A 68185-nucleotide genomic window follows, 5' to 3' on the forward strand; every position below is an offset into this window, starting at 1 on the left:
TGGAAGGGAGACAGAAAAACAAAACCGAAGGGAGAAAAAAAATCCACATGACTCTTCCCACCCACTGCCACCCCCGGTCCCGGGCCTGAGTCGATGAGGGCGAGATGAGCACACACGGGGCAGAACAGCAATAACTTAGGGTCGGGGGGGGGCATCAGGAGAACCCCAGATATAATCTCTGGACTCCACAGCAGACGACGCTGCCTGTCTAGAGGCCCAAACGGCTAGGGGTGAGGTGGGCAAGCGTACCGAGGAAGGAGCGGTGACAGGGAGGAGAGGACTGGGACTGGAGAAACTTCACTGAGTAGTGGCAGATGAAGTGCGTTTTCAATGCGCTAGATATGCGCTGGGGAGGAGCTAGAGTTGGCCACACCTCCAGGGGGCGGGGCCCCAGGGCTGGCGGGTTCGGGATCTCCGCGCAGCTAGAGTCCCTGGTGGTGGCTTAGCCGGCGCTGGCTGCGTGGTAGCAGCCGGGGGATACGGCTGGGCCGCTCACGGCCAACTGGCCAGTGTGTGGATGGCCCAGGGGGGCAGGCGGGTGGCTAAACCCCGGCTGGCCTGTGCCAGGCGCCAGTTCCAGCCCTTACACGGGCCCCCAAACCTTGCCAACAGGGCTAGTGGGTGTCGGGCAGTGAGAGGATTACCCCGCCGGGGCCCAGGGACAGGCAGACGGCTGCGGAAGCCATCCATCCTCGTTGGTCTTGGGGTAGAGTGCGAATAGGCCCAGGTCCCCCACAGCCCTATAGGGCCCTGAAGGTCATGGGCGACAGACACAGCAGAGCATGCAACCAGGGTCGAGAGATGCCCTGGTGCATCCGGGGGCCCTGCTGCCGCACCCATTTGTCCCCAGCTGCCAGAGCTGCCTGAGGTAGAGTCAGGCCTGGCCAGGCTGGGAGCCAGGCAGCCCCAAGGCCCAGAGGGACACCCATGAGGCCTCAGCGCCCCCAGTGCGGTGCCCTGAGCCAGGAGTAGGAATAGACGGGGGTCAGGTGCAGAGCTGTACAAAGAAGTAGGTAGGAGGCCCCGACCTCGAGGGCCAGCAGGGCTGCCTGCGGGCCACCCCCCCCCGCCCCCGGCCGCCAGCAGTGGGAGCGGCAGCAGAAGTAGCCGGGGCAGGAGGCCAGAGGAGGAGCCCGCTGCAAAGGAGAGTCCAGCCAAGAGGCCATGGCACAGGAGTCCAGGGAGCTGGCTAGTCGGGCTGGGCCTCAGGGGTGTGGGAGGGGGTTCGGGGGGCATGTCTGGTGAGGGACAGCCATCTCCAGGATCTCTCGGGGTCCTAGACAGAGCCCCCTCCTCCTCAGGCACTGGGGTCACTGCTGGACCCTGGACCCAGCCAAGGTCCAACTCCTTATGCAAGAGGCTACCATCCTCCTTCCCTCACGACCTCCATTCCCCGGATGCCTCCTGGCCCCAGGGGCTCCTCTCCTGGGGTGCCGGGGACGGAACTCTACGCTCCTCCATCTCCTCCCCAGGGAGCCCCCAAACTTCCTCATCAGCCAAACTCCTCTGCTTTTGTGGACTGGGGCTAGGGGTTCCTGACTCTTTCCCCAATATCCTCTGCTCTCCTGGCTCCAAGGCAGCCCCTTCCTTCCCCAGAATCCTCCTCTCTGGAACTGCTTCCTCCTCCTCTCCCAGGATTCTTCTCCTTTTTTTAAAAGATTTACTTATTTTATTTTATTTTTGGCTGTGTTGGGTCTTCGTTGCTGTGTGCGGGCTTTCTCTAGTCGCGGTGAGTGGGGGCTAATCTTCGTTGCGGTGCACGGGCTTCTCATTGCAGTGGCTTCTCTTGTTGCGGAGCACGGGCTCTAGGTGCACGGGCTTCAGTAGTTGAGGCTTGTGGGCTCAGTAGTTGTGGCTCGCGGGCTCCAGGGCGCAGGCTCAGTAGTTGTGGCGCATGGGCTTAGTTGTTCCGCGGCATGTGGGATCTTCCCGGACCAGGGCTCGAACCCGTGTGCCCTGCATTGGCAGGCAGATTCTCAACCACTGCGCCACCAGGGAAGCCCTCCCAGGATTCTTTGGTCTGCCTCCTGGCCAGATTAGCAGGGCTGCTCTTCTTTAAGGGTGCCTGTGTTAGGTGGTCCCAGAGCCCCAGGAGCGGGGAGTGGGAGGCCCGGGGAACACCGGCCTGCACGTACGTTGAGGCTCTTGGGCTGCTGGCGAACCTGGGCCGCGTGCTCTGCCGCGGTCTTGCGCACGCCGCTTACTGTACTCCAGCTGGTTGCCCAGCTCTGTCTGCTGCTGCCGGCGGGTGAGCTCGGCCCGTGTGCGCTGTACGGCCTGGGGCTGCCGCAGCTCCGGCTCCCGTGTGGTCTCATGCTGCCGTAGCAGCAATACACGCTCCAAGTCCTTCTGTGTCTGTTTCTTGTTCAAGTCCTGAGGCAAAAGAGAGGCAGAGCCCAGAAACTGGTCCGAAAGCCTTGTTGGTGTCAAGGAAGGGAGAGCCCCAGGACTCCTCGGCAGAGGGAGCCGAGGGTGGGGAGACGGGGGGTGCAGATGAGAGGTGGAAGGGAGCCAAGCTCCTGGCGGGCCTGGGAACTCTAGCAGGGTCTGGCGGGCATGAGAAGCGAAAGAGGCGTGGAAAAGAAGCCGGGTCGCAACACGAATGAGGGCAAACGGGAACGGCAACCACAAGTGAGGCGAATGGAAAAGGATGTAGGTGTCTGGGATCTGGGAGGGGAACAGGGGAGGGGGTGGCCTACCTCTCGAAGCAGGTCCTGGTCCAGGCTGTGACGAGCCAGCAGCATCTCGCGCTGGTACTGGTGACGCTGCAGCTCCAAGGCCTGGCGCTGCTGTAGCTGCTCCTTCGGCCGCAAAAGCCACCCGGGCTTCTCCCGCTTGGAGTGCTGGGCTTCTGGCGCTCCCCGGCGAGGGCAGCGGGACAGCAAGGAGGTCAGGGCCGCCTCACCCTCCATCAACCCCACCCACCGCTGCAGCCCCATCCCACCTCCTTCAGCTGCGCCTTCCGAAGCTTGGAGGCTCGCTTCTGCGCCTCTGGCAGGGCGGCCGCTCCTTCTTCTGCTGCCCGAGGACGTGCTGCTGGCAGTTACCCGCCTCAGCCCGGGCAGCTCGCGCCGCCTTCTCGCCGGTAGCCTGGTGCCGCCTTGACAGCTTTTCGGCCGCAGCCCCAAAGCCAGCCCGCCGGCCTCGCGCTCCCGCTCCTGAGGCTCAGCCCTCAACCTCAGCCCCGACGCCAGCAGCGGTGTCCGGTGCTTTGTCGCCTCTGCCTGCAGCTGCTGCCGCAGGGCTGAGTCCTGCGCGCGCTCCCGGGTCTGACGGCTGACCAGGCAGGCAGTACGGATGGTGGCAGAGCGCTCCCGGCTGCGGCAGTAGGCCTGTCAGCAGGCAGAAGGGGTGGTGGATGTGGGAGCCGGGCTGCAGGTGGCTGGAGAGGGCCCGGGCTCATCTCTGGCGGGTAGGGATCGTCACGGAGGCTGTCAGAGCCCGGCAGCCGGTGGACGATGGAGCTGTGGGAGATGACGGTGTGCTCGCCCTCCCGCATCGTGGCCGTGTCCCGGGCTTCAGGGCCTGTGCCTCCTTGTCAGAGGTGTCTGCCAGGCTGTTGACTGAGCTGCTCTGGCTGGAGGGCTCTCTAGACCGGCCCGTGTCTCGGCCCGCTGCCTGGAGGGCTTGGCCTCCTCCTCTGGGGCCTCAGCGCCAGGGCCACTGGGCGCCTCTTGCAACAGTATCTTCTTCATCTTGTGGTACTGCACGTTGTCCGGCTCCCGGACAGCTTCCTTGGTTCTCTGGATTAAGTCCATGATGACTGCGGGTGGCTGCTCCCGGAGCACAAAGCGGTGCTTCAGAAGAACCTCTGAGGTTGGTCTGTCTCGAGGGATTTTCTGAAGGCAGGAGTCGACACAATTCCGGAGGTACTCAGACCAGTGTCCTGACCGGAGCACCGGGGACTCGCTCTCTGCAATGTGTTATAAGGCACTCATCGCATTCATGCGAAACAGCGGTGGTTTCCATTCCGCCAGCTCGGTGCAGGTGATACCTAAGGACCGAGACATCCACCTTGCCATCGTCCTGCCCCCTCATTCATTCCAGGATCACCTCTGGAGCCATCCAGTACGGGGCGCCCGCGAAGGAGTTGGCAGGTGCCATGACGGGTGCAGAGCCGAAGTCCCCCAGTTTCACCAGGCCTGGCTCTGACAGCAGGATGTTTCCAGCCTCACATCCCTACGGATCACGTTGCGGGAGCGCACATAAGCCAGGCCGTGAAGGGCCCCGTGGTTCCCAGCTGCAATCTCCACCTCCTGAAGGGGCTTCCTGTGCACTTCTAGGAGGTCAGAAGCTGAGCCCAGGCGATACTCCACCACCACCCAAGCCGTGTGCCTCCTCAGGTAACAGCCCCGGTACTGAATGGCATCGGGATGCCGGAACTTCTGCAGGAACCGCACCTCCTTGACGATGTCCTGCCGTTTCTCATTTGACTGCTTCCCACTGTAGGATACCTTCTTGAGGGCCACCACCCCACTATTCCGGACACTCCCGGCAAAGTACACGCCTCCAAAGCTGCCGTGCCCAATTTCCCGGAGGTCACGGAAGAGCTTTTCCGGGTCGTTCTTGAAGAAGAGCTCAGCCACGTCGGGGTCCTTCAGGCTCCCGGCCGGCATGGTGGCCCCTGGGGGTCCTGAGAGTGGGGCTTGACCTGCTAGGGGTCACTCTGGTGCCCAGAGTCTCCACCTCCTCCTGGGGTCCGCCAACGGCTCTGCCAAGCCGGGAGAGGGCCAAGGAGACCTTTCCCCTTGCCACCTCTTCCCCCGTCCTCCCGCCCCTTCCTGAGGGGTCCCTCCTCTAGGGCGCTGGTTGCTGAATCCCGGATTTCTGATTGTGGGGTCTGAACCCCAGATATTTGAACGCGGTGGGGAGGCCGAATCTGATATTTGAACTCATGGGGAATGAACCCCAGATACTGGTGCACGCAGGGTCCTGAACCCCAGAAACAGAGCCCCAGGTTTAGAGAGGAGTCCCAGATATCTGTAATCTCAGGAGCTGAGACCCGGATATTTCAGAAGCGTGGGGTCAGGCCCGGAAATTCGGGACAGAGGGGACTGAGCCCCAGGTTTTTGGCCACTGATAGGGGGCCTACCCGGAGGATTCCGACGGCACAGCCCCTCTCACACCGGATTCCGGGGGTGAGAGCCTCCACTCCCACCCCGGCCCCCTCCCTTTCCCTTTCTCTCTCCCCAGGACAGCTGAAAGATTGTACGTAGCTGAGGGCGGTCCCGATGCCCTCTGCCCCTCTCCTCTTCTCAGTCTCCGCCTCTCTCCTCACCACAGCCCCCCGTCTCGTCCCAGTGTCCTTCTCCCTTTTCCTCCCAATTCCAAGATGGACACAGGGCGGGAGCCTTTTCTAGGTTTTAAAATGCACGCAGATTGTTTAAGAAAAAAACAAACCAAACCCATGAACGCATCCTGTGATTTCTCTCTACCCTCCTGGGGTAACCACACTGGTGCCCTCCAGAGCTGTATCATCTTTTAAATACTCGCCAAGTGATGGGCTCAAGGATTTCATTGTTATTTTAATTTGCATGCCTGTATTCTAAGGAGGTGGAGCTTTGCATCGAGCATTCATTATTCATATTTCTTCTTTTGTGTACTTCTGGTTCTTACCCTTTGCCCCTTTCCCACCTAGGGGGAATTTAGTCCTTTTCTTACTGATTTTTTTTTTAAAAGAAGATGTTGGGGGTAGGAGTTTATTAATTAATTAATTAATTTTGGCTGTGTTGGGTCTTCGTTTCTGTGCGAGGGCTTTCTCTAGTTGTGGCAAGCGGGGGCCACTCTTCATCGCGGTGCGTGGGCCTCTCACTATCGCGGCCTCTCTCGTTGTGTAGCACAGGCTCCAGACACGCAGGCTCAGTAGTTGTGGCTCACGGGCCTTGTTGCTCCGAGACATGTGGGATCCTCCCAGACCAGGTCTCGAACCTGTGTCCCCTACATTGGCAGGTGGATTCTTAACCACTGCGCCACCAGGGAGGTCCCTCTTACTGATTTTTTTCTCTTTTTTAAAACATCTTTATTGGAGTATAATTGCTTTACAATGGTGTGTTAGTTTCTGCTTTATAATCTCTCTCTTACTGATTTTTAAGAGCTCTATGGGAGGCAGAATTATGGGCCCCATGACCTCCCCCTCCCCATCATGCTTGTGGTTATGGTCAGTTAGATGGCAAAAGAGATCCTACAGATGTAATTAAGCATACTAATCATAGCTCACGGGCTCAGCCGCTCCGTGGCATGTGGGATCTTCCGGGACTGGGGCACGAACCCGTGTCCCCTGCATCGGCAGGCGGACTCTCAACCACTGCGCCACCAGGGAAGCCCTAATCAGCTGATTTTAAACTAAGGAGATTATCCTGGATTATCCCATGTGTCCAGTGTAATCACATGAGCCCTTACAAGCAAAGAGATGCTGCAGAGGGGGAGGTCAGAAGGATTGGAAGCACCTTGCTGCATCTTGAAGCATCTCATTCAAAGCATGGGAGGATTCAGTGCTCTCTTCCTGGCTCCGATGATGGAGGGGGCCATAAATAAAGAAATGCAGTAGCCTCTAGGAGCCGAGAATGACCCCCAGCCAACATCCAGCAAGAAATGGGTACCTCAGGGTGCCACAGTGGTTAAGAATCCGCCTGCCACTTCCGGGGACACGGGTTTGAGCCCTGGTCCAGGAAGATCCTACATGCCATGGAGCAACTAAGCCTGTGCACCACAACTACTGAGCCCACGCTCCAGAACTACTGAAGTTCACGCGCCTAGATCCCGTGCTCCACAACAAGAGAAGCCACCGCAAGGAGAAGCCCGTGCGCCACAAGGAAGAGCAGCCCCTGCTCACCGCAACTAGAGAAAGCCCGTGCGCAGCAACGAAGACCCAACGCAGCCAAAAATAAATAAATAAAATAAATAAATTTATAAAAAAGAGAAGAAATGGGTACCTCAGTCCTAGCCCCATGGCAGTGAATCTGCCACCCACCTGGATGAGCCTAGCCCAGGTGGGCTGAAACCTTGACTTTGGCCTCCTGAGGCCTTGAGATGAGAACCCTGCCCAGCCACTGGACTTCTGACCTCCAGGACTTAGAGGTAATAAGTGGGAGTTGTTTTAAGCTAAATTTGTGGTATTGTGTCACTGCAGCAATAGAAAAAAAGCTCTTTACAGATTAATGTTGGAAATACTTTTTATATGTAGTGTAAATATTTTTTTAAATGTATCACTTGTCATTATAAACTTTACCCTCAATTATACTTAACCTCCCTAATTTCATTATCAGAGGGTAAATTCAAATTCCATTTTGGGGGATGACCTTTGGCATCACTCCCATGTACCCAAAAGTCACATGCAAAACACAGATTCCTGGGCCCTGCCCCGAGTTTCCGATTCAGCGGGTCTGAGGGGGCCCAAGAATGTGCATTTCTAACCCGCGCCCACGTGACGCTGACGGAGCTGGCCGGGGACCACCCTTTGACAGAGAAGGCCTTCCTTAGAAGGCCTTAGAGCCCCGCCCTGATGGAAGGAAGCTGAGCCCCACCCACCAGGAGGCGTGGCCGGCTAAGCCCCCGCCTCCAAGAGCAAGATCTCCGTCTTCATTGGCTGGTAGGAAGGAGCGTCCCGTACATCACAGGGCTGTCCCCGCCTCCTCCCGAACCCCGGGGGCGGGGGCATTGCGCCTGCGCAGTGGAGCTCGGCGCTCTTGTCTGGTGCTTGTGTGAGGTCTGGGTGGCCGGCTGTGACCCCATGGCGGACCCCCGGGAGGAATCGGAGCCCCTTCTGAGCCGGACCCGCGGCGGCAGTGCCCGCCATTCCCCGGCGGGCGTACCCTCCTGTCACAGCATCCAAGTCGGCCCTGGTGAGCCGCGGCCTGGGGAGGGGCCGGGCCGCGCAGGGGTGGCGCGTGGGGTCCCGCCGGCCCGCGCCGCGTCACTACTGTCCCTGTGGGGGCGCCCCGCTCCCCCGGCCGGGGTCCGAGCGGGCCCGGGCGGCGCGGCGCGCCAGGGAGCCGCCTTCCCGAGGGCGGGGCGGCTGCGCCGTGCGGACCCCGGCCCCGGCCAGGGCGCGGGCTTCAGCCAGATTCTGCGGGGTCGCGCCCTGCCCCCGACCGATCGGGCTGAGACGCCTCGCTCAGCCCAGGGGCAGCCAGCCTCCTGCAGCCCCCACGGTTCGCCCGGGGCCTCGTGCTTTCCGTGGATCGCCTTGGTGATTCCTAGGAGGAAGCACTTTCGTTTTCCCCAGTTCTTACGGGGAAAGTGAGGCACAGAGAGGGGCGTTCCCCTACTCAAGGGCTCACAGCCAGGAAGTGGCCGAGGTGGGATTCGAACCCAGCTGGGAGTGAATTGTGAGGCAACTCCTTCAGCGTCGGCTTGGGGCAGGCCTCCCCAGACCGGGGCGGCTTCCTTCCTTCCTTCTCTGCAGCTCCATCCTGCTCTTCCTGTTTACCCGCAGAGAGATTGCTGAAACCCAAGGAGGGCGGGGAGGGTGAAATCCTTCTGTCCCTGGCAGACCCCAAGGGCACTGGGTGCTGGGTTAGGGATGGAAGGGCCTCAGCCTCGTTTTGCAGAGGGGGAAACTGAGGCCCAGAGAGTGTCCAGGACCTGTCCAAGAACATAGACCTGGGATCTGTCTCAGCCGCTGCAGGCACCCACACTGGGTGCTCCTTCCAGGCCACCTTCTGTCTCTGGGCTCACTTTCCTCCTCTGTTGGGGAGGGGTCCGCAGTGTGTGCCTGTCCTGGGATTATTGGGGCGGGTCTCTGGCAGGAGATGGAAAACATGCCCACCTGCCCATCTCAGAGGCTGTCCTGGGAAAGTTCTCCGTCCAGTCCGTGCAAGACCTCCCGGGGCCCTGGACATGGTGGCATTCAGGGGATGCAGCCTTTGCGCCAGGAGGCCACTTCCCGGCTGTGTGACCTTGGCAGGTTGCCTAACCTTTCTGAGTCTCAATAAAAGGGGGGTGGTCGGGGCGTTGTGAGGATTCAGAGAGAGTCCAGGTGCCCGGCCAGGTGGCAGAGCTGGTGCACATCAGTGCTGATGACCATTCTGGGCAGAGAACCCTGATCACTGCAAGTCCAGCCCCGGGAGAGTGCATGGAGGACAGGTGAGACTCACCCTAGGGACAGGAGCCGGGGCAGGCAGTGTGGCTGGTGAAGGGGGACCCTGGGGATGGCTTTTTGTCCCGACGCCGTGGCCTTGGTGGGGGCTTCGGAGAACATGGACAGGACACTCTGTGTTCTGGATTTCCCTGGTCAGGCTGTCCAGCCAGGCTCTGCAGACCCTCATTCAGTTTCTGCCCAGCTCCCGTGCGGGGCTCCTGGATGGGGTCCTGAGCTCAGGGTCCGCCTGTCCGCAGCTAGCTGGACTCTCCTACCGACAAGGGTGGGGGAGGACTGCTGCTGGGTGCTCCGTGGACCCCAGTGGGCCCGGTGGTCAGGTCCAGACCCAGCCCCACCTCTGGGCCGTGACCACAGGGTGGGGATAGTCATTTTCTCTTCCTGTTCCTGGTCAGGGAATTACCCTCTTACTGGTTATGGAAAAGTCAGAGGACAAGGGGTCACTGTGCCATAGAAGGGGCTTTGAGAATAACAATAATAGCAAATGTTTATGAAGAGCTTACCGTGCACAGCACTTCAGCTACAGTAACCCACTCCGCCTGCCCATCAGTCCTGTTGCGTAGGGCCCGCAGGAAGTGAGGCACAGAGAGGGTCAGGGGCTTGTCCAGGGTCACAGAGGCAGCTAGTCAGGACCCCACCCAGGTAGTGGGGAGTGGGCAGGGCCTGGAGCCAGAGCGGCAGGGGGCTTTATTCTGGGATGTTGGGGAGGACAGGCTTGGGGCGGGGGGACCAGTGCAGGGCTGAGGTGTTCGAGCCGCCATGTCCTCTGTGCTCCGACATTCTACAGTGGTTGGGGGGGGGCGCTGACAGCTGATCGCCACCTGAGGCAATGAGTCCCTAGACGCCAAGCTGGGGCACAGCGCTCCCGGTAGGGCCGACAGCCTGGGAGGCTTTGGAGAGCTTGGCCTTGGCGGAGCCAAGTTCAGGGTGAGTGGCGCGGAGGGCACAGGGTGGAGGAAGCAGCAGGGGAGGAGGCGGGCAGGCGGGCGGGGTGTGGACTTTCTCCTGGAGCAGTGGGGACCCACGGAAAGCTGTGGTTACCATCTGAGGGTTTGTGACAGGATCCCTCCGGCCACCGCAGGGTGGGAAAGGGAGGCTGGTGTCGGGGCCGCAGAGCGGTGTGGGATGGCTTTCCTGAGGTTTGGTGCCTTGAGGGCCGGGTGGCCAGAGGGAGCCCCTTCCGCTGCACCCAGTCCTGGTCCTGGAGCGAGCTCTGGGGGCCCTGGCTGCCTGTCTCTGCTTATCCAGGAAGCTTGTCTCCTTGGACCTCTCCAGGCTGAGTCCCCTGAGTTCTCACCCGGGGATTTGGTGACATGGGGCCTCTTCCGGCCCCTCAGAGCACCCTGCCCTCCCAGGCTCCCCTCAGCTGTTCACTCAGTTGATCAGTGGGACTTGTGGGCTGCTGTGTGCCGGGCCCCACGCTGTCCTGGGCTCTGTGGGTACAGCAGGGAACAAAACAGGGTGCCTTCACATCACAGCGTTCCCGGGCGCTTCCAGGGGAAGCAGGTGGTCGCCACCCTCAGAGCCTCCGTGGGAGAACTTTTTGGCCCCTCACGTGAGCGTGGAGGTCGTCTACGGGAGGAACCTGAGGCCCAGATGGAGGAGGGTGCTGTTCCTGGGTGACACAGCAAGGTGATGGCGGAGACAGGACAGAGTCCAGCCTCCTGTCTCTGTCCAGGGTCCCCCACGTCCCCGGTGGGCACAGTCCCTGAGGACAGCGGCAGCTGCGTCCCTGGGGTCGGCAGGCAGAGTGGGCAGGGCCCGGAGCTCCGCCCAGGTGCCCGGCCTCCCCGCCTCTGGCCTCGACATCTCTGCATCTCTCGGGACCGGTTAAGGGCGGTTTGGGCAGCTCCTGGGCTCAAGGGCAGATGTGAAAGTAAAATCTTCAGCAGAAGTGGTGACAGGCCTGTTCACCGCGTTTCCAAGCCTGGATCTGGGAGCTGCTGGGGGCTGTGTGCCGGCTCTGCCCCCCCGCCGGGGCCTGGGCTGCGCCGTCTCCGGGGCCTCTCTGGGGGGTCCTTTTTCCTGTGAGCTGCGGCTCCTCGTGCCTTTCTTGGCCCTTTACATCAGGCTTCTGTGCAAAGCTGCCCACCACGCGGTGGGCAGAACCCTAGGCCAAGGTGACAGACCAGGGGTTTGAGCCATGTGACTTGTCCTGAAGGCCCCTCCTAGTCAGGAACCTGCACCACCCCAGCCTCCCTGGCCCCGAGGACCCCAGTCCCTGGTTGGTGAAGGTTCCCTCGCCTCCCACCCTCGGGGTGACTCGGTTGCGGTCGCCTGGCCCTGTGGGCCTGTGACACAAGCAGGGAGCCACGATGGCCTCGGAAGGTCCTTCTTAGTGCTGAGTGTTTGACGGAGGGTCACGCAGCGCCTCAAGCTTCTAGATATCATCTTCCTGTGTGAGCGTTAAATCTGTGATCTTGTTTGGTGAGGGGGTAGGCCGGTAGCGCTGCCCCATCTTATAGTCGCGTAAGGGGGGTGCAGCGTCCTGACGAAGGTCACCTGGAGGCTGGTGGTGGGACGGGGCAGAAGGGTGGCTGTGAGCACGTTCTGTGTGCCGGGCCGGCCCTGGGGGGTCCTGCACTTGCATTGGGGGCCAAGCTGTGTGGCTGTTAACACCCCCGTTTGACAGGGGGAGATGCACAGTGAGCTTAAGCCCACGGCCCTCAGCCTTTGAGCCAGTAGGTGCGGAGCCGGGGTCTGAGCCCCCTGAGCCTGGTTCCGTCCCACTGGCTGCTTTGTGCCCTCTGCCACTCCACCCCAGGGGGTGGGAACCGTGGGAGCTGCTGTTCCTCTGGGCCCGGAGCCCGTGCTTAGACCCTGTCCCACCTGGGGCCCAGCCCTCGGGGGTCCTGCCCTGTGGGCGTGCACACACGCTGCGGGGCAAGAGGCGTCTCGTCCCAGAGCCTTGGAGAGGATGCAGCCGGGTTCTTGCCTTGCTCTCGGTGGCCCTGAGGTGGACGGGCGCCTCCCGAGGCCCCTCCCCACCCTAGGTGTCCCCTCTGCCCGCAGGTGCCGTGGCCAGGCGGGATCTGTGCTTGGACCAGGCTGTGGTGTTCATCGAAGACGCCATCCAGGTGGGCGGCGCCTGCTCCCGGTGGCTTGTCCCTGGGGCTCGTGGGGACTGCATGATGGCTGCCCCACTGGCCCCTTCCCTCCTGCCATCCTGGGGCCAGGGCTGCGGTTGCTGGACCGTGTGGTCATTGTGGCTGCGATGACTGGGCTTTGGGGCGTGGTCCCCTCGAGTCCCCCTTAAGGAGACACGTGCTGGGTGCTCTTCTGGGTCCCTCGTCCCTCATTTCACTGATTCACCACCTGCCGAGGGCCTGTCGTGTGCTGCCCTGGTCTCGGTCCCGTGAAAGATGCCCAAAGGTGGCAAGACCTTCCCCTGCCTGCAGACAACACACAGGCTTAATCAGGGAAAGAGACTAGAAGCCACCAGTGCCCCACCTGGCGGATGAGGCTGGGGGCGTCCTGCATGGGGACACAGCTGAGGTGGGTGGGGTCAGCCTTGCACAGAGGAGGGGAGACCCTCACAGACAGGGCACAGTGGCATCCAGCCAGCAAGTGTCCGTCCACCTACCGGCCCTGGGGAAACCTTGCAGCTTGGGAGGGTCTGACCCTGCTGGGTCCCGACGAGCCCCTGGTCCCTGTACTGAGTGGAGGTGGACCCTGCGATCCCCAGCCTGTGTCCCCGCCTCGGGCCTGTCGTGGGTGAGAGGGGTGCCCTGCACGGGGCTGGCTGTGCTGTGTGGCACGGAGGGGACCCTCAACGTGCCCCGTGTGACCTTCACTTCCAGTATCGCTCCATCAACCACCGCGTGGACGCCAGGTCTCTGTGGCTGTACCGACGGTACTACTCCAGCACGAGCCAGTGGTGAGAGCGCATGCGCGCGCCGCGGGCCTCCCGCAGCCGGGCCTGGGGAGGGGGCTGGTCTCGGGGGGCAGGCAGGCTCCCCTCCCCATCGGAGCAGAGCCCGGCCCCTCTGTGGTGAGGGTCCCTTTCCAGCACCTTCCGGCCAGCCACGGCAATTGAGCTGGGCGCCGGTACGTGTTATCTGACCACACACACGAGTGGCCACGGAGCAGGAAGTGTGGGCTCCGGCCTTTGGACCCTTCCCGGCGTCCCGCCTGCTCCTCTGCTTCTTTGGCCCCGGCGTGTGGCTGGTTCTTTTGCCTTTTGACCAGTTTCGGTCCCTTTTCCAGGACTCTGAGCTTCACCATTTTCTTGATCCTGGCTTTGGCTTTTATCGAGACCCCCTCGTCACTCACCAGCACCTCTGACGTGCGCTACCGCCCGGCCCCCTGGGAGCCGCCCTGCGGCCTGACTGAGGGCGTCGAGGCACTCTGCCTGCTGGTCTTCGTGGCTGACGTCTCCGTGAAGGTGAGGGGGCTGCACAGGTGCTGAGGTTGGGACCCGCGCCCTCCCGGCCCGGCTGCTGCTTCCTGGGTTTACTTTTCGCGCTCCTGGAGCAAGCTGCCTGTCCCACTGTGCGCCACGGAGCAGAGGCCTAGGCTGCCTCCTGGACAGCTCTCCCCCATCCCAGACCACCGATGGGGGCCGGCCGAGCCATCGGGGGCGCACAGCCTTGCAGGACCCTGGGAGAGAGTGGCCGAGGGTCCGGCAGTGCCTCTGTGGGGAGGGACCCCCGCTGAACAAGAGGGGACCGGACGTCTCTCCATGGCCTATGCTCCCGCCCCGACAGAGGAGAAGCCCGGAGGGGAGGGGCTGCTGTCCCGCCCCCGGCCGTGTGCAGCTCTGGCTTCCTGACGCAGGTCCTTCTAGAAGCTGGAGCTGGGCCATGCCTTGCTTGCGTGAGCTGAGCTGTGTCAGGGCTTCAGAGCTGTAGTGACTTCCCATTGAGACGCAGGGTGTACCACTGGCCACGCCTTCTGTCGCTTCTGACAAACAACAGTGATTCTGATTCCGTTGCTCCAGCCCCAGCCCACGTGCACGTCCACACCCTGCCTGCAGGGCGCCCCCTTGCGGGGTGGTTTGGCCTCTGTGGCCTGACTCCGAGGGACGTGGGTGAGCGTTGGTGCATGTGTGTGTGACTGAGGGCCCGGGCGGTTTCTTATTTCTTCTTTTTTAGCCTATCATGTGGTTAGGAGGTCTGGGGGTTTTTAAACTGGAACTGAAACTGGGTAGAAGTTCTCATTAGCCTGTTTGGAATGGTTGGTCCATTTGGGAAGTCTCGAAAGGTGAGAGAGAGCACGTGTTTTATCTGCAAGCTGTGACGTCCGGCGGGGGTCAGTGATGGGAAAGGGCAGTTAGGTGCCCCGAACAGGTGACGAGCTCCCGCCTTCCCAAGGCGCGTCCCCTGCGCATCTGGTCAGATTCCTAGGCTCTTCCGGAACGATTCCTAGGCACAAGCTACAGTGGTGGTTGGGTAGGCAGGACAGGCAGGGACCCCGTTACCCGTGAGGACATGGGCGCAGCCGGTCAGTGCGGAGCCCAGGGTCACGGGCTGCCCAGGGTCACCCGCAGGCTGGGCGAGGACCGTGGGCCTTCTGACCATGGCTCAGCTTCCTGCTGTGAGTCCTGCAGGGACCGTGCTGCTCGCTGAGGCTGCCTAGCGCCCGCGTGCATCATAGGCCTCAGACCGGCTGCCCGGCCGGGGTCTGTGTGGCCATCCCCGGCTCAGCCGCGTCCCTCTTGCAGAGCTACCTGGTTGGGTGGGCCCAGTTTCGGAAGAACCCCTGGCTGCTGGCCTACCTCGTGGTGCTGCTCGTGTCTCTCGTGGACTGGACCGTGTCGCTGAGCCTCATTTGTCAGGAGGTAGGTGGCGAGGCGACTCTGAGGGGGGCGGCGGGGAGCTCTGGGGGTTGGGGGGATGCAGCTGCCCAGGGGAACGGTGGGCGGGAGTCCCGAGGCCCTGCATCCGTCCGGCCCACCTGCCCGGCTCTGCCCGCCCTCCAGAGCACGTCAGTCACCCACGGGCCAGGGAGCTTTGTCCCCATCTTGCAGATGAAGACACTGAGGCCTGGGGGAGGCGCAGGGCCCTGGGGGCGAGTTCTGGGGTTCCTGCCCTGCCTCAGCCTTGCTGACGACAGCATCTTTGTTCCCCCCGAACACCCAGAAGTATCGCCCTGTGATTTGATAGAGCAGAGCTGGGAGCAGTTGGTTTGGGGACATCCTGAGCCATCAGGGCTGGTCGGGGAAGCACCCGTCAGGTGCTTTAGTCGAGAGAATTTAACATCGGGCCTCAGACAGGGGATGAGCGAGCAAGAAATCGAGAAGGGGGCCCGGCGAACACAGACCTGCAGGCGGCAACCCCCCTGCCCCCCTAACCTGGGGCTAGGGGAGGAAAGGAAGGAGATTGGGGTTATGGAACCTGGAAGCTCAGGGGAGGGGCTCCGAGAGCTGGGACCCTGCCCGCTGGGGACGGGGTGCTGGCTCCCCCAGGAGGCGCGACCACGATGCTGGTTCTGGGGGTGCCGGAGGAGGGGGACGCTGGATGCCCTGGGTGCTGCCGGCGGGAGCAGCAAGATGACGGGAGACAGCGGGCCCCCAGCCCGTGCCTCCCGCCTCCTTCCCGCTAGGCAGCGGCGGCCGATGAAGGAGAGGTGTCAGTGGCGGGTCCTGGCCCAGCTCACAGCAGGGCCGCAGGGCGGTGGAGGGCGCAGTGCCCCCTGCAGCCCCCGTGCCTCCGCCGTGGCCCTGTAGGAGCGCGACAGCACGTGCTTCTCCCTGAGAAGGTGCTGCCGTCTTCGTACCAAGGAGGAGGCCCTCACCCGCCCCAGAAGGCGGACAGACACCAGCCTGACCACCGCCGGCCCTACTTCTGAGTGACCGTCTCACGTCACCTGAGCATCTGTCACCTCAGCACCACCAAGGGGCCTTGCGTGAGATTAGGAAGCGGGGAGGGGAAAGGGGGCCACTGCTGGATACAAACCTGTGTCTGTGTAACTGGCCCGCAGGCCTTGTGTGGTTAGTGGCCCAGGAGCCCAGCTGCCCGCTGCCCAGCCCCACATGCCTTGGGTCCCCTTGTACGGGGACCCAGACTGGCTTTTTATTACTGGAGTTTGGCGGTAATTTTTCACGCTGGACGCAGCCCTCCCTGCCCCTCTGGGCAGCAACATCCCGATCTGTCCTTGGCGATTGGAGCTTGTTTGCCCGCACTGGCCCCCAGCCCTCTTTTCATGAACAGCTGTGGTCCGGCCCGGTGGGCCCAGCGTGCGTCCCTGGTAGAAGCAGCTCGGGAGCGGATGCTTCCGGACCAGCAGGGCCCGGGATTGTGGGGTGGGGAGTGGTGTCGCTGCTCCCACTTTGTCCTAGTGCTCAGAGCCTCTGCTGGTTTTCCCACCCCACAAAGGGCTGTCCCCCTCACCCCCCCGCCCCGCCTCAGGGCCACCAGGCCCTCCCACAGGCCAGCTGCTTCGGGGTAGGTCCGTGGTAAGGCTGGTGGGAGCTGTGGGCCGTGCCCGGGTTGGATGCAGCATTGGTCCCGAGGCTCAGACGGTGGTCCAGGGAGCGGCCTGGAGGGCAGGGCAGGCAGAGCCCATAACCCCCGCCTGCATGTCCGCTGAGGACAGCTGAGGGCCTTGCTTGGGGAGGGGCTGGTGGGTCCCCGCGGGGGCGCCTGGGGGCCGGCTCTGGGCTCTGCTTCTGGCAGGGTGGGCCCCCAGTAGTGGCCTGGGTGGGGCGGTCCATGTGGTTGGCCCCGGGCGTCACCCCCGTGCCTGCTCTGTGGCCACTTTGCCTGTGGCCTGTGGAGATCGGTGCGGGGTGGCCAGGGGAGAGGCTGAGGACATCCACAGACGTGTCATCTGTCCAGAGAGCCTCCTCCTGCTGCCTCGTGGTGGGGGCACTCTGCCCACCCACACGTGTCCTCTCGGACGGTCTCGTCGCCAGACGCCCAGGCTGTTCTCTCCATGGCCCTGACCCCCTGGGAGTCACTACCTTTCTGGTCCGTACAGGGTGGGCCCTGCCCTCTGTGAAGCTCCCCCTGTGGGGCCGTCGCTAGGGGACTTTCCCGTGGAGGTTGTAACACCACACGCCGCCCACTTCTGGCTGGGGCTGGCCCATCACCCAGAGCCGTCTGCACACCAAGCCCAAGGTGCTTCTCCGTGGCCAGCTGCTGGTCTTCAAGAGCTCCCCCGGCCTTGGGGCCTGCAGGAGGACCGGGGCCTCTGACCTGCTCCAGTCTGGTCTTCCCTGTCCTTTTGCACCCGATGGAGTCCTGCTTCCCCAGCCTTGTGGCTGGAGGGTCAGGTCACATGGTCTGCTGGTCAGCTGACAGGCTGTACTCGTGACTGCCGTGGCTGTTTCTCATAAGAGACTAGTTCTCTGCGGATTCGTTGGTAGCTTCTTTCTAAAGGCTCAGAGGCCTAGGCTGTGATTCTCAGTTGATTTAAGCCTCGCCAGGGGCTTAGCTGGCCCTGGGCCGGCTCTCCTTGCGGGCAGGTCACGTGGGAGCGTCTTCCCGCCCTTCACATGTGCTCCCTGCATCCGTGGCAGTGATGTGACCCCAGCCGTCGGGGAGGCCCTCGGTGGGGTGGGTTGGGCGGGGTGACTGCATCTGGAAGAAGCCGTGCTCTGGTCTGTGTCTGACTGCAGGCGAGGGCCCAGCACCCGGGGAGTGGATGCGGCTGGACCTCTAGCTCCTGCTCGGCCTGGGGGACGGGCTAAAAGACTCCCGATATGGGCCCCGAGACTGCAGCTTTCGCCCAGGGGCAGCGAGCGGGTCGTGGGTGAGCTGGGGCCCTGGTCCCTCAGCCTGGGAGTGGGGCAGACCCCTGAGCCTCGCCCGTTCACTGCTGTTTCCTTCTCCCGTCTCAGTCCTGTCGGCAGCCGGGGCCCCTTCTGAGGGCGAGTGCAGCCTGGGGAGGCCGAGTGAGTCCTTGGGACGCTCACGCTGCAGACATTCTGAGGGCCTGCTGTGCGCTGCTGCTGGCGGGGCCTCGTTCTGTTGTGAGAGGGGCTGACGGTACCAGGAAGCACCAGATGTGTGCTGGGCGGGGGGGAATATCGAGGCGAGTGGCGAGAAGGAAGGTCGCCCATGCAGCGCTGGAGGTGGCACTGACGGCGGGACGGAAGGGCCCGGTGCGAGCAGCCTGCTGAGCGGGTGGGGGGGGGCGGGGATGGCGGTGCCGAGTGCGGCGGCCAGTGGGCCAGTGGTACGGGGAGGGGTGGGTGCCCTGGGCCTCCAGGCAGCCCCGGAGGGCTGGGCCAGGAGGCGACTCTATCAGCCTCTCGTTTCTGAGACAAGACCTCCATTAGGACGCATCTGGAGTTGAGGGCTTGGGTTGGAGATTGAACGCGTTGTGACCCTTAAAATCCCAAGGACGGACATGTTCCCTGAGGCGCGAGGCCAGAGGGCGGGGAGGAGGGGGCGCAGGGCGTCCAGCGCTTGGTGGGCACAGAGGAGGCGGCCGGGGCGCAGGGCGGGGCAGCTGCCCATCCTGGCAGGAGGATGGGAGGTGACCTTGGGCTCAGAGGCCTGGCGGTCACTGCAGGTGGGTCCCCTGCCCTTGGACAGGAGGACAGGTTGGCTGGGGTGGGAGCGGGAAACAGGTGAACAAAGGGCGAGTGTCGTTTTGGTTGCGAGTGGCAGGTTGTGGAAACACGTGGTGTTTGTGTCCACGTGGGGGAGGGAGGAAGGGCCCCCGAGGGGAGCCTCTGAGGGGCTGGGGTCCTGAGCACGGGAGGAGGGCTGTTTGGCTGTGACAGGAGGGAGGAGAGGAAGGAGTGTGTGTGTGTGTGTGTGTGTGTGTGTGTGTGTGTGTTCACGTGTGTGTGTGTGTGTGGAGGTGTGGGGTTCCTGCTCGGTTTCTGTGCACCTGTGCACCTGTGCTGGAGGCTGAGGCCCGGAGCCGAGCAGAGGGGCTGGGGGCTGCGGAGAGGAGGCCTGAGGAGCCCCCAGAGGGCAGGACAGCCGGCTTCACAGACATGTGCAAGGCGCCCGGCCGCGGCCAGAGTAGGAGCTGGGTGCCGGAGAGGCACGCTGGTCGCCCCCCTTCCCCGGTGCTGGCGGGTCTGGGGGCTGGGGTTCCGAGCTGGGCCCCGGGAGGGAGCGGGGAGGGTGTTGAGCCTGTGGGGTCAAGGCCGGGCACGCTGGGAGCCCGCAGACAGCCGGGGCCGGGGCCGTCCTCGTGCAGAGCATCGGGCCTCTGGGCCCGCGTGCCGTCCGCCAGCCCGCAGTGGCTGTGCTCAGGGTCCCGGGTCCTGGTCTCTTCCAGCCCGTGCGGGTGCGCCGGCTTCTGCGCCCCTTCTTCCTGATGCAGAACTCCTCCATGATGAAGAAGACACTCAAGTGCATCAGGTGGTCGCTGCCAGAGATGGCCAGGTGGGCCCTGGGGGCAGGTGGGCTGGCAGAGCGGGGCGGGGGCTCCCCTCCCCTGATCTGGGGAGGCCGGTGGGTGGGCGTTTGGGGGTCTCTGTCTCACACTCAGGGCGGCCCCCTAAATGACCTTGCTTTGAGCCCCACCCCCTGCTCCATCCTGCGGCGCTTCCCACCTTGGCTCTGACCCCTCCCCTCCCCGCCATCCCCCACCCCACCCCCATGGCTCACGTGGACGACCCTTCCCCGTCCGGCCCGGGGTAATGGAAGTGACCTTTCCCCTCTGAGAGTCCGGGGGTCCTGGGACACTGCCTCTCCTGGGCCCCTGGGACGCTCCCTGGGTGGGAGGGCGGCAGGTCTGGGGCGGAGCAGGGACCTGGCCCAGGGCCTCGGCCGCGGGGAGGCCCCTGCGCGGCCAGGTCGGCTGTCCCGGAGCCCGCCCGCCCGGCGCTGAGTGCCGCTCTCGCCGCAGCGTTGGGCTGCTGCTGACCGCCCACCTGTGCCTCTTCACCATGTTGGGAATGCTGCTCTTCCCCGGCGAGAAGGTACCGTGCTCTCTGCTCCCTGCGGGGTGATGGACAGCGCCGCCCCTAGCTAATCCGCCAGGTCGTTCTCGGGCCGGCAGAGATGGGGACCAGGTTAGGCTGCCCGCCCACCTCGCCACCAGGAGGTCAGCAGGGGCCCCCCCTGGAGCCCAGGCGTCTTTCTTCAAGTGGCCGCGTCTCCAGGGCGTCTGGCTCCTCGGCTCTGCCTGGCCGCCTCTTCGTCCCCTTCCCAAGCCCCCCTCTCCTGGGCCGGTTGCTTGGCCAGGGCTGTACCTCACTTAGATGGAAGCCCCTCAGACTAGCCATCAGGATGGCTCCTCTCACCGCCCCTGCTTGCCTCTCCAGAGGGCATCTCCCACCACTTCCTCCCCTCCCTGCGTGGGCCCCCTTCCCTCCCAGCCCCTCACTGCTGCCCGGCCCCCAGCAGCTTGTTGCTGTGCGGAGGTGTCACCCGTGGGGCCTGCCTTGCATCTGCCGTCCCGTGTTCTTTCCTCGTGTCCCGGCCGGGGTCACCGTCCTCCTCAGGGCGGGGCTGTCGTGCGCCTCTGTCCTGGGATCCTTCCCGGTGCTTGGCCAGGGCTGGTCTGCAGTGAGGTCGTGGCAACACTTGGGGGTTGTGGCCGTGCTGCCCGTGAGGGAAGACGAAGACCATCCCTCAGACCCCCGGGGAGGAGTTCCGCTTCGCACGTGCACGTGTGTGTGTGTGCGTGTGCGTGTCTCTGTATATCTCTGTGGGTGCTGTGTGTGTGTGTGTGCGTGTCTGGGTGTCGGGGCACCTAGGCTGTGAGATGTGGGACTGGCTAACAGACTCTCAGGCCCCGCGTGTCTGTCCAGTGACCCTGCTGTTCACGGAGCCCAGGACAGGGCGGGTGGGTGCACTGGGCGCGGGGGGCTGGGGTGGGCCTCTGACCGGGAACGCTGAGGGTTCCGGGGTGTCTGCTAGAGGGCTGGCCCTTGGGCGGCAGCCGGGAAAGCGGCTTTGCAGGCTCCCCAAGCGATCAGGTGGTTCTGTGTGTCTGGGCGCCACGCCTTCCACCCACACTGGGTGGAAGGCACACGGCGCGGCGCGTGGAGTCTGGCTGAGAGCGGGCTGGCTGGCCCCCGCGTGGGCCCTCTCTGCGTCTAGGCTGTGACGCGCTCTGCCAGGCTGGCCGAGAGCTGTTCACCCGCTGCAGTGGCTGGGGTCCGTGTGGGTGTGTGGCATCCCCGGACGCTGGCCCTCGGGCCCGCGGGTCCTGCGTTAGGTCCTGTCCGGCCTCAAGCTCGGAGCCCGCTGGGAGGTGATGGGGAGGTGCGGGTCCGGGGCTGCTGAGCCTTGGTGGGTGGTCCTGGCTTGCTGGGTCCCGGGCCTGGGCTTTGGTGGCCTGAGGCCCCGGGCGGCACCTCAGCGCTGCCACGTCTGTTCCGCAGGACGACAGGCGGGACAGGCAGCGGCTGACCTACTTCCGCAACCTGCCCGAGGCTCTGACCTCCCTCCTGGTGTTGCTCACCACCGCCAACAACCCTGATGGTGCGTGACCGGGGTGGGGATGGTGGTGGTGGTGGTGGTGGTGGCGGGGGGCCCGGGCTAGGGGCCTGTTGGGTGGGGGCGGGGCGGGGGTGGGGTCAGCGCTGAGCCCGAGAGCCCAGCTCGGGGGTGGGAGCCCCTAAGGCCTTTTGTGGAGAGCTGGGGACCCGGGTGTGATGCTGGGGCCTCCCTCCTACCTTCCTTTCCTTCTTGATTTTCTTTTTCTCTTTTTCTAGTTTCCCTTCCCTCTCCGACTTTTTCCCTTTTTCTTCCCTTTTCTTCCCAATTCTCTTTCTCTGTTCCGTTCTCCTCTTCCCCTTGTTGTCTGTGTCCTGAGAAGCTAGAGGTGGACGGTGTTCTTTGTGTGGTGATGGATCAAGCTGTGCTCAGCGGGGCCCTTGGTGGTCTCCTCTTGGCGGCCCAAGCCGTGGGGTGAGGCTTGGCCGCACCGCGTGTCAGAGGCCCTGGGGTCTCCGGTGGCTGTGACGCTCACCGTGTCAGGGTTGCTGTGGGGGCCTCTGTTCGCTCGGGCCGGGGATGTGGCCAGGATGGGGTGGTCACGGTCCTCCGGGGCCCAGCTGAGGCCTTTCATCGTGGGCTCGGATGGTCACTGACCATAGAGGCCCTCCCAGGAGGGTAGCCACTGGCTCTCATACCCGGGGAGGGCTGCGCTCGGGACCCTGAGCACCGTCCCCACGTGTCCTGTGAGTCCTCGAGTCACCCAAGGGAGAGCTGAACTTTCAGTCTGGGAGGCGTGGTCATGGGGAAGCCTAGAGGATGAGCATCCTTGAAAGGTAGTGAGTTCCCTGTCCCCGTGGGTGTGCAAGCAGAGGCGTGAGGAGCAGAGTTGGACAAGAAGACCTCCCAGCTCTCCTAACACAGGGCCCTCCTTTCTGTGGAGAAGGCAGTGGTGTGAGACAACGAAGGGAATCAGACTGGACGCTGGATCTGTGGGTGTGTTTTACTTCCTTTAATTTCTTTCAGTGATGATTCCTGCCTATTCCAAGAACCGGCTCTACGCCATCTTTTTCATAGCCTTCACCCTGATAGGTGAGTCTGGGCAGGTCTGCAGGGTCACGTGGGGCAGACGAGATCCCAAAACCTCGGGGCTGGGTGTACTCCCCAGACCCCGCAACTTCACCTCAGTGGACCCCCTGACCCTGCGACCGCGCCTCGGCGGGACCTCCCCAGTCCTATAACTTCATCTCTCTGTGGCCCGTCCGTGGTTTTCATTCTGTGACCACTGATGACTTGTCCTCAGTGCCCCTGCTGGGCAGGCCAGGTGGCGCCCCTGTCCGCAGACGAGGCCCCCAGGCCCCAGGCCCTGTCTCCGCCCATCTGGGCCTTTCTCGCTGCTCACCTTCTTGCTATGCCCGTGTCGGCCCTCTGGGCCCCCAGCGCTGGTGATCCTTCCAGACTCTGCCCCTGCCCGTGTGCTCCCCACTCACCATGGCCTTTTCCTCTCCAAGGGAGCTTGTTTCTGATGAACCTGCTGACGGCCATCATCTACAATCAGTTCCGGGGCTACCTGATGGTGAGCTGAGCTGCCCACCCTGCCCGGCTGTGAGGGGAGCTGTCCCTGGAGGCCTGGCGGGAAGCTGACCAGCGGGGGGCCTGGGGGACAGGGTCTGCAGTGGCCTCAGCACTGCCCCGGCTCCCTCTTGTGGGTGAGGGGGACTGGGCCCATCCTCCCTCCCTGCCCCCCAGGAGGTGCTGTCCCCAGCGCCACCCTGGGGTCCCTCCCCTGCCCCGCCTCCTCTAGAGGGAGCTGCAGTCTTCTTGCAGTGACCCCCAAACCCACCTTGCAGGGGGGCCAGGGACCCCAAATCTGCCGAGAAGAAACGCATACCTTAGGGAATTACACAGCGAGTGGCTATCGGCAGGACCAGCCCTTGTTGTCGGGGACTGTCCCCCTGATGCCCACGGGGCGAGGAGGTGCTCCCCAGGCTGCCGGTGGGCAGGGGCTGCCCGGGGACAAGGGGCTGGGCGGCTGGGGAGAGGGCTGAGCCGAGCCCCTCAGAGCCATACCCTTTGCAGAAGTCTCTGCAGACCTCACTGTTGCGGAGGCGCCTGGGCATCCGGGCTGCCTACAAGGTCCTCTCGTCCATGACGGCAGAGGGAGAAGCCCACCCCGGGGGGTGAGTGTGGGGCTCCAGCCCTCTTCCCCTGGGGCTGCCCTGGGGGGAGGTGTTCACGGGGGCGGGGTGTTTCCTGAGCACCCACTCTGTGCCGAGCTCCCTGCTGGCAGCAGGTTGCAAGGCTCCTTTGGGATCACGAAGACGTCCCTGGGCTCCAGGGTTTCTTTCCATGGTCCTTGCGTCCGAGTTAACTCGTGTGTCCTCGTGACCCACTGGAGATCCCTGGCTCGTGAGGGGCCGTGTGCTCTGACCTGTCCCCCTCCAGGGGCACCCTTCCCACACCCTGGTGCTGTGACTCGTGTGTTGGGACCAGAGGGGCCCTGGGACACACATCGACTCTGCCGCCTGGCTTGGAGGCCGTGTCACTGGGGAAGCTTCAGTGCCCCCTGCTCGTTAGCCACGGGGCCTGTCGGATTGCACCCCTTTCCCAGCTTCAGCTGCTCCTCTCTAAGGTGGAAGATGAGGTCTCGGGGTTTTGGACACAGGAGGACCATGAGACGCTCCTTCTTGGAGGCCCTGTCATCGCCCAGGGCTGCTCAGGCCAGAAGTTGGGGCGCCCAAGGGTGCTGAGCTGGCTGGGCTCACGGTGGGGCGTTTCCCCCACAGAGTCGGGGTGAAGCCCCAGGACTTCCTGCAGGTGCTTCAGAAAGTCCAGCTGGACAGTGACCACAAACAGGCCATCATGGAGGTACCGGTCCCCCTGCCCCCCGCCTTCCCCTGCCAGTGCCTCTGGGCTCTGGGCGTCAAGTGGGTGTCATTTCGGATCAGCCGGGCTGGCCCAGTCGGGGTGGGGCCGGGGGCAGCTCCCCCCTCCTGCCCTCAGCCCAGCTGCTCTGTTGACCTGTGCTTTCCTGCTTTGCAGAAGCTGCATTCCCGCAGTGGGGACCTACTGTCAGCTGACGAGTTTCAGAAGCTCTTCGATGAGTTTGACAAAAGGGTGATTAAAGAGGTAACGGGCCAGACTGGAGTCACCTGCCCAGTGCCAGGGCCACCCGAGGTTAGGGGGAAGTCCTCGGTGTCTGTTGGCATTGATCGTCTGGGTCACGCTTAGTGACCATTGCCAGGACTTGCCTTCCCAGGGATTCTGGTCCTCAGGATGGTACGTGGGAACAGAGATGGTGTGGCTCTTGGGGAGATTTTGTTGACCTCGTGAAATTCACAGACCACAGGGGCTGTTGTCTTGACCCAGAGGAACTTTCCAAACAGTTTTCTCCGTCTCCGTGATAGACTTTTATCCTCTTCCCATGTGTCCTAACCTGCGAGGTTCCTGAGTTTGTCTAAAACCTTTGTTTGTTGTCCTCGACACTGAGTTTTAAAGTTACCGAATGGGCCTCAGCGTCCAGCTCAGTGCTGTGTCCGTAAGACCCTGGACCGCCTGCATTTTACGTAGCAGGTTTCTGGGAGGTGGGGGCGCAGGGTGGGGTAGGTGAGGGGGGTGGCAGAGGTGCTGAGAGACAGCCAGGCTGTTCACAGGCAGACCGTGGGAGCAGCGGAGGGGGCTGCCACTGCAGCCACTTGGCCTTGAGAGGGCCAAGCCGGACTCGAACGGGGACTGGAGTGAAGAGGTGGAATCAGACGTCTCCTGCTGATCGGACTCCTAGCAGCTCTGTGTCACCGTTGAGTCAGTCAGCTCAGCTTCTGTGACAAATACCACAGCCTGGAGGTGCTTAAGTAACAGGGCTTATTATCTCCCAGTCCCGGAGGCTGGAAGTCTGAGATCCCGGCGTGGGCAGGGCTGGGTCCTCCTGAGGCCTCTGTCCCTGGCGTGTAGACAGCCGTCTTCTCCCTGTGTCCTCACAGGGTCGTCCCTCTGTGTGTGTCTCTGTCCCGGTCTCCTCCTCTTATAAGCACCCCAGTCACGTTGGACTAGGGCCCCACCCCAGTGACCTCATTTCCCCCTAATTTCCTCTTAGGAGACCCTGACTCCAAATACAGTCACATCTGAGGTTCTGGGGGTCAGGATGTCAAAATACAATTTTGGGGGATACATCTTAGCCCACAACAAAGGTCAGCTTCTCCAGGTCTTGTGGTCAGCCTCTGTGGCCTCAGGCCCCGGTCAGAGGTGGTTTTCCTAAGAACATGGTTTCCTGAGGTCTTTCCAGGTCACCTGGAGGCAGGCCCTGCTAGGCCTGGAGCTCTGGGCGGTGCGTCCGTGGCATGTCTGTCGTCAGCAGCATCCTCACTGTGGCACCCTTGGGACCTGGGAGTTGGTAGTAGGGACACACAGGCGGACACTGTATGTTAGTGCACATCGCGCCTCTCTTGGGAAGAGGCTAGGCAACAGTGTCTGCTTCCAGGTGACTCGAAGGAAATAGTAAGTATGTACCATCAGGTGCAGATTTTGCAGAAACTGTGACACTGGGTCCTCAGACGGTAGAAGATCAGGAAGCACCTTGCTAGCTGGTGGCCCTCACCCTGGGGCAGGAGGTTTGCTGGGCCCAGGACGCAGCTCCCGGCAGCTGTCATGCGATCCAGCCCTTTTCTGGGTTCAGGCTGACCTGGGCAGGAAGACATCTGGGAAGGCGGGCTCCTTTCTCAGGGTTCGCTCGGTGGGGTCCGCTGGGCCAGCCAGGCTCTCCCTGGGCACTTGCCTGCTGGCCTGTAGGATGCTGCTGGGTCCGGGTCTTCCAAAACCGACTCTGCCTTCCTCTTCTGGCATCAGGATCTGATGATATCAAAAAGGAGGTGCTGTGGTTGCGACTGGCGGAGCAGGGCACATGCTGGGCGCAGACGCAGGGATGGTCTAACACGCAGGCCGCGCCCCTGCCCTGACCACGCCCCTGCTCTGGCCACGCCTTTCCTAGTGTGGTCCATGGGATGTTCTCTCTTCTCACAACTCCCTGGGTCTAAAGTCCAGAATTGTGATTTGAGGTGGGAGTTTGGGTCCTAGAGGTTTGGCGAGCTGTGGTGTTCTTGCCTTGGTTTTATGACAGCCTCTTACCCCGAAATGCTGATTGCAAGGGGGCAGGCAGGTGCTTCACGGACTGTTAGCATGCGGGGGCTTGTCCCAGGTGCCCTGGCAGCCTGTGAATTTGGAATCGCTGCTGAAGAGAGGCGTGCTGCAGGCAGGCTGATACCAGGAAAACATGAGCCTTCCACGAGAGCCCTCCCGTGTGTGGTCAACCCCTGTCCATCAGCCTAGCCTCCAGTACTGGTCGGTTCTTGCTAACTGGTTGTAGAGAAGGCACTGTGCCAGCTTCCGAAAGTGTTTTTGTTTTAATAAGAAGTTTTTTGGGTTAAAAGCGTAGCAGTCATTCATTATAGGTAGTAGAGGAAAATAGAAAACCCCACCCAGCTGTCCCCCTTCCCAGAGACAACCACTGAAATCATTTCAAGGTTTGTGATTTCTTGATAACAAGGTAATCTATGAGTCCATACTTCTTGTAACCATTTAAACATCATGGATAATGCTGATATCTCTCTTGGTCAATATATCAGTCTGGGTCCAAGCAGGAGACAGAAACCACACAGTGGGTTTAGCAGGGGAAGTTTAACATTAAGAAGTGTCAACTGTGATGAAAGAGTAAGTGTAAGATACGAGGAAACTCTGCGGTACCTGAGGGGTGAGGGAGATGCCTAAGGAAGAGTAGAGTTGGGAGGGGGCGTCTTCCCCAAGGCCAGGGTTCACACTCCCTTGGAGAAGTTGTGGTCCAGCCCACAGGGTGACAGAGGCGTTTGCCAGTTTGCCCGGCCTGGAGCTGGTCTGCAGTCACTGGGCAAGCAGGAAGCCACCCTCTGGGGTTCAGCAGGGTTGGGTGCGGGTGCAGAGGGAATTGGTACCTAATTCTCTCTGCACCCGCACCGTACTAGTGTGGGCAGGTGCCTCTGGGCACCAGTTCCCACGTGGAGGACTGTGGGAAGATTGGGAACGTTCTTACTGGGTCAGGCTGTGGCTGTTGTCACCAAAGGACCATGCGTCTGAGTGTGGGGCTGGGTCAGAGCTCCATGGGTGTCCTCATGCCACTTGAGATGTGGCTATCGTGACAGAGAAGCTGAGTGTTTAATTTGAGCGGATTTAAATTTAAATCAAGTGGCCACGTGCAGTGAGCGGCCCCTGCGTGGGACAGCGCAGGCGCGGTCCAGCTCATGCTGCGGTGACCGCCCTGTGCCTCTGTCCTGGCTCTGGGGGCTGCCGAGCATGGGAGTGCTGGTTCTGACGGGTGTCTTCACGTTAGTATTTGTTGCCTAATTGCCTTCCTTTGAGTTCCACTCCAGCCTGGTCACGGTGTGTGAGGTCCCTTCGTTCTGTGCCGAGTTTTCATAGTTATTAGCTTGTAATTTATACGTGTATTTTCACATGGCGCTTTGCATACATTTAAGACGACTGTGTGATAGTCCGTCCCGGGTTACTTACAGCATCAGTGGCCGTCTGGGTTATTTCCACCTCTCTTGGTGTTAGAAAGACTGTGATGAACATCTTTGCGCATAAAACCGTTACTGTGTTTGAGACGATTTCCTTAGGCTGGAGAGCCTGGGATAGGAAGTAAGGTAGGAAGAGGTCAAATCCCAGGATAAGGGGGTACAGGCATCGTTGGGCCCCTGTGGCCATGGCCACCTCCGGCATGTTTCTGAGCGTGTGTGTCCCCCCAGCACCCGCCGCGGCCCGAGTACCGGTCTCCGTTTCTGCAGAGCGCCCAGTTCCTCTTCGGCCACCACTACTTTGACTACCTGGGCAACCTCATGGCCCTTGGAAACCTCGTGACCATCTGCGTGAGTGAGGATTTGCCCTGGCGTCTCCCACCCCCTATATCTCTCACTTGCCCTTCCTCCTGGCTTCGGGGCTGAGTTGCCGTCCGCTCTGGCTCCACAGGTGTTCCTGGTGTTGGATGCACATGTGCTGCCCAAGGACCGTGACGACTTCGTGCTGGGGGTGAGCTTTCCAGCCGTGCGGGGTGCTGGGGAGTTAGCGGGGTAGAGGGCACAGCCGCCCCACCTGGGGCCCCAGGTCCCTGGGAAGCTGGGCTGTCCTAGTGCATCACAGGGACGGCCCAGGGGTCGGGGTGCCGGCCATGGGAGGGCAGCCGGGAGCCCGTGCAGAGCCCCGGGTGAACCGGCGTGCGGGCCGGACGGCGGAGGGAGAGTTGTGTAGAGAGAATTCCTTTCCTAACATTCTGAGGTCTTGTCAAACACCTTCGGAACTTAAAAACAATTTTTCCGTTTTGGATTTTAAGCAAAAAGCTGTACACGCCGTCCCTGCCCCCATAACGCCAGACCTTCACAAAGCATGTATTTTAAAGTTTATTTTAATGAAAAATATTATGAGTGATATTAAGTTGATGAAAACCATTGAACGTTCTCTAATTATATAAGAAAAGCTTGATTTGTCCAATTAAAAAGTGACACATCAGGTCATGTATGTTAAACACAGGGTTAAACTTACAGCATCAAAATTGAGGAAATGGCTTCTTGGCCTGCTGTTTGAAATTCCTCTATTTTACACTTAAAATCAAATTTTCTACTTTCCTAATTTTTTTTTTTTCTTCCTGGATTCGACAGGAATTGTTCAGTCTCCTCTGTGTGAATAACATACTGCAGAGGTGGCTGGTTTTTATTCCTGACAAATGTCAAGTGGGATACAGCTGACCTGTATTTCATCTCTTTTAACAATAGTTTTTCTTTTCTTTTTTTTTGCGGTACGCGGGCCTCTCACTGTTGTGGCCTCTCCCGTTGCGGAGCACAGGCTCCGGACGCACAGGCTCAGCGGCCATGGTGCACGGGCCCAGCCGCTCCGCGGCATGTGGGATCTTCCCGGACCGGGGCACGAACCCGCGTCCCCTGCATCGGCAGGCGGACTCTCAACCACTGCGCCACCAGGGAAGCCCCCGGACAATAGTTTTTTAAGCACTTGAGTCAGCGTGATTGCTTATGAGAGACTTCTGGTCAGATCAGTGCCACGTAGGGTTCTTGAGGTGACTGCAGAATTCCATCCTTTTACGCCCCTTGATAACTGCTCATAATGTTTATTCTTCTGCCTTTAACGGTGATCTCTGTGTAGGTGTGAATGAGACAGCATTGGCTAAGAATATAGAATTTAGACTGGACACTGGACAAGGTGACCCCATGCCCCCCATCACCCCACTGCGACGTAGCCCCCTTTAAGGGAAGAGCTACTTGATACTTACTGGCTTCAAAAAAGACAGTGACCCCATAGCCTGAGACCAGCTTTGCTGATGAGGCCTCCTAAACACATCCCCCAGCGACTGATGCTGCTGGGAGCCAGGAGGTTCCATCAGGGAAGGACACTGCCCGGTGTCCCCAGGAGATTGGACCAGAGGGGCCAGGTTGGAGGCGGAGACCCCCGAGGAGGTGTGGGTGACCCAGGCCCTGCCAGCATAGAAATGATGTGGGGTTGGGAGACACCGGGCGCGGGGGGGTTGAGGGCCCGTCGGATGGTGGGGGGAGTCTGGGTCGGGGGATGCAGACGTGTGAATTGTTGTTGAAGCCGTGCACGGGGTGCAGGTCACCCCAGGAGAGGCTATGGGTCAAGAAGGGGGCTCTGAAGATGCCCGTGTCTGGAGCTGCGGGGGCGTCGGGAAGAGCAGCCCAGGGGAGCAGAGGAGAGGGTCACGTGGCTCCGGCAGGGGCGGGGCTGTCTGTTTCCCGGCCAGCCCCCTTGTGCCGCAGGGCGGGGTCCAAGGGGCCCTGTGGCGTCCAAGCCGCGTGGATCTCTCCTGGGCCCCATTGCAGTGGGGGGCGGGGCAGGGCGCGGGGGCGGCACCGGGACTGAACGCCGGGTCCGCTTCTCCCTTTTCAGATTCTCAGCTGCGTCTTCATCCTGTACTACCTGCTGGAGATGCTGCTCAAGGTGTTTGCTCTGGGCCTGCGGGGGTACCTGGTCTCCTCCAGCAATGTGTTCGACGGGCTGCTCACCGCCGTCCTGCTGGTAAGTCCTGCGGTAAAGTCTGAGACGGGCCGAGGCGCGCTCTCGGGCGGGCGGTGAGCGCTCGGCGTCTGGCCGGGCCTGGGGGCCGCGGGCACTGGGGCTCCCGCCTCCGGTGACACAGGGGCTGGCCTCCCCCGGATGAACTGCTTGGCGGGCGGCTGCAGGAGGCTGGTTTCTGCTGCATCTGCGCATCGTGGGTGGAGGTGTGCAGCGGTGGCAGGCTGCCTCTCCTGACCCTTGAGGGAGGCCCGGAGGGAACCCGCAGTCCCCGCTGGCCAGTGGGGCCTCGACGTTGGTGAGGGAGGGGCAGGGGTTCTCGGGCACCGCGGGTCTCGGGTCTCGGGACACCTTCCCCAGGGCCTGGGGGAGTGAGGAGCCACGCCTGGTGTGCGTGTCACTGCAGCGATATTGGCGTGACACGTATTCGTATCTGATGGATTCGAGCCGTGGGCCCCTGGGAGCAGGAGGGAGACAGCTGACCGAGTAGCTTCTCCCGTGCCCGGGACTCAGCCGGCCCTTCCCGAGCCCTGCCCTTCGTGTGTGCAGCCCGACGCCTGAGGCCGGGTGTCTTTCTCAGCTGCAGGATGTCCCCACGTGGCACCCGCCGTGGGGATAGGACCCCCTGGTCCTGATTTCTCCCCGGAACCCCCTTTGGGGACAGCGTGTTAGAGCTGCCAGTGGGCCTTTGCCGTAGCGAGCTTCTTTTCTTTTGTGATTAAAGGTTTTGGAGATCTCAACTCTGGCTGTGTACCGCTTCCCACACCCGGGCTGGTAGGTGACTGTGGAGGACCCAGGGAGGCCTGGCTAGCGCCCCGGGGAAGGGTGTGCGCCCGGCTTCCGGCCGCTGGCCCGGGCAGCTCTAGAGCCAAACGCCCGACTGTCGGGGGGAGCGGCCGCGGCTCCTGCCCTGCTGAGGCCTATGGGGACAGGCCCCTTCTCATCGTAGCCGCCTTCAGAAGGGTAGCGTTCCCAGAGCCGGGATGGGAAGCTGTGGAGCTGCCGCTTGCAGTGCCCTGGCTCAGCGCCCCCTGACCCCCACCCCAGGATGGGACACGGGGCCCAGGTGTGCTGGGGGCCAGAAGCAGGGAGGACCTGGGGGCACTGGAATCGGGCTGGGGCCCTCCTCTGGTTGGAGGCCCTGTGACCTGGGGTTGTCACCTCCCACTCTGGGTGTCAGTTCACCTCCCTGTAGATGGCAGGGATGGCCCGGGGCTCGCTGAACTCACGCTGCCACCAGTTCTAGCCGCGCAGAGCGATGGACATCTGGCCAGGGGTCCCAGGGCGCCTCGTGGTGTGGCAGCCTTGGGGTCTCTCTGCCCAGAGTACAGCCGCCAACAAGCACGCGTGCCGACCTTGGGCCCTCGGGCAGCCCTGGTGTCTTGGTCCCTCTGCTGGGCTGCTTCCGTCTCAGTGGAGCAGCTGGGAGTTGCCCGAGATGGGGGTGGGGCCCCGGGAAGGGTCTGTGTCGGGAAGACGGGGGCCGTGCGGTCCTCAGCGGGGACCTGCGCCCTGGGAGCAGTGGGGCTGCTGCACCACCCGGCACCTTGGGGCCGGCTCCCCTTGTTTCTCAAGTGCGCTAAAACCCGCACTGGGGAGGCGGGGTGAGCTGGGGTCGGGGGGTAACATCTTGGGTGAGAATGGGTTTAAATTTAAATAGAAATGAGAGGCCAGTAAGGCCACGAGAGACACCAAGGGGACGGGGTCAGGGCTCGGGATGGCTCAGAGGTTAGGGAATGGGGTCAGAGGATAGGGGATGGGTCAGGGCCCCACCTCTCCCAGCTCTGCTGGGACCTGAGCTGGGCATCCGCAACCTCAGTGTTCTCCCGTGTAGGAGGGGGGTTGGGTAGCCCTGCGGCACTGCGGCGGGCTGTGCCCTGGAAGGTGTTGCCGTGACCGCCCTGGGGCTGCAGGCGTGGGCGGCTCAGGCTCTGCCCTCCTGTCACGATGCAGCTTCTCCGGTTGGCGTTGGCTACGGGGCGCGTTCCCGGCACTTCTGTGGCTCTCTCTGAGTCCCTGCGTCTCTGTCTCTGGACCACGTGTCTCCCGTCTGCCCCTCGCTGGCCTCCCGGGCTCCCCCAGCCCATCTCCATGTGTCTCCGCAGGAAGCCGGAGGCGCTGGGCCTGCTGTCGCTGTGGGACGTGACCCGGCTGGTGAACATGCTCGTAGCCTTCCGTTTCTTGCGCATCATTCGCAGCATGGAGGTACCGCCCCCGCCTGCGCGCGCCGTGGCCTTGCCCTGGGAGTGGGTGTGCCAGGCGAGCAGGGACCGGGCCGAGCACTGTCCACCCTGCCCGCCTGCCCCCGCCACCTGGGGCCCTTCGGGCTGCGGCCCCGCCCTGCACTGCGGCTGGGCCATGCTGGCGGCGGTTGGAAGTATGAGTGTCCAGCCCTGTTTTGTGGGGGTGCAGGCAGGACCCGTGTCGGCCAGTTGCAGGGGTGGCCTCGTGCTCCTTGGGGTCCCTGACCTTTGCAAGGAACTGGTATGCTCCCAAGCGTCCCGCGCTTCTGAAAGGCCTTCGGCACGGGCTGCTGGTGGCTACTGGTGCTCGTTTCCAGGACCCCCAGAGCAGGAGTGGGGCGGCCTGTGACCGTCTCTGAGCCTCGGTTTCTCTTAATGTTCCCACCCGGAGTAACACCCACCTTGAGGGGAGGGGAGGGGAGGCGGGTGCTCAGGCCCGGCTCCCACCTGGCACGGAGCCTCCCGTCTGCTTTCCTAAGCACTTTTCAGGAGGAAAGGAACCAAGGACATCTGACCCCTTTCTAAGTGTCCAGGTCCTTCCCCTGTCCATGTCTGTCCTTCCTACCAAGCTGTGCTCCTGGCCTGTCAGGGGAGTGACCTGTCACCCAGGGGTATTTCCCATCTGAAGGTGGCTCGGGGGTCCTGGGTGCAGAGAGGGGCTGCTGCCCTGAGGCCTTCACACACACACACACACACACACACACACACACACACACACACACACACCCCTGTGTGTACGCAGGCATGTAATCACACACACAGCCCCACAAGCACACATACAATTATACACACACACACGTAATCACACATCCACACAACCACACGCGTCATCTCACAGATACACATGACTGTACACGTGCATACACCGACACGGGTATATGTGTAAGCACACACAATTGTACACACACGTGCCTGGAATCACACACATACACATAATCGTACACTAGAGCACACACAACACACGCGTATACAAGCACAACTGTACACACACACACAAATAATCACACGCGTGCACTCACACACATGCGTGATCACCTGCACACACATGCGCACATGCGTGTACATGCGTGCACAGAAATCACATGTGCACACACGTACAGCACGGTCCCCGCCTGCTACCATCCAGCGCTGTGTTCTCCTAACTTACCGGGTGGGGTAACCAGGCTGCTTGGAAAGGCCTTCTCCGGGGCTCAGGGTAGCCTGTAGCCGGGGTTCCCGATGGGGTCTCTGAGGCCCCATCTCAACCCTGTCACCCGGGGCTGACTGGCCATCTCCAGACCAGGGACGAGCTGACCCCGCCTCAGTGGGTTGGTGGGCAGTGTGGGCCGAGGCCCTGCACACCATGGCTTCACCAAGGGTCTTGGACTTAGACCCATCTGAGGCTGGGTGGGTGGAGGTATCTGCAGGGAAGGGGGTGTATGCATCTGCGTGGGTGGGTGTATCCAAGTGTGAGTATGTATGGGTGGGCACAGAGGTGTGAGTGTGCGTGTGCACAGGTATAGGTATACAGGTGTGTATGGGGGCCTGTGGGTGTGTACAGGTGCGTGTACAGGTGAGGTGTGTATGGGTGTGTGTACAGGTGTGTGTACAGGTGAGGTGTGTATGGGTAGCTGTGGGGTGTGTGTACAGGTGTGGGTATACAGGTGTGTATGGGGGCCTGTGGGTGTGTGTACAGGTATGTGCACAGGTGAGGCATGTATGGGTGGCCATGGGTGTTTGTACAGGTGTGTGTGTGAGGCCTTGGGTGTGTGTGTACAGGTGTGTATGGGGGCTGTGGGTGTGTTCAGGTGCGTGTACAGGTGAGGCATGTATGGGTGGCTGTGGGTGTTTGTACAGGTGTGTGTGTGAGGCCTTGGGGGTGTGTGTACTGGTGTGTATGGGGGCTGTGGGTGTGTTCAGGTGCGTGTACAGGTGAGGTGTGTCTGGATGCCTGAGGGGTTTGTGTACAGGTGTGTGGTTTGGGAAGTCACCAGTCTCCTCCTGCCTTTCCAGGTCAGCGTTGGGTGGTGGGCGGGTTGGTGTCACCTCAGTGGGACCAGGAGGAACCGGGTCTTTGCTTTCTCCCCGTCTCAGCTGATGGCTGTGGTGGCTAGTACCATCCTGGACCTGATCAGAAACATGCGGGCTTTCGGCGGGATCCTGGCGGTGAGTCTAGCTGCCTGCGCTGGCCCCTCAGGGGAGCGGAGCTGGACTGTTGGGGAGCCAGGGCTCAACAGGAGGCTGGCGGCCTTCGGAAGGAGGGTCCCTGTGTTAGGGGAGCGGGTGACCAGGGCCCAGGAGGCACAGGGCGGGGCAGGAAGCCAGAGAGAGGAGCTCAGGGCTGGTCTGGCTGGAGGCGCTTCCTGACCACACTCCTTCCCGAGCCGGAGATCCTCTCGGTCACTTCTGAATCCCTCCTGTGTCCTGGGCCAGGGGCCACACTGAGAAGATGAAAGATGTAAGAGGCACCAGGGACCCCTCAGGGCCCACAGAGCCCCCAGTGGGGTTTGGTCAACCATCCTTGCTCAGAGGGATCTGGGGAACTCCCAGTCACTTTTGCTGAGAGCCGTGATGTCCCCCCGCCACCCCTGGGGTCAGCCCTTCCCCGCCGCCGCTGTTGACTACCCTGTGGCCCAGGCGGGGCCGGGCCCGGTGAGCAGGGGCCCTGGGTGCCGCTACAGGCACGAGGCCTGGAGGGCAGGAGGGCAGGTGACAGAGCCCTGCTGCTTGTTTTGGACAGTGAGGGGACTCCTGGGGTGCTCGGGCTGTCGTGGGATGCTAGAGGTGGCACCTTGCTTCGGGCACTGCCCCCCAGACCCCTGTTTGCACAGTGGAGGAAACTGAGGCCCAGAGGGGGCTGGGTTAGCCTGGGGTGTGCGCCTCTTCCCTGCACCCCTCCCCCCCACCGGGCATGCTGGGGACAGGTCAGGGGCGGCCAGCAGCCCCTTCTCTGACTGTGGCACAAGGCCGCCCAGTGGTGTGCTCAGACGTCTCCTGATGGAGGTGGGGAGAGTGGTGGGACTTCTCTGGAGGGACCTGGCCAGCCCCCGGTCACCCTTCCATGGCACACCGTCCCCTGGCCCTCGCTGCCCTGTTCTCAGTGGAACCCTCTTCCTGCCACACCAGCCCTGGAGGAGGGGTAGACAGCCTCCGTTCTTACGCCTGGGCCCCCGGTTTATCTTGGGGCTGCCCACCGTGGCTCCTCCCCGCTTCCCTCTGGCGCGGGTGCCTGGGAGCCCCAGTGTTCCCAGGAAGGCCAGCAGTGCCCGCAGTTGGGAATCCCTGCTGGCATGCCGCCCTCGCAGGCCCAGCCTGGCTTTGCGGGGGTCCCTCCGGGGGTGCTGACAGGCCCCACCTGCCTCCCTAGGTGGTCTACTACGTCTTTGCCATCATCGGCATCATCCTGTTCCGAGGTGTCATCGTGGCTCCTGGAAACAGCAGGTGAGGGGGGTCCGAGGTGCAGAGAGCGCCCCGCCTCTGGGGGCGCTGGAGCCGCGGGTGACGGCGCCGGGTGGGGGGGTGGAGGGGTGAGACGCAGCTCCCCAGCAGGGAGCCAGGAGGCCCCTTTCTTCCTTGGCCTCTCCACCCGCCCGCTCCTCACCGAAGCCCTCCCTCGAGCCTGCACTGAGGGTGTTTCCCGTGCCGGCTCAGAGCCCCCAGCCGTGCCCCTTTCTGGGCCTACAGGCCAGGCCGCACGCCGGCAGGGGCCGCGTCCAGGGCCAGGCCTGAACTATAGGGCCGAGGGCCCCCCCGGGCCGGCCGCTGGCCGTGTGTGTCCACAGCGTTGGCCTCCTCGCCGCCCTCAACACCTCCGAGGTTGGGGGCCGTCTCCCCTTTCCCCCGCTTCCTCAGGGGCCCAGCTGGGTCCACGCCGAGCAGGGGCCGCGGCGGTGCCAGGGCGCCCGGGTGTGTGTCCTGCCCCCGCCTCCCACCGACCTGGCTGGTGCCCCCCCAGCCTGGCCCCTGACAACGGCTCCGCGCCCTGCGGGAGCTTCGAGCAGCTGGAGTACTGGACCAACAACTTTGACGACTTTGCCGTGAGTCCTGCGCCCCCCCACCCCTCGGGACCCCCGCCTCCACCTCCCACGGCCTCCTGGACCCTGCATCTGCTGCCCCACAGGCCGCGCTGGTCACTCTGTGGGACGTGATGGTCGTGAACAACTGGCAGGTGTTCCTGGACGCCTTCCGGCGCTACGCAGGCCCGTGAGTGACCCGTCCTGGCGGCCCCGGCCGCGGCTCCGCGCGGGGTGCGCGTCTGGGTCTGCGCCTCCCGGGGGTGGCAGGGCGCGTGCAGGAGCAGGTGGCTTCTGGGGGCCGTGACAGCGGGGCTCGTGGGGTGACAGGGCTCAGCCTGGAGCTTGCAGAGCTCAGACCGGCTCCCGGCCGCTGGCCGAGCGCCCCTGAAGGCCAGGCTGGGCCAGCTCGAGGGCGGGAACGGCGATGGCACAGGCGGGGCAGCAGGGTCGGGGGAGCAGCCGCGCTCGGCTCACGCGCGGCCCCGGTGGCCTCCTTGTTCTCCGCAGGTGGTCCAAGATCTATTTTGTGTTGTGGTGGCTGGTGTCGTCCGTCATCTGGGTCAACCTGTTCCTGGCTCTGATTCTGGAGGTATCAGCGACCCTGCCCGGGCTCTTCTCAGTCGGAGTTGCTAACTTGCTGATGGGGGCCCACCCGGAACTTGGTCCAAAGAGGCCGTGCTGGGTTCGGGCAGCCCTGGTGGGTTCAGGCTCCGTCCTCCCTTGGGGCTGCTCGCCCTGGCTGCTGGGGGCCTCTTGGAATGCTCCTGACCTTTGACCTGTGGGAGGGGGGCTGGAGGAGGGCTCTCAGGCATCTGCTCCTGTAGGAGCTGGTGGCCTTGGATCCTGGTGTCCAGGGTGGACTTCTCAGCCAGGCCGACACTGTGGGATTGGGGTAGGGGGACAAGGCTGGTTCCGCGCAGGGCCCACGCCTACTGGCCACCCGTCCCTCCCTCCCTCTTGCCAGAACTTCCTTCACAAGTGGGACCGCCGCAGTCACCTGCAGTCCCTCACAGGGGACCTAGGGGCCACCTCTGAGGTGACCGTGGAGCTCCTGTTCAGGTGCGTGGAGGGCGGAGGCAGTGGGCGGGCGGTTGGTCCCCACGAGCCCGGGGTCTGCCTCTGCTCCTGCTGCGGGGCCGGGCCTCTGTCCTGCTCTCCGGTGAGCATCTTTCGGGAAGCACCCTCAGGTTCCGGTGGTCTCCAGGTGATTCTGTTGGTGGGTGTAGACAGGTGGCCCGAGGAAGCCTCGCCCTTCTCTTCTCCATGGTAACCTGGAGATTGTCGCTCTGCTGGTGCAGAGAAGTGATAGCCGTCCCAGAGTCAGCCCCGGGTGGTCACACTGGCGTCTCTGAGCGTTTGCTGTGTTGTTACGGCCACGCGGAGAGGTGTCCTCCCGGGCTTTGAGGGACGCCACGTAAACATCCCAGAGGTGGACCTGAGTCCCCGGGGGGTGGTCCCGAGGGGCCCCTCGTCCCGAGCACTGACGGGGCTGCTGCATCAGCTCTGCTCCCCTGCTCCTCTGGAGGTGCCCGGGGCTCCCCAGCCATCCTGTCCCCGATTCCGCAGGGATGTCCTGCAGGAGCCCACGGAGGAAGAGCTGGCAGAGAAGCTGAGCCACCACCCGCACCTGCAGCTGTGCAGGTGACATCCAGACGCCTTCCTGGCTGGGGCGGCGGCAGGTGATGCGGCCTTGGGATGGGCGCTGGCCGGGGGAGGAGGCGGCCGCGGCCCACTGGAGAGGCTGCTCCCTTGGGCAGAGCCACCGTGCGTGCCGACGCTGGGACACACACAGGCCCTGGTTTGCAGACGAGCTGGACCTCCTCCGCGGCCCCTCAGGCGCTGTCCGTGCCACCTTCTTTTTATAAGCTGCTTCCCTGAGACTTATTTTTCTAAATATTGAAAGAGGGGGACTGGGAGGGAGATGCAGTGGCCCTCCCCCTGGACCCTGGGATTTCCGTGGTGCCTTCACTGCTGGTGGCCTTCAGGGACCAGAGGCCCACGTGGGGCCCGCACAGGCCAACCGGCAGCTTTCCAGGGCGTTAAGCTTGGCATCCTGGTTTTACATGATAAGAATCTGGACTGTGTTTTATTGTTTTATGGCTCGTGTGAGTGTGATTGGGTGCGTTTCTTTATGAGTGAGAATGCCAGTCATCTTCATCAATAAGTCTTGCAAAGAAGGAGGTGGTCATCCTTATTCCGACACGACTGCTTCTCTGGAACGGGGCCACCCGGTCTCAGCCTGTCAGAAGCCAGTGCTGTGGTTGGACCAGCCCTTGTGGTTCATACTGTGTTAGCAACCACCGTCAGGAAACTTTGAAAAAATAAAGGTTTATTACTTACGAGACCTGGAAATTACATAGTACACCTGGGGCCACACAGCGAGGTCTCGGGTAGAGAGAGAGAGAGTGTGGGCCTGGGGTTATGCCTTTGTTGGGGTCGAGGGTTTCAGGGCCTCACTCTTTATTGGTGAATTTAAAACATAAGAGCAGGAATTTAAAGCCAAGGAAGAAAAAAATAAAGTGGTCCAAATGGTCAGTTATCAAACTCAACCAAGATTTCTAAAATAAATGAGCCTCAGTGGAGGAAGGTGGCCTGGCTCTTTATCTCATCGAGCGGCTGCCAGTGTATTTATTTGAGATAGCCGTGTTTGAAGTGGACGCCTCTGCAATCAAAGCTTAAGACAGGTACTTGCATTACAGAAAAGAAGAAAACAACTGTCGGGGCGTAACACTACCCCGGGTGTGGTTGTGTAGGTTGTGCACTGCACAAGGGTACCTGGCTGCAAGGGTGTGTCCTGGCATTGACTGTCTACCCCAGGAGGGGGACACCTTTTTCTAATTTGCATAAAGACATGTATAAGTCAGCGGTGGCCCTACTTTGTGTGTCCTCAGGGTGTGTGACAGAGGGGGCTGGGGTGGGGAGGAGGGGGAAGTGAGCAGTGCGTGGCAGGCCACATTGCCACTTGGTCTGCCATCGATCCAGGTTGATAAGTGGGTTTCTCATTTCAAGGGCCAGCTCGAGTGGTTGGTGGTAGCTCCTGGCGGTTCTGTTGAGAAGGATTGGAATCTTCATGGGAAGTGGTGCTGGGATCTATTAGTGATGTCTGCTGTGGGCACCGAACGGGAAATCAGGCTACAGATGCCGACTCCACTGCAGGAAGTCATCCCAATCTTCCCCAGCTTATCTGGGAAATGGGATGAGAGGAAAGCTTAACTGAAAAACGGCACTTCTAAAATGTCACGAAATCCAACTGCTTGCGGTTTTCTAACGGCTGGTAACGTTTTGTGTGTCCAAGCACATTGGGTTTCTGATCCCGGAGTTTTTCTGAAATTGTGGGCATTCCTCAGGTTTTGGGTGCCGGGGACCAGCCCCAGCTGAACAGGATTCACCCAAAGGGGAAGACGGAGTCGGCGTGGACAGAACTCAAGACACCTCTTCTTGGATGCAAGGATCTGACATTTTATTAGCAAAAAACTGCAGTATTTATAATTCTACAGTTCCTTATTCTTATTTTTCATAACATCATTTAACCTTTCACAACCTTTTGTTCTTGAGTCAAAAATCTTGCACAGGCAATAACACATTAACCACCTTAACAAAAATACCCGCTGACATAAGCGGCTCACACAATGGTTTCATTAATGTTTTCCCCACACAGTCTCCTGTGGTTGAGCATATCCTGGTCACAGTTTCGATGGTCTCTTTGTGCTTCGATAAAATTAGGCACAATCCCTTTGGTTTTTCACATCTCGGTGATTTTGTGACTCACGTAAGCTGTTTTCTTCATAGGTCAGTACCAAGCGGTCCAAGTCCCACCAGGTGCTCCATGTTCTGCTTTCACAGGCCTGCCGTTCCACTTCCAGATCGTATCTCTTCCTGTTGTTGGCCATCTCGGAGGACACTGTACTGCCTAACTTATTCTTAAAATATCCATAATAAATCAATTAAGCTTTATATCTATTTCTTTGCATAGCTTTATCTGTATCTTTAAAATTTACATATCCCATGATCATTTTAATTCTAGCTATTTCCCACATAACCCAATATAGTTTCTTATATACCCAATCTACTAAAAATCTTCCCCACACCAAAACCAAATGTTTCCTTACCCATCAGTAATTCCCCACAATATAATTTATTGCACAGCAAAAACACCACAAAGAGCATTATTTTACAACCAGGGAATTGCTTGGGGGAATCTTGAGGGGAATCACCTCCTGGGAAGCTTTGCTCTCCCATTTTGTACCTTCCAGTACTAGCTTTGCTCAGTACTGTCGGCCTTGGCTTTGCACAGGCCTCTTGGTACATTCAGAGCTGGGTCCCGACATCTCCCCCTTTTTTATTTTTTAAATAAAGGGTATGCAATTCCAATTTGGTCTGATAAACGCTCTTTAAGGCGGCCTGGATCAATTTGAGGAAGACTGGAAAACAATCAGATCCTTGCATCCAAGAAGAGGTGTCTTGAGTTCTGTCCACGCCGACTCCGTCTTCCCCTTTGGGTGAATCCTGTTCAGCTGGGGCTGGTCCCCGGCATTTGGGGACCTTTGTGGAGGTAGACAGGACTCTCCCAGACCTGCCCCCCTGTGCAGGCTGCCTTCCTGGAAGGCTGGTGTGGGTGGGGAGGCCCTCATGGAACATGGTTTAGAAGTCCATACCCAGCTTGCCTCAGCAAGGCCCTGCTCTTCTGGGGACGAGGGTGAGGCCTGTCTGGTCAGCTGCTGTTCCTTCTGGCTGTATGTCCACCCCCCACCCAGGTCTGCGCGCCATCTAGTGGTGGATTCAGTTCAGTTGACCTGACTCGTGATCCCCAGGGGACAGCTCCTTGCTTTTCCCAGTCCCCCTGCAGGCCTGCTTCCTCTGTGACCCGCCTGTGATCCGAGGCTGGGAGCCCGGCCTCACTGGGCTGCAAGCTTGTCCACCCAGAGTGAGCCTGGTTCTTGTGGGCGGTGTGCCCTCTGCCCTGCCCTTGTGCCGGCCCCAGCTGAGGGTCCACCTCAGAGGGTCCACGTTCCGTGTCTTGTGTGCAAAGAGGCCCTTCCGGACAGCCCACGCTGGGCCCTGGGAGACGCGGGCTCTGCCCTCGGGGGGTGGGGGGCACGACTGAAGCCGCTGCTGGTGCCTGCCGTGCCGGTGCCTTCTGGACACAAGCTGGGGCACCCGTCCCTGCGTCGGTTCCCCGTGTCAAGTGATGTCCGCCTCGGAGCCTTTGTCTGAATGAGAAGTAGGGCCGAGTTCAAGGCCGAGCTGGGGCCTGGCTGCTCGTTAAGGGGGGCAGGGCTGGTGGGGTCACCCGCTTTGCAGTGCTGCCGGTGTCCTCTGTCCCCAGCCAGGCGCTCCGTGGAGCTCAGGAGGATGTCACGGCCACACCAAAGGTGCGTGTGACAGAGAACACATGCTCGCATTTGTCGCTACACCCTTGCGGCCCTGGTGAGGTCTCCTGCTGCTTCCTGCGCTGCAGCGTCTCTGGTCACCCCCCAGCACTCTGGCTGAGTGCCAGGTGCAGGGGGCTCAGCCCTGTAGGATCTTGGGATTGCCCAGCACAGTGGCAGGAGTCGAGGACACCGGGAGCTGCTGTGTCTGCCCTGATGAAGACAGAAGGAAGCAGGCTGGGAGGCGGCTGTGGCTGGAGGAGCCCTGGGGCCTGGGTTAGGGGGTGAGGCAGGGCCTGTGTCTTCAGGGACTGCGGAGTCCTGGGCTGGGTGTTGGCAGGAAGTAGGTTGGAGACAGCCGGCCTGGTTGGGGGGGCAGGCCCGGGGGGGAGGGGGAAGGGGTTGGCACCCACCTGGGAGCATGGCTGGAGCGGGAGGGCAGGGCTGTGGGGCAGCACAGGGGCACCGGTGGGGCGGGGTGGTGTGGGTGCCCGTGGCCTGGACCTTGGGCCTGGGGCTGCCCACACCAGAGAGAAGCCGCTAAGATCCCGCATGCCGCAACGAAAACCGCGTGCCGCAACTAAGACCTGACGCAGGCAAATAAATAAAAGAAAAAGAAAAGATGCCATAAGGTAGGCAAGGCACAACCTGGGAGAAGATACTGGTAACAGATATAACTGATGAAGGACTTGCATCTAGACCACGTGCAGAGCGCCTACAAATTAGCAAGGAAAAGATAAGCCAGTGACAACAATGGGCTTGAAGTGGCTTCCACAGAAAAGCAAACTCCCAAGTCCAGCAAGTATGTGAAAAGATGCTCGATCTCACAGTAATGAGTGACACGCAGAGTAGAACCTCACGGCAATAACTTCACTGTCACTACAAGGTAGGAATTGAAGAAGTCTAACCACCTGAGTGATTAGCACTTTTATATATACTTGGAGGAAATTTAAATGGACTCAATCTGTCTGGAAAACAATTTGGCCTATTTATTGTAGTTGAATATGACATACCTTATTCTCCTGCAAGGTACACCCTCAAGAGAAGCCCCTGCCCGTGTGTGCCAGGTGGTAAAATGTCCAAAAGAGCAAAGCGAGCCCTGCAGAGAGATGGACACAACCCAGATGTCCCCCACAGAATGCACGTGACGCTGAGGTTTATTCGTGCAGTGGGATGTGGTGCAGCAGTGAACGTGGACGATCTCCAGCCACAAACGACTACGTGGCCAAGTCTTAGAAACACAATGTCGAGTGAACAAAGCAAGTTCCAGAAGACTCTGTGGCACCATATTATTTATAAAATTCAGTTAAACCCTACAGTGTCGGCATGTACACAATGGCAGTAGGATTACTTAAAAGTGAAACACAGGGGCAGCCTGTATTCCAGCAGAGGGGTCAGCGCTGCAGAGACGGGGGCAGAGTGAGAAGGACCGTCTGGGTGATATGGGTGTGTAATTAAACTTTATAATGTACACACATTTACATACGGGAAGTCCCCTACTAATGAACCTTCAAGCTGCGAACTTTCAGAGATGCGAATGTGTGTTCACATGTCCAGTCACATAAGTTAGTTCACGTGTCTGGTGCACGTAGTCGCGTGCGTGCATCCTCTACAAGTGGCTGTGCTTTTGTGTCCTTTAGTGTATGGAGTACAGCAGTGCAGTATTTTTATTTCAAGCCAGGATGTCCAGAGCAAGTGTACAAGCAGCGGTGTACAGCCGACTGTGTTAGTTGGGTACCTGGGCTCACTTCGTTTGACTTAATGAACAAATTGGACTTACGAACACGCTCTCGTAACGGAACTTGCTCGTATGTAGGGGACTTACCGTATATTCTTTTGTACATACCAAAATGTAATATATTAAAATGTAATAACGGAAGAGCACAAGAGGAGGGGAGTTGAAGACACAGGGTAGGGGCAGCTCCTCCTGGGAATTTTGTTGCCAAGGGAGCAGAGACATGAGAGCGATGGTTGGAAGGCAGGGGGGTCAAGACAACGTTGGTTATGTACGTGGGAGGAATTGTGTGGACTGTGGGGGAGATCCAGGGACGCAGGGGTGCGACAGGGAGTGGCTGTGGCCTTGGCTTTGAGTGGGGGACAGGCGTGGCCCCCTGGACGAGGGCAGTGGGCAGCAGCGGGGGCGTGGGGCAGGCTGGGGGGTTCTGTGTGCCCTAGAGGCGGCCAGCAGCATCTGTGTGTGGGGTTTCCGCCGGCCCCGCAGGCCCAGGTTCCTCGTGGGAGCAACAGAGGCCACTGAGGTCCCTTCCCGGGCCCCCTCCCACGTGCTGCCCCCCAGCCCTGGCAGCCGGGCAGGGTCCAGGCCCGGGGCCCGATCTGTCGGCGGAACCTTGGAGCGGAGTCCCAACAGGCGGGTGTGGGGCTTTCACGTGGTCTCCTCCGAATCTTGTCTTTCACCAAAACAGCCAGGGTTTGGTTTCGTGCCTTGCTGATAACTGGTGGTTCTGATTAAAACGTGAGAACAATTCCTCGCTTAAAACGAAAAGGTGGAAGGCAGGCGCGCTGTACCACTCTTAAGAACCAAAGAAGGGGGCGTGGGGCTCACGATGCCCCTCACATCAAAGCGGCCGGCAGATGCCGCGTCCCCCCGCCCTCTGAACACGTTCGGCCGAGCTATTCTCCTGGGAAATACGATCGGAGCCGCCCCAGGGCGGCCGGCCCACACCTGCGGGACCTGGGCGGCCCGGCTGCTGCCCCGGGTCCAACAGCAGTTGGCTAATCCGTGCCTGGTCCCTGCCACACCTGTCGCCAGGTGAGCCAGACCCGCCTGGCCTTTGCTGTTTCATCGCAGTTAACGGGCAGGAAGACGTGTGGGGATGCGGGAGCTGCTGGCGCCAGAATCCACGGCTGAGGCCACAGCCGCACCCACTGTTGAAGCCTGTTGCCGGCTGAGGGCTGAGCGTCGGGCAGGAGCCTCTGCCATTGGCTCTGACCTGCGGGAGCCTCCGAACGCCCTGGAGGAGGGCTTGTTAACACCAGTCCTGGGCCCCAACCACACAGCATCCGGGGGCCTGGAACCTGCATCCCTAAGAGTTCCCAGGTGATGCTGCTGCCGGTCCAGAGACCACAGGTAGAGAACTTCCCACCCCTTCCCTTGTTTGCTTTCTTTTAGCACGTATGGAACGAGCACATGTAGCTGCTGTTGGTAAATTTTTAAAAAGCGACGTTTTCGGAGGGAGCTATGAAAGGACTCCTTTCTGGGGGGTCAGAATTGCCCAAACTGTCCGCTCTGGGCAGAGGATTCAGGGAAAGATGTCAGCTCAACAGGACACACGTGTTGGTCAGCAGGGTCCAGGCAGACGGTGCCGCCCATCCTTGGCTCCGGGTCTGTGCCCTAACTGCATGACTGGCTGTGGAGAGCCGGCTGGACCCTGAGGGCCCCTCCCAGTCTCGGGTGGGCTGGGTGGAGTGGGCTGGGACGGCACCAAGGGCCCGCGGGCTGGAAGTGGGGAGAGATGGGGGTCCAGCCACCCGCTCCCAGGTCCACAGTCCTGTGTTCTCACGCTGCCCCCCTGCACTCCCCCTGCCCACAGTGGGGTGTTTCCACTCCCTCCTCTGTCCCCAGGGCCTGCGGTGCTTAGCGTGTAGCTGGCTCGTAGCCAACATCTGTGCGTGAAAGAATCCGCAGCTATTCACACCATCTAATGCGGGAGAGAACACGAGGAGTCCCGTGTCAAACACTAGCATTTGCTCTACAAATATGTCCTGGGGGCCACTATATACCAGAACGCAAACGGAGCAGCAGGAAACGTAGGCAGCCACACTCAAGCCGGCAGCCAATGAGAGAAGTGGGAGAGAGAAGCGAAAGGGCTGAAAACAGAAGAGGCGGGGCCGGGAGGAAGAGAAGGGACTGCAAACACACCTGAGGACCTTCCGCTGCTGCAGGCCAGCTCCGAGCTTCCTGGCAGCCTCTGGGAAAAGGGAAATGAGCCCCTACCCACAGCAGCCTCCCTAGCCTTGGTTTTGTCATCTGTGTGTTTCAGGGCTCACCGTGGGGGCCCCACGAGGTAAGGATGTGAAAACACCTCCTCTCAAGTCTGTGAAGCAGCGCACACAGAAGGCGTCAGCATTTTATTTCCCTTAAGGGAACTCTCAGGAGAATAACAGTTACAGTGATAATTAGTCACAATAAAAACCACGGTTTGAGTGCTTGCTCTCTGCAGGTGCTTTTCTGAGCACTTTACACTGGCTAGTTTAATCCTGAGAAGTCCCCAGCTGTGGCGCCCCTGACAGCTGGGGAAACTGAGGCAACAGAGAGGTTGGGTAACTTGCTCATGGCCACACAGCTGGTGATGGCATTGCCTCCTCTCCTGGCCCAGGCTTCTCTCTCTTTCCATGCCCCTATGCATCAGTGGGAGAATTCACAGAGCAAGTGCTGCAGCGCCAGGTGTAACTTGCAGGACTGGCAGGGTCACCGAGGCCCTGGTGGGCTCCGTGTGTCACCACAGGAGGTGGGAGGTGGCACGCATGATGAGGTGACCTTCAGGATGCAGGCTGGGCTCCTTGTGACTTTCTCCCATCTTAGCCACTATCCAAAGTAGCCCAGGGCACCCGGAATCTAGGCCTGGGTCTGCACCCCGCCTTCTGCGCGCTGGGATGCATGGCTGGCCTTCCTGGGCACTGGTTCCCTCACCGGAAAAGGAGATGGGTAGGCGGCTGGAGAAGTGACGTCTAGGAAGCCCTTGTGCTGGCTCAGGTGCAGTATTTGCACTTCAGACACGTGCAAATAGCACTTCTGAGCTCTTTGTAGGTGGGGGTCATTGTCCTTGTCTTGCAAGTGGGGAAACTGAGGCACAAGAGATTCAGGGGCCCAAGCCCACAGGTGGCAAGGCCGAGTATGAGCCCTGGGCTGTCTCGGGGGCTAGGTGCTCTCTCAGCCTGCTGTCCTCATGGCTGTGGCCATGAATTTCTCATGCGTTGGCTCCTGGGTTTCCAGCCCTTGGCTCGACCGCAATGACAGTGGGTCTCAGTGGACCACTGGCTTCTCTGTACTCATGTCCTCAGCTGTCAACGGCCCACTGGGCGAGCACCTTGTCACCCTGAGCTTGGAAGCGGCTGAGGCAGGGAGGGGCTCTGGGTGGGCCCCACCTGGCAGGGCTGAACCTTCCGTTGGGGATCCCAGTGCCGGGTACCCGGTGATACCTAGTGTATCACCTGTACTTGGACGTTTAGGAGCATCCTCAGCGGCCCCGTCAGCCCCACCTCCTCCACCTGGGGACAGTGTCCAGGCCCCTGGGCTGGGTCACTGAGGCCAGTAGGCTCCCTCTGTCTGAGAGTTTCACCCGCCCCACCTGTGAGCTTTCACGAGCTCCCTTTCTCGCTTAGGAGAAAGAAAGGGTCCAGCCTTGGACACAGACGGGGTCGTGAGGCACACCCAGGACACACAGTCAATTTAGACTCTCCAAAATTTCACAGGTTCTTAACGTAAAACAAAAAGAAATAGGACTTCCCTGGCAGTCCGGTGGTTCAGCCTCCACGCTCCCACTGCAGGGGGCATGGGTTTGATCCCTGGTCAGGGAAGATCCCGCGTGCCGCATGGTGCGGCCAAAAGAAAAAAAAAAAAGAAAAGAGAAAGAAAAAAGAAAAAGACAAAACCAACCAACCAAACAACCAACCAGAAAAACAACCAAAAAGAAAGTAAAACTCTGGCTCTGATAGTCAGTTTCTGAAGTCCATACAGGTGGCCCACCATTCAAGGGAAGGAGGCACGAAGGACCTTGTGTCCAAGGATGTGGACGAGCACAGGCTCGCGTGCCCTCCTTTCTCCTGCCCCACAACATTGCCTGGAGAAGGGTGCAGCAGGGGGAAGGGGGAGGGAGGAGACTGGGGTGCTCCCAGCTCCACCGGACACATCCCACGGTCCCTGCCGGAGCTCCGGTACATGGTCACTGCTTTCTCCCGCCCAGGCTCTTCCTCCCTGATTTGCGGACGGAGGCCCCGCCCTGCAGTGGGCTCAGGGGAGAGGAGGCTCCAGGTGAAGGGCACGGGTTCCCGGGTGGATGAAGGTGCCACAAGTTCAGAGCTGACTCCTTGGGGCTCTGCTGGGTCCCTCCTACCCGTCCAGTGCCTCTTGTGACAGGTGCCATGCCCGTCCCCGGGGGTGACACTCGCCGCTGGAGACCCTTGTTCTCCCAGGGGTCCCTTTGGGCAGGTCTTCAAACGGCTCCATCCCAGCATCCTCTCCCCTTCCCGCATCACCCACACCTGGCCCTGGGAAGCCTCAGGTGGTCCTGGCCCCGCTGACTGGAGTCTGCGGGTGCTGCCCTGCTGCTTTGGCCTCAGTGCATGGTCCCCAGTTGTGGGGTACAGCCCTCCAGGGGACCCTGAGCTCAGTACAGGTGCGGTGTTGTCAGGCGTGGGGAAGGGGTGCAGCACAGCGGTGCAAATCCTACCTACTCCCCCTCTGGGCGCTTCCTAGTCTCAAGTGGACAAGGGGGCTTAAGAATCAGGGAGCTGGTTTTTATCCCTCTCCTTTGTCAGTACTTTTTACGTCCAAAGGGCTCTGACCTTGGGATGTCACGCCTCTTGGGTGCAGGTGGAAACATCACGGGTAGCATCCCCCGCTGGTGTGTCTGCACAGAGGCAAACCCAGAAATTCTCGGGCTGCTGGGTCTTTCCTCTGGATGGCAGGAACGTGAGAGATGTTTAAAGAAAGGACTGAATGCCCACCCTTCCCTCCATACTATGTCCTGATTGTGGAAAAAGTAGGGGCAAACTGCTTTAAAATGAACTAGAAAGTTCTAGATTGGACAGAGGGTTAAAGCCTATAGCCCTCGTGATGCCAGTGGCCCTCGGGCACCTGCCAAAAACATAACCTAAAAAACACGGGGTGCAAGGAAACGATATTGAAAAGTTGTCAACAAAACAGCAACAGACCCACATGTGCGACAGAGCAGCAGCCTATTTCGAGACATGGGCGAAAGTGGCCACAGTGAGAAATGTGCCTGTGATTTCTGCTGATGACGGGCCGGTGGTCCTACCGTCACCCTGGCTTGTGGCCTGTGTTCATATAGAAGGGAATGACACAATGGGGTTTGATTTTTTTCAAAAAATAAATTTATTTATTTGTCTTTGTTGCTGCATGCGGGCTTTCTCCAGTTGTGGTGAGTGGGGGCTTCTCTTCATTGCGGTGCACGGGGGCTTCTCATTGCGGTGGCTTCTCTTGTCGCGGAGCACAGGCTCTAGGCGCGCAGGCTTCAGTAGATGTGGTGCGTGGGCTCAGTAGTTGTGGCTTGCGGGCTCTAGAGCGCAGGCTCAGTAGTTGTCGCGCACGGGCTTAGCTGCTCCGCGGCACGTGGGCTCTTCCCAGACCAGGGCTTGAACCCGTGTCCCCTGCGTTGGCAGGCGGATTCTTAACCACGGCGCCACCAGGGAAGCCCTCAGGTTTGACTTTTCCCATGCACGCTCACAGGTGGAACTGTGGCAGGATTCTTCCCCGTGGCCACTGAATTAGGATGGTGAAAGCTCAGTTCTGATGTCGGCCGTGGCTGGTGGGGGGCTGGCCCAGCCCCCTCTGCCAGGAGGCCTCTCTGGTCCCCCCGCAGGAATGAACCCCCTCCCCAGTTCCTACTGCCCTTTTTCTCTGTTCCACCACTGACCCCACCCCTAAGTCACAGGTGGGTGTGGGCCTGGGAACGACATGTCTCATGTCTCCTCAATCCTAGTAAGTAAGATGAGTCCCAGTAAACGTGGCACCCAGTGCAGCCCCAAGCAGGGCTCTTGTGCGTATGGGTTAGTGAGGCAGGAAGGGATGTTTTCTGGAATCATTTAGGTGGTCTCCAAACTTGAGCACATCTCAGGACGCCTGGAGGGCTTACGGAACACAGCTTGCTGGGCTCCACCCTGGAGTTTCTGATTCAGCAGGCCTGGGGAGATGGGCCTGGGAATTTGCATTTCTAACCAGTTCCTAGGGGATGCTCTTGCTGCTGGCTAGGGGCAGGACTCTAGGAGCCACTGGGGGTGTTCCCTTCCCTGGCACCGCTGTAGGGAAGTCAGTGGTGACCCCTCCCAAAATATATGTCTGAGTCCTTACCCCTGGTACCTGGGAAGGTGCGCTTATATGGAAATAGCCTTTGCAGATGTGATTGTGCGCTTATATGGAAATAGCCTTTGCAGATGTGATCGTGTTAAGGATCTTGAGATGAAGCCACCCTGGATTGAAGGTGGACCCTGAACAGGATGAGATGTCTGTACACGAAGAGGAGAGGACGCAGAGACACACGGAGGAGAGGCCACGTGGCCACGGAAGCAAGGCTGGAGGGGTGTGGCCACAAGCACAGGGAAGCCTGGAGCCCCTGGAGGAAGGACCCTCCCCTAGAGCCTTTGGGAGGAGCGCCCAAAGCGCCGTTCGTGGTACCTCGTCACGGCCGCCCCAGGGCACTCACGCAGCCCCTGACAATGTGCGAAGCGGCTGCAGCTTCTCTGTTTTGCTGAGCTCCTTGAGACCTCAGAGCACAGGCTCCAGGTGGCCCAGACCCGTCCAGTGGGGCCAGTGCTCAAGGGAAAAAAAAAGCAAAACAGGTGATGCTCTGTCCTGTTTCCCGCTGTTCTTAGGGAGGTGACCCAAAGCAACTTCTGGGACACATTAGGCCCAAGCAGCCTGGGTCTGGCCCCAAGGGTGAGCCTAGGTGAGCCGGGAAGCAGATGCACGTTGTGACTTTCGGGGTCCAGGTACCACGGGAACAATCCAAAGAGCCTGCCCTGGCGTGGGTCCACGTGTCAGGCCTGCGGCTGCACGATGGAGGTGGGCGTTCCAGCCACCCGTGGGCTACCAGCCGTCCTAGTGTGGCCCCATAAGCCACAGGGGTCTAGGGGACCTCCCAGGAGGCCCACTGACTGACTGGGAGATTTGCTGACCCACAGCAGAGCACAGGTGACCATCTGGCTTGGAGGTCACCCAGGCCAGGGCTTGACCCCAGCCCAGTAGGACCCTGCTCTGTGACGGGGCCCTTTCTCTCCTCTGGCCTTAGTTGCCTGGTGTGCGCGATAGGACGGAAGGGCTGCCTGTGAGCCAGGAGCGCGCACCTTGTCAATCCACCAGACACTCAGGTGACGGGAAATGCAGGTTCTTCCTCTGCTCCTGCTGGCATTGGACTGGGGGTCCCACAGGTGACTTGCATACAGGTGAGGGCTGGAGACAGAGGCCCTGGGCATCCAGAGGCAGGGCCCGGTAGAGGGCCAGGTAGGACACGCCCGGAGACGCTCCCCGGCATGTACGCAGTACCAGAGCTGGCCAGCAGAGGGCAGCAGAGCTCCAGCGACGGGGGTCCCCGGAGGCCTGGCCTAGACCCCCCCCCCAGCCCCACCCCAACTCCAGCGCCGCCCCGCTCAGCCCAGGGCCAGGTGCCCCAGTCTGGAACTTTCCCCCCTTCCTTCTCCGCAAAGGGTCTCCTCCTCCCGCAGCCTTCCTGGCTCCCAGGCCCGTGCCGGGAACGTCGTCTGGCGGGCACTGCCTCCTTTAGGGCTCACTTGTCACTGCTTTAGCTGGTCTGAGGGACGCCAGGGGACCGGAGCGGTGGCAGTGATGTGCCTGGGCCGACAGTAAGCACCTGCTGAATTGCAGGCTATGCGACGGAGGGCAACCTGGCCTGAAAGTGGGGGGATGGCGTGACCACACTCGGCGGGCGGCGCCGTCTGGCGGGCAGGGTGGTGGCCCAGGCCTCTCTGGCCGCAGGAACCCCTCTGGGTGGGTCTGGAGTGACCCCGGTGCCGGGTCCGCCTGCCGGCCGCTGCGGTGGCACCGTGGAGCCCCGTCTCCCCCGCAGGGGCACCGGAGGTGTCCGCCTCAGCTGCCCGCAGGGGGAGTCTGGGTGCTGGGGGCGGGCAGTGAGGGCCCCTCCGTCGTGGCTGGAAAGACCCCACATTTCTGTGGGTGCTCGCTTCGTGCGGCCATATTTCCCAGGAACCTGGGTCTCGGGTGGGCTCCCCCTCCCCCGCCTCCCCAGGTCTCTTCGGTGTGACCCCTCCCCACATGCCTTGAGTGTGGTATCTGTCTGTTGTTTGCCTTTCTTACCGGAATGTAGACTCCACGAGGGCGAGGACTTCACTGTATCCTCTGCTAAGTCCCCGGTGCCCAGAATACTGCTAGGCACGTGGTGGGTGCTCTGTAAGCATCTATTGACTGAATGAATGAATGCATGGCGGCCTGACCCCGTGCCCCACCCCCAGGGCCGCCCCATCCCACTTCTGAGCAGCTGCGGGGCTGGGTGCAGGGGGGCAAGGTGAGGTGAGAGGACGAAGCCCCCTCCTTGCACCCCGTTGTCCTGCCCGGGTCCCCCACTGTGGGAGGTGTGGCCGCTTGGCCCGGGTGGGGTCAGGCGGGGTCAGGTGGGGAGAGGTCCCTGGTCACCTGCCAGGGCTGTGCGTCCTGTGCTCAGATGTGGGACCTGCGCTGCCTCTCACTTGTTGTCACCTGGACCGGGGCCGAGTCGCACCTGGTTGGCAGAGGGACTCAAGTCTGTCTGCTCTGGGCCCAGAGACCCCTGGGGGCTGACTGTCTCTGGCTCAACTCCTGTTCCTGCCCCCTGGAGCAAAAGATGGGGCTCCGCGAGGTGGGCCCAGGCCCTGGAGGCGTGGCTCAGTGGTGCCTGGGAGGTACCAGGATGTAGCTAGGACGATGGACCACGAGGAAACAAGGGGACAGATCCCAACTCTTCTCTGTCCAGGGCCAGCAACCTCGCACCCCAGAGGCTGGAAGAGGTTCCGGCTCACCATCTGTGCTCCAGGGAATCAACAAGGAGGGGAGTGAAAGGGACCCGCGCTCACATTCTCGGAAAAAGGGTTAAATAAACCTCTGGGGGCTCGGCCCGCATCAGGGCAGACGGTGCCTGCCAAGGGCGTCTCTCTTTGCCCCCAGAGGCTCATGCGTTCTCATTTCTGTCTTATAGAGGAGGGAACTGGGGCTGAGAACATTCCAGAACACCTCCCCCCAGCATCAACACCCCAGCCCCTGTGCGTGCCTGTCTGGCTGCTTCCGGAAACCGAAGTGTTGGCCGCTTATGTTGGGGATTGTCCAGGGTTAGAGGTCACCCCAGTGAGACCGGTTTTAGCTCAGAAGGAGGGGGATATTGTTATTGTCAGAGGTGTCCAGAGGTGTCGTGGGGTGAGGGGCTTGAGGGAAACGGGCCGAGTCCTTTCCAGAGCCCGACCCGCGCTGGCAGGGGCAGGAGACTGGCCGGCACTGGGGCCTCGGGGAGGGTTTCGCAGGGCTGGGGGACCCGCTCTGGGAGCGCTCTCACCCTGATCAGGTGGCTTTAGCGCTGTTTTGAGACACAAGGAACGTGTTTGGGGGCGCTTGGGACCGGATGGTCTCGCTTTCCGCCGGGTATGTAATTCTGCCGCATAACTAAAGGGCAGTGACTGCTTGACCACGTGGCCGCGAAGGTGTGCAGGACGGAGCTCTGCCCCTGCCTGTCGGGTGGACCGCAGCGGGGGAGGGGGGCTGCGGGTGGGGGTGAGGCCATCCAGGCTGGAGAAGGGCCCCTCCTGGGTCCTGGCGGGAGGATCGGCCGTCCTTCGTGGCCTGGGACCCGTGCCCCTTGGGGGAGAGTCCTGGCACCTGTTTCTCTTTTTCCAGAACCAAGCTCACCCACATCCCCAGTCAACTGGTAACGTGGCAGGAAGAGAAAGGTCACATGGCAGTGCGGAAGCTGACCTGCATGACTCCTCCTCCCAGAACACAGGGCGCTGGGGTGAAGTACTACCTTCCTGGGAGGCTGGAGCAAAGCACCACAACTGGGTGGCTTTAAACAACAGAGGTCTCTCCTCTCACAGCCTGGAGGCCAGGAGTCCCAGATCAAGGCGTTGCCGTGGCCACTCTCCCTCTGAAGGCGCTGAGGGTGCTTCCTGCCCTCTCTAGTTTCGGGGGCCCCACCGGCAATCCTTGGCTTGTGGCCGCATCCCTCCAACCTCTGCCTTGTCTTTACGGGGCTGTCCCTCTGTCTGCGTTCTCTCCTCTGATAAGGATGCTACTCATTGGCTTTAGGGCCCACCCTAACCCAGGTGACCTCATCTTAGTTACATCCGCCAAGGCCCTGTTTTCAAATAAGGTCACGTGCTGAGGTTCCGGGGTGGGGGGACGTGAATGAACCCAGCAGAACTTCCAGTGGCCGCATGCTGGGCACAAGGGGACTCAACGTGGAGGGGCTGCAGGAATCAGGGCTGGAGTTTGGTGCCCAATTTGGGTTCCAACGCCGGCCTTGCTGTTCGGTAGCTGTTTGGTCTTGGTGAGTTACTGACCCTGCTTGGCCTTAGTGTCTGTGTCTGTAAAATGGGTCTGCGGACGTCACCACCACACTGACGTCAGTGCCTGATTATCTGAAGGAAATGGAGAGGACAGAGAAGAGACGGTTACTGTGGGATCGTCACAGGAGCAGCGTCCTCGGGAATGGCCGCGGGTACCGTCCTGCCGCCCGGTGGCTGCACAGACCCCTCGTACCTCGGTTGTCTCATCTGCAGGATGGGAGAACGATCGTGCCCACCTGGCCGGCCTGCAGTGAGGATGGACCAGAGACCGGCAGGAAGCCCCCTCCTCGCCACGGCCCCCAGTGCCTGGCCCAGGGCCAGTGCTCAGCACAGAGCAGCCTCACTGAGTGTGTGGCTTGGGTCTTGGCCCCTAGAGATGGTCAAGGAGAGTCTTGCGTACCTTGTCTCTCTCCCGAATACTTTGGTCCAACATAGGTTTTATTGGCATTATTAATGGTGAGTGCCAACAGGACGAACCTGGGAAACTATTATAATTATCAGACGCCTTTAGAGATGAATTGTCCTAGGAGGGAGGCACAGGTGACGCTGGGAGTGGGAAATGCAGGCTTTCTCGGAATCAGTGACATCCCAGAGTCTTTCCCTGGATGCTGGGCTGCTAGGACCCTGGGCCGTGCGGTGTCCACCACCAGAAGGCAAATGTGGGCCGTGTGACCACCAGGCTGCCAGCGCCCCTGCCGCAGGGCGAAAAGCACGCCTCTGTTCGCACCTAGTCTCCTTGTTCAGAAACGGGGCCCCGTGGAGAGGAATTCCCTTTTTGTTGGTTTTACGGGAGCCCCTCGTGCTTGTATGGCCGTCTTTCCTTCTCGATGCCGACGCCACGTCAGCCGGCAGGGTCTCCCTTCCCTCTGGCTTCACACCCCCTCGCTCTGGGCCTCTCTGCCAAATAGCTGATGATCCCACACGGGGTGGGGTGCTGGGAAAGCTCCCGCTTGAGCGGGCCCTGCCGTGGAGCGTGTGTGACGGAGGGTTGCGTGGGTCCGGGGGACCCCACCCCCGTGTGGTCATCTGGGTCAGACAACCCCGGCCTCGCTGGCCCCTGGTGCCCTGCGGCTCGCTCACCTGGCCCAGAGAAGCAGGGACAAGCGAGAGAGGGGCTTTGGATCTCAGGACGGCTGGCACTCTTGCCAAGAGCCCCAGACGGCTCTGCCTGGCTCGAGCCCAAGCCAGCCTCTCAAAGGGCAGCTCCTTCGAGAGACGTTTGGGAAACACCTTTGACAAATGGCTTTGTGCAGAGGCCTGGAGGGCTGTGGACCCAGCCCCAGGGCTCCTCCTTGGCTACCAGCCTGGGTCCCAGGATGCAGGGCCATCTGGCAGGTTCAGAACCTGCGCCAGGCCCCCACATTCCTGCGTGGCGGCCCCAAGGCCCCCCACCGTGTGCAGCCACTGCCCATCGACGCCAGCCACAGCCCTCTGGAGCCTCAGTGCACTTGGGGTGGGGGGGGGCTGGGCTTCCCCGGCGGCAACCTGGAAACGCGTGTGAAAACCAAAAGAGGTACCACCACCTGCTCCGGGGCAGCGAGGCTCCGTCGGGCCACTTAAGGGCTCTCAGAGCCTGGGCCGCGGATGGGGCCTTCATTTATCTGTGTCCCGTTCAGCCCGGCCGGCAGTGGTTAACCAGGGGCCATCGCAAATGTTTCCTCGTAAGCCGGCTTCAAGGAAACGTTTGCGCACGGAGCACTTTCCCACAGCCCGGGGACAATGTGCCGTCCCGTGCCAAGGGTCCCTTTAGCCATCCTCAACTTTCCTGTGGCTGGAGGTGGGCCTGGAGCCCTGCCAGCACCGGTCTGCCCAGCCGCCTCCCTTGGTCATTATCAGGAAGTGTGTGATTAATATCTGACATTGAGAGAGGCCGGCGCTTGGCTGGCGGGAGCGCCCCACGGCCGAGGAGCTGGCGCTCGGAGGCCCCGCTCTGTGTGCAGGGTCTGGGGGGACCACCGGCTGGCAGGTGGCATGAGTGACCGTGGCCGTGTGAACTGGCCGCCCGGCCCAGCTCCCGGCCCTTTGAAGCATTTCCAGGTCGCCCGGCTCGGTACACCCAGTGCGGAGCTGTGCATTTCCAGTCCGTCTAGATCCACAAAGCAAACCAAACTGTCCAGTTCCCCCGAGGCCTGCTGGCCTGGCCTCCAAGGGAGGCCTCTGTGGGAAGGTGCCCCTGGGCGGTTCTCTGAGCCTGTTTGAGCCTCCTGCCAGCCCCGCCCGTGGACACAGGCCCCCTTCTCACCAGCATCCTGCCTGGGGCCACTCAGAGGCCACAGCTACCGGGCCAGCCCTTGCTCACGAATGGGACAGCGACAACATCTGGCTGTGGGGGGCCCGGCCACAGAAAGACGGGGGGACGGCAGCCAGCGGCGATGGGATTTTCAAGGACCGCAGCCCCTGGGCGGCAGAAGGAGGACCCCGTGGATGGTTCAAAGGGCGGGTCCAGGTGGAGGGGAAGAAGGGGACGTGTGGCTGGGGAGGAGGTACAGGGAGGCCTGGGTGCTGATGCCCAGGGGATGAGCTGTCTGCTCAGTGAAGCTGATGGGTGGTGGGTGGTGCCTCAAGTGAGTGGGTTTCCGGACAGGCAAGCCCCGCATGTTCTCGGAACAGGAGAACTTTAACGTAGGAAGGGCCTCTGGGGACCTCTGCCTCAGATCTCCGATACTGGGGAAGCCAAGACCCGGGGACGCAGGGAGGAGCCCAGGGCACAGCACTTGGGGAGGACCCCCGGGCACCGTGCCAAGAGCTCATTTGGGAGGGTCCTCAGGCCCCTCACAGTGGGTGCCTCAGGGCCTGGGACACTGTGTTTGTGCTGGAACTTCACGGAAGCCCCTGCCATTGACGCAAGTGTTTGCTAAGCACCGCACAGCACTGCACCCTCCTGCGATGCTGTGGTGAACATGGCAGGTGCGGCCCCTGCCCGGATGCTGCTCTGGGCACCTCGGCCTCTTCCACATCAGGCCACATCCAGGGAACAGGGTTCCTGCGGTCCCCACCCCTCAGCCCTGTGGGAGGGTCACACCTGGTCACGCTCACCTTCCCCATTGGGGCTTTTTTTTTTTTTGCGGTACGCGGGCCTCTCACTGTTGTGGCCTCTCCCGTTGTGGAGCACAGGCTCCGGACGCGCAGGCTCAGCGGCCATGGCTCATGGGCCCAGCCGCTCCGTGGCATGTGGGATCTTCCTGGGCCGGGGCACGAACCCGTGTCCCCTGCATCGGCAGGCGGACTCTCAACCACTGTGCCACCAGGGAAGCCCCCCATTGGGACTTTTGTCCAGGATGTTTGTAGTGACCCCAGAAAGATGTGCCTGAGTCCCCCTGCCCCCCAGGAACCTGTGAATGTGACCTTATTTGGAAAAGTGTCTCTGCAGATGTAACCAAGTTAAGGGATCACATGCGTCCTTAGAAGAGACAGAAGAGGGGAGAATGCAGGGAGAGAGGAGCCCTGTAGAGAAGCATCAGAGGCTGGAGGGACACGGCCACAGCCCAGGGATGCCTGGAGCCTCCAGAAGCCCGCAGAAGCTGGAAGAAGCAGGAAGGACCCTCCCCTAGGGGGCGGAGCGTGGCCCTGCCCACACCTTGACCTCAGACTCTGGCCTCCAGACTGGGAGGCAATTGGTTTCTGCTGCTCTGAGCCCCCGCTTTGTGGTTGCTTGTGACTGCCACCCCAGGACACGCGCACACTCCCTCTGGCTGACACGCACCCTCTCATGCACCTCTTGGGTCTCAGCCTCGCCCCACTTCCGGAGAGAGGGGCGCCCTGCTGCCCTCCGCGCGCCCACCTAGGAGCCCCACGCCAACCCGCGACCAGGCGCTTCCCTATCACCGGTGGATCCGTGTGGAGTCGCTTACTGACCACTCCTATTAGTTCGATTATTATTCAGTGAATGAGTGAATGAATAGCTCCTCATCCGTCTAACCATCCATCCACCCACAAGTGCCCACTGGGCACCAGGGCTGCGGGGACAGCTGGCAACGGGACAGACAGGAGCACCTGCCCCTGCGGGTGTTCTCGTAGGGGGGGAGTGGGCGGAGAGAAGCAGAGGAACTGTCTGGTGTGTCCGACAGTGTTGGGGGCTCAGGCCAGGCCAGGGGTGCTGCCGTTTTCAGTGCGTCAGGGCAGGGCCATCTCAGCAGAGGCCTGTGGGAAGGAAGGGTGGAGATCTGGGGGAAGAGCCGGAGGAAGCAGCATAGGCAAAGGCCCTGAGGGGGTCTTGCCTGGTGCGTCCAGGCTCACCAAGGAGGCTGCATGGGGGGCAGAGGTACTCTGGGGTGTGAGGGATCACGGGCTGACACAGGGACTTTGTGGGAAAGGCAGACAGGGAGCCCCTGCCGCTTTCGAGCGGAGGAGGGATGGGGGTCGATGCACATTTTTAATGCCCTCCCTGACGGCTGGGACATCCGCTGCCTGCGAGCTGGGCAGTCTGGAGGTGAGTGTCCACAGGGGCCGCTCATGACCCTGGGCTCCAGAACGTCTCTGAGATGTCAGGACAATCCCTTTGACCAGGCACCAGAAACGACTGGAACCAAAGGGGAGGGGTGGCCGTTTCCTTGTTTACTTAAAGGCAGGGTCAGGCTCCGCACCGACCAGGAGCCGAGAGGTAGTGCTGGGACCAGGGCAGCTCTGTTTACAGGGTTCTGCCATGTTTAAGGGAACCTCTGACCGGGCTTCTCTGGAGAACGTCAGTCCCTTCAGAGTCTCAGCTCGATCACTCAATCGCCTGTGTACCACTGACCAGGAGTCGAGAGGTAGGGCTGGGACCAGGGTAGCTCTGTTTACAGGGTTCTGCCATGTTTAAGGGAACCTCTGACCGGGCTTCTCTGGAGAACGTCAGTCCCTTCAGAGTCTCAGCTCGATCACTCAATCGCCTGTGTACCAGGCACTGCACTGGCATTGCACGCTACCAAACAATCCTTGCCACTTCCCCGTGGTGTGCCCTTCTCACAGATGAGGATCTGGAGGCTTGGAGAGGACCATCCACTCATTCATCCGTCATCCATCCAACCGTCCGTGCATCCACCTGTCCATCCGTATCCATTCAATTATCCATCCATCCATCCATCCATCCAACATCCGTCCATCCATCCACCTGTCCATCCATTTAATCACCCATCCCTCTCTCCCTCCCTCTCTCCCTCCCTCTGCTTTCTATGGCAAACAGCCTTCTGGACCCTGGGGATACACGGCAGACCTGGTCCCTTCTCTCACCACTGAATGGTAGCCAAAGACTCTGAACACATTATTACACACATAAGCATTGCACTAGAATTCTGAGGATCACACCTGTGAGGGAGGAGGCAGCTCTCACTGAGGGTATAACCACGGACCCGCCTCCTCTGGTAGTCAGGGTGGGCTTCTCTGAGGAAGAGACCTGAAAGTGGGATGAGTCGCGGAAACGGGTCAAGAGAGTGGAGCAGGGGGAAGAGAACGTGCAAGGCCTCTGAGGCAGGAAGGCCTTGGGGAGGTGGGAAGAACAGAGCGAAAACCAGTGTGTAGGGGGGAGGGGAGTGGGGGACCGGCCCCGCCTCAGATCGGGGGTCCCTCTCCTGCACCTCCTGAATGCCTCTGACTTCCTGGGAGTCCGTCAATCACTCTGGTGGCGCGGGCTGTTCCAGGTCTGTTTTGCAGGCTTTGCTTTCTCAGAAGGTTGCTTTGAAAGAGGACCTCAAGGTCAAGATGGGCACTTGGATGCCTTAGATGCCGAAGCGGTTTCATTGGGGCCGAGTCAGCTGAGGGAGCACGTGGGCCTAAATTTAGGCAAGTCTGTGCTGAGCTGGGTTCACACGCTCAACGCTCCCCTGTTCGTTAATGGTACAATCTGTTCAGACCTTTGGAACATTCCTCAGCGTTTATTTAATGTAGGAAGAATCATTTCTGGAATTAGCATATAAACTGGCACAGGTCAGCAGCTCTGCAGAAAGCCCTTTCCCCAGGTGTCAGCTGCAGAACCGGAGGCCCGAGAGGATGCCCAAATGTCAAGCCCCCCACTCCCGCCGCTTCCCTTTGAGGGACGGACACACGCTCGGTTTAAACGACTCCAGGCTGTCTCCCCAAATGACAGCCTGGGGAAGGATACCTGTCCCCCGAGCAGTGCCGCAGGGGAGAGGGGTCTCGTCCGGTGAGGGGAGGTGTGAGCTGAGGACGTGGGAATCTTCTCCAGATAAGCGGTCTGCCCCCAGGGAGGGTGCCCCATGGGCTGCTTCTAGAACAACGTTACCGAAAGGGGAGACCGAGAAGTGTCCACTCCCTCGCTGTCATGTCTAGTCTGGTCGGGGGCAGAAAGTCTACCCATTTTATGGCCCTATTAGTTCTCGGTCTTTTGGAGAGGGGTGACCGGTTGATCATTAACCGTTTGCTACGTGTGGCATTCCAAATTCTGGTCCAAGATAGCTCAGTCCAGCGTGCTGATTCCGCCTACCCATTGGGCCATGGCTGGGTGGACCTGCCTTCCTGCAGCGGGCGGGGCAAATTCCCCTGATGCCAGGGGCCGGGGCCCTGGCTGTGCCCTTCCCAGCTCCCTCGGGCTCTGGCATAAATGCGTAATTGTCCTTTTTGGCAGTCCCGCTGCCCCATGAACCCTCCACCCCCCATCGTCTGCCCAAGGTCTGTGAGCACCCACCCCGGGAGAGCACAAACGATCTAATTCTAGTGGTCCCACTTCTGCTCATGGCGTCCTGGACCACGATGGGGCTGGGACTCTCTTTTCCAAAGCTCAGCCTCCGGGCCTGGCCTGGGACATTGCTCTATCTTCCTTGTAGACCGTTTTCGACGTTCTCTCCCTGCAGAAAATTCCTGCCAAAGGGCAGCTTTTGTCGTGTTGAAAGTCTCCCAAATCGGCTTCTTGCATACCAAGAATCGGGCAGCCTGGGTGTTAGCGGACCACACTTGTAATTAGATGCTCATTTCTTGCATTCACTGAATTTTCTAACAACCTTCCAGAGATGTCCTTTCCTCGCAGAATCCAAAGGCATTGCAAGACGTTAAAAAACGCGTCACGGTGAGCGAGGTCGTGAACCACGCCAGCTCATCTGCCAACTGTACCTCCTAAGACGAGCGCCCCCATTCAGCACCCTGCTCTGCCTCCCCTCCCGGCCTTGGGCCCCCATCCTCACCTCTTCTTTTGGGGCACCGTGGCCGCCAGGGACACTTCTAAAGGGTGGATTTCATCGCTTACCCTGGGCTTAAAACCTTTTATGTTTCCACAGGATGAAAGTCTAAGAAAAGTCTCAACTCCTGGTTTGATCCTAAACAGTCCTTCACAGCCTGCGCCTCCTTTCCCTGTCCTGTCCCCAGCATGGCTCCGAGGACATCCCTGGACGTGGCATCACCGTCCCTCCTCTGTTCCCACCTTGCTGAGCCAGACGCTCCGTCTTGGGGAAGCCTGCTCGGATGCCTCGCCCTCCTGGCCCTTCACACCTGCAGCCCTGCGCTCACCATGCCTGGGGCTCTTTCCACGGATCTTCCTGTTACCTCCCACTTTTCTGTGAGTTTCAGCGCCAGAGTTGGCTCTGAACACTGCTGTTGAGAAAGGGTGAGCGCATGCGTGGGAGGGGGCGTGCAGGGCCCCGTCCTCAGGCTCATGGCGCAAATGGTGTGGACAGCACACACACCCCGTCCCACGGGAAGACGACTCCAAAGGCAGTGGTGCCAGGAGCCAAGGGCGCATAGGCAGAGGTGGGCTGGGGCGGCCGAGAGCAAGGGCAAGGGAGTAGCCAGACCTGGGCTGTGTGACCTCAAGCAAGTTACCTAACCTCTCTGTGCCCAGCTTTTTCCTTGTGGAAGCAGGAGATACAGTGGCACTCCCGGAGGGGCGTGCAAGTCACTAGCCTGCCCGGCACCTGGTGAGTGCTCAGCGAATGGGGTTTGAAAGTGGTGGCCCAGGCGGTGGAGGGGGGGGCGCCCAGATCAGGAGTAAAAAGACAAACCTGACACCCAGCAGGGGTGTTATAGGAAGACGCTGTTTTGCTCTTCCTTGGCCCTTATACAGGACAGGGCGGGACCTGTGTCAGGCGTGGGGCTCCCATTTGGTTCTCCTCGCCTCTTGCTGGGTGACTTGGGGCCAGAACCTGGCCCCTCTGGGCCTCTGTCCCCACTTTTCATGTGCGTGAGGGGGCTGCCTCTGAGCTCTTGGGGAGGTTCCCTAGGAGATGCCCTTGGTGACGCAGCGGGGCCTTCTGTGGCCCTGGGCTGGGCAGTCCCTCGGGCCACTTGGCGACCACAGCAAAATCTGCAGGCATCACTCATGACTGCCGGCTCCTCTGGAACCCATGGCCCTGATTACTGAAGCCTCCCTAGCCGGAAACACGGTCTCCATCAAGAATCAACGGTGCCAGGACAGACCCAACACATCATTTCCTTCTGTCGGCACCAAACTGTGGTTAAGAGATAAAACACCCTAAACAAAAAGGCTCACATCAGAAGAGCCCCCAAACAGGATCTGAGGGCCCTTCCTGGTTTCCAACCTCAAAACATTACTTTTAGTTAGAAACACATGTTAATTACTTATACCAACATTCATATCTTAGTGATTTATTTTCTTCACATTCACGCTGACGGGTGGAGTGGCTTTGTCACCGAGGACTCGTGTTAAAGGACAATTCTGTCCACATTCACATATTCGGCTCTCTTCGGGGGTGATTCAACTTGGGGATCCCCAGCCGCGAGACCCTGCGAGACTGTGGTATTAAAAAAAAAAAAACAGAGCAGAGCAAAGTGCTTTGTGCAAGGCCCGGCCATAGGACGCTCCCCTCCAGGTGACACTGGACGAAGCCGGCGCCAGCCCCGCCGCTCTCCACAGACTGGACCGAGGGGCAGCTGGGCAGGTAGCCGCGATTTGGAGAAAATAAGAGTGCCGATCGCCTGTGTTTAAGGAGTGCCCTTACCAGGAGGCCGTCCCTCCTCTGTTCCCACCTTGCTGAGCCAGACGCGCCATCTTGGGGAAGCCTGCCAGGGCGTTATCTTATTCACGTACCTTATCTTATTGAATTTAGAGGCTGCCAAACTTCCCAGTCTGCCCCACAGGCCTGCTTGACGCCTGTCACCTGGCATTGCAGTGAGCTGTCCCCCTGAAAAGTGACAACTCGGAAGTGTCCCTGTGTGAATGATAAAGACCGTGGTTTCGTGGGTGCAGTTTCTGCATTTGGTGAACGAGCACCCCGAGGGTCGGCGGGTGGGTGAATTGGCCCGAGGTCATCGTTTGACTTCCAGTCTCAGAGGTGGGCTCTGAAGCCGGGGGCGGGGCTGACTCTCCAGCCTGCCCTGTGACCTCGGCCCACAAGTCCTTCCCAAACGAGGGGGGCCTCCGAGGGCCCTGCTGTGGGAACACCTTGGGATGGGGTCCCCGCAGAGGTCCCGCCTGCCCGGGATCCCATCCGCCAGCCGGCAGCCGGGGTCCCAGGAAGAATTCTGCCTAGAGAGAGCTTTTTCCCCTTGAAGGAATAAAAAACACACACACACACATTCCTGCGAATCAGAGGTATGCCAAGGGGAGAGGGAGGGCAGGGCCCCTTGACCGGCTGGCCGCCAGCAGCCCAGGCACATGACAGCCCCGAAAGCCTCTGGCACCAACTCAGGCCGGGCGTTTGCAGTGGGCGGCGGTGCCAGGGGCAGGAGGGTGGCCTTTCACCAGCTTGGTACCTCGGCCACGTGACAGCCCCTCCTTCGGGGCAGGTCAGTGCAGCCTAAGGCCCCGCTGCCCACACACTTGCCGTTTCTGGCCGAGGGACCTGGGGGGAGGTGGCGTGAGAAAGTGAGCTGCATCACACTTAGGCAGGTACCCAAGGGCCTTTCAGTGCCTCCGCGTAACGGGAGAGGCACATTACAGCGTCCGGAGCTGGGCCGTTTCTAGCCGCCCCGAAGCGGCTCCACAGACGGGGCTCAGTTATTGTCTCCGTAAAGTGGATACAAGCCTGCAGCCACGGCTTCGGGCTTGAGTTACCTCTCGGGGCCGCACGGTTTCCTGGACGGGCTCCCCTCCGGGACTGTGGTTTGGAGTCCTGGCCTCGATGCCCGGGCTTCCAGGGCCTGGGGCTGCCGAGGTGTGTGCTTCGGTCTTTTGGAAATAATAAAAGAAAAGCAGTGAGCCCCCCCCCCCACACATATAAAAGTTGGGAGACACAGGACTGTCCTGGGCTGCAGCTGCTGACGGCTGCAGGCATTCTGGGCCTCGCGGCCTCGTCCCTCTAATCCCTGCCACCATCGTCACGTGGCCTCCCTTGCTTCTGTCTCTCATAAGGACACCTGCCAGCAGATTCAGGGCCTTCCAGGGTGGTCTCATCTCAAGACCCTTAACTTCATTACATCTGCTGAGATCTCTTTTCCAAATAAGGTCACGGTTACAGGTTCTGGGGTTAAGACGCAGACATACCTTTTGGGGGGCCACCGTTCAGTCACCGCTGCAGATCTTACAAATTGGTCTCGATTTCTATTTCTTTTGAAAAGGATCGGAGGACCCGGCTGCTATTCCTTCACGGTGGGCGGTTGCCGGACCGCAGAAGTGCGTGCCCTTTAGATGGGGCTCCTCCCCTCCGACCCTGCCTGGGGCCCCTGATCTGGTCTAACCATCCCACTTCATACCCAGGTAAACTGAGGTGGAGAAGGGGACGCAGAGGGGCCCTGGCCCAGGGGCGTGTTGCTGCCAGGCCCTGGGACAAACAGCTTGTCCAGACCCAGGATGCCGACTCCTAACCACGGAAGGTGGGTGAGCTGCAGGGGCCTTTCCTGTCCCGTGGAGCCACCGCAGGGTTCCTGTGGTGCTGTCTCTTCTCCCGTCCCCAAGGTCAGCTGGCGTTAGGCTGGTAACCCCTCAGAATGACCAAATATGGGCCCATGTCCTTTGGACAAGCAGCTGTTCACACTTACACTTTTTGCCTACAGAGCTGAACGATGCCCGCCTGCAGTGTTCCTTAGCTGCCTTAATTTGAGGGCTACATGAGAGCACGCAGAAACATTTCATAAACTGGAGAGCAGCACACAGGGGGAAGAAACTGCTATTACTGTTAATAATGATGAAATGTCTTCCTCTTAACGTGTTCGAAGCATCCTTAGAAGCTCCCATTGAGTTTACCCGGTTTCTGTGCACCTGTCATGCTTGACCTTGAACTGGGCAATGGGTCGGGGGAGAGAGGAGTCAGGAAGGGTCTCTGCCTCTGGGCCTCTGTGGCATTAGGGGACCCTGGAGCTGGTTGGCATGCGCTGCCCGAGAGGCAGAGGCTGCATGGGTGGGCGTGCAGGGCAGGCAGGGGCGGGGGCTCAGGGCATCGGGGGCAACGTGTGTACAGGGGCTGGGTGGGCGCTCTCACCACCCAGAAGGCTAGCCTGGGCCTGTCTGTGTGGCAGAGGGTTCCCGGCACCAAGAGAGCAAGGCTGGTGCACAGGCACTTTTTAAGCCTCTGTTTGCATCCTTGCCCGTGTCCCATTGGACAAAGCAAGTCCCAGGGCCAAGCCCAGGTTCAAGAGTGGAGAAATAGAAAAAGTCAAGTTGCCACGCATGCAGGGAAGCTTGAACAAATTAGAGGTCATCACTGCCGTGATCTATCAATGAGTATGTGACTCAGTTCTGGCCAAGGAGGTCTAAGCAGAGTTGGTCTTCCAGGAAGTGTCCTTAAAGGGAGCAGGCATACCTCCCTTCCTCCCTTTCTCCATCGTACTGCTTGGAATGTGGATGTGAGAGCTGGAGCTCCTGCAGCCATCTTAGACTATGAGGATGAGAGCCACACCCTGGGGGTGGTGAGTCAGTAAGCTGGAAGGAGGCTGGGATCCTGCTGACTCCTTGGAGCCTTGGACTGCCTGTCCCTGGACTTCTTTTACACGATAGGAAAGTTCTGTGTCGTCAGATTTCATCCAAATTGTTACATCTGGCAAAGGCTCCTGTCTCAGAATGTGAGGATCTGGGCAGGCTCTCAACACCCTGTGGGTGGTATAGGGATGAGCTTGAAGCAAATGAAGAGAGCAGGTCAGGTGCTTCTAAGAGGCCTGGAAGAGCTGACCGAGAACCTCCTGGGGCAGACAATCTGGGGGTACGTCTGGGTCTGTGCGTTAGGGGCAGGACCTAGGGAAGACTGGTGTTGAAGGCTGAGAGTCAGATGGGGAGGGTGCAGCCAGTACCGCTGTGCCCACATGGGTCTCGCCCATTTTACGCCCCAGCAGCCCTCTGCAGTAGCTCTGTCATTATTCCGACTTTACTGCTGGAGTTGCTGGGGTCTTAGGAGACTCATACGAGGTCATGCCACCCAGCCATGGAGCTAAGATTCAAAAGCACAGAGCAAGACTGCAGGACCCTGGCTCTGAGCCTCCAGGACTTGGCTGCAGGTCGTGGGGGGCTGGGTCTGGAGCCACCGAACCAGCCCATTCATTCATTCATTCATTCAATCGCTCAACCACATACACATTCATTCATTCATTTGAACGTCTCCCACGGGCCGGGCACCGCTTCTCATGCTGGGGATGGCATGAACAGGACAGACCGAGTTCTGTCCTTGTGGCTACATTCTCACGGAACTGGGGACACATCCATTAGCAAAACCCTCACAGAAGCACCCAGCCCAGCAGCAGGGCCAGGGGAGGGCAGCCTAGCTGGGAGGGTCTGGGGGTTCCCCAGGGGCAGCGTGTCCCCAGGGAAAGCACGCAGGCTGGGTTTGCAACCCAGGAGCAACTTGACAGCTGTGTACTCTTGAGCAGGGGCGCTGGGCCCTCCAGGCCTCAGTTTCCTCATTTGTACAGTGGGGACACTGGTGCCTGGCTCAGTGCCGGTGTGATGATGGGCTGGCCCTCAGGGGGGTCCCCAGTCTTGGCCTGGCTTTCTCCTTAGGGTGACACTAATTGGCTTCCAGCTGAGGGAAGAGACCAGGAAGCAGCTCTGTCTGTGTCCCTGTCGCTTTCCCAGGTCCTGTCAATGCCTGGTCAGTGGGCAGGGGTGAGAAAGGACAAGGCCAGGTGGGAAGCAGGCTGGGTGCACCGGCCACGAGGACGGCTCAGGGTCCAGCAGACACCCTCAAGGCCCCTCTGCCACAGGGCCCTCGGTCGGGGGGCCACACCCTCCCGGCCACTAGGTCCCTGGCACACCAGCAAGGGCGGGAGGGCAAGGTGGGAGCCACCTGAGCTGATAGGGCTGCCGGGCCACTTGGGGTTTTCCAGTGGCCGAGGCCTGGGTGGCTGGCTGGCATGGGGCTGTGGGGACTGGGCTGCTCATTGGAGGGCAGCTGGCAGGAGTCCCCTTACGGCCGGAATAGCACCATGGAGGGGGCTTTGCCTCGTGTGCCCTGTGTTAGTCTCGTCGGCTGCTCTAACCAAGTTCCAACAGACATTCACTGTCTCCCAGTCCTGGAGGCTGGAATCCGAGATCCAGGTGCCCATGGGGCTGGTGCCTCCTGAGACCTCTCTCCTCGGTGTGTAGACGGCCGCCTTCTCCCTGTGTCCTCATGGGTGTGTCTGTGTCCTGATCTCCTCTTCTTATAAGGACACTAGTCACATAGGTTTAGGGCCCCACCCTTGTGACCCCGTTTTACCTTAATTACCTCTTTAAAAGCCCCATCTCCAAATGCAGTCACATTCTGAGGTCCTGGAGGTTAGATTCTAGCATACTAATTTGGTGGGGGGAACCCAATTCAGCCCAGAGTGTGCATTTTGTGGGGGGAGGTGTCAGGATGCAGAAAGGGAGACACTTGCTCTGGAAACGTGGTCTGGAAGGCCTCCACTGGCTGCTCGCAGAGTGGGGGGTGAGCTGTGTGCGGCTCCCACCACCTCCACGTGCCCAGGAACAAGAGTGCCGGCACAAGCCGGAGCCCCTCTGGGGGTGTGGGTCCCGTTTAGGGAAGTAACGGGGCCAAAGCTAAGAGCAGAGGATTTCTCAGGTAGCATTATTCCCACT

The 68185-nt window shown here is 60.7% G+C and overlaps 1 protein-coding gene and 1 pseudogene across 4 annotated transcripts; one reads left to right on the forward strand and one right to left on the reverse strand.

Moving 5' to 3' along the window:
- Positions 1–357: 357 nt before the first annotated feature.
- LOC117313346 (serine/threonine-protein kinase TAO2-like) lies at positions 358–4616 on the reverse strand (annotated as a pseudogene).
- Positions 4617–7673: 3057 nt separating this feature from the next.
- TPCN2 (two pore segment channel 2) lies at positions 7674–39551 on the forward strand. 4 transcript variants are annotated; one of them, XM_033861342.2, is made up of 25 exons: positions 7678–7841; positions 12110–12174; positions 12898–12974; positions 13304–13481; positions 14760–14876; positions 19280–19386; positions 19853–19925; positions 21336–21435; positions 22417–22482; positions 22902–22966; positions 23470–23570; positions 24177–24258; positions 24433–24519; positions 28161–28280; positions 28381–28440; positions 30325–30453; positions 31175–31224; positions 32556–32655; positions 34767–34838; positions 36040–36113; positions 36628–36709; positions 36793–36875; positions 37196–37277; positions 37653–37747; positions 38255–39551. In XM_033861342.2, exons 1-25 carry the CDS (start codon positions 7730–7732, stop codon positions 38331–38333), a joined length of 2256 nt encoding a protein of 751 aa, XP_033717233.1. In that variant the 5' UTR covers positions 7678–7729; the 3' UTR covers positions 38334–39551. The 4 variants fall into 4 exon arrangements, 2 of the variants coding, with proteins under 2 accessions (XP_033717234.1, XP_033717233.1); XM_033861343.2 differs by lacking the exon at positions 14760–14876 and having other exon boundaries at positions 7677–7841; XR_012333639.1 differs by lacking the exons at positions 36793–36875; positions 37196–37277; positions 37653–37747; positions 38255–39551 and adding an exon at positions 29768–29876 and having other exon boundaries at positions 7674–7841; positions 36628–36694.
- The last annotated feature ends 28634 nt before the right edge of the window (positions 39552–68185 follow it).

This window comes from Tursiops truncatus, chromosome 8 (genome assembly GCF_011762595.2).
Source record: "Tursiops truncatus isolate mTurTru1 chromosome 8, mTurTru1.mat.Y, whole genome shotgun sequence".
Taxonomy (NCBI): domain Eukaryota; kingdom Metazoa; phylum Chordata; class Mammalia; order Artiodactyla; family Delphinidae; genus Tursiops; species Tursiops truncatus.

What these genes read in the sequence shown, in the direction of transcription:
- TPCN2 (XM_033861342.2), top strand. Translation starts at nt 7,730, where the DNA reads ATGGCGGACCCCCGGGAGGAATCGGAGCCCCTTCTGAGCCGGACCCGC. An exon ending in TGCTCTTCCCCGGCGAGAAG is followed by an intron (nt 19,926 to 21,335) that starts GTACCGTGCTCT and finishes TCTGTTCCGCAG; the next exon opens with GACGACAGGCGGGACAGGCA. An exon ending in CACCGCCAACAACCCTGATG is followed by an intron (nt 21,436 to 22,416) that starts GTGCGTGACCGG and finishes AATTTCTTTCAG; the next exon opens with TGATGATTCCTGCCTATTCC.